Below are 72,089 nucleotides of genomic sequence, written 5' to 3'. Positions count from 1 at the left end.
TTCTATAGGTCTCTCGGGATTCTGGAGTATTTGATGTTTTGTACTTCGTGTAGGCCTCTCGTTTCTCTTTACATTTATTTTCTGAACCATGGTGTATTGTTGTTGTTTCTTTTGTTCAGTATGACTGCATTTTCCTAAAGCTTCTGTTGCTGCTTCTTCAATATTGTTTTTATTTTTCTCTCAGCTTGTGTTTATATCGTGCTAGCCTCCTTTGGTATATTTCTCTTATACAGTCGTTCCACAGTGATTCTACATTGAATTTTTTCCTCGGTGATTTCCTATAGAAAATGTTTTTTTCATTCCTATTTTTGCTAGTACTAGTTTGTGTTCTGTAATATTTTTATTAATTTAATTTATTGTTTTTATTTATTATCAAAGGTTCTACACTTATAACACTTATAAGTTTATTTAAAGTCTTTATTTGTACGATATAACTAATTTATTTTACACTAATAATTATATAATTATTTATCTACGTGCGTTACATTTTAAAAACTCGACGCGATGTTCAAAAACTAACTGTTCCTCTAAATAATATATATATATATATATATATATATATATATATATATATATATATATATATATATATATATATATAATGCCGTTATGTAGAAGAATCGATGACCTTCTCCATTAGAACACGAGAAGGTCACTCAAGGACTGACCAAGATGTTTACAGTTTTGTACGCCATAATATTTATCGTAACAGTTCACTCCCTGCGTCGGCTGAGTTTAACGTTCAGATATCTAAAATCTACTTTGGATTTTTCTATTAACGACTATAAAATTATTCATAGCTTCAGCAATCATAGGCTATAGCTTTCACTCTACCTAATAGCTGTAGTATAACCAAAAAAGCGAACTACCGATCTACGATGTTACGTAAACCAACTGTTGAATTTCTGAGATAATTATGGCATTTCATAATTAATCTGTATATCTCCTTTAGTTGGGTCACGTTATGAGACATAATAAATATAGAGTACTACAACTGATCGTCCAAGGGAAAATAGACAGTAGAAGGGGTCCAGGGAGGAGAAGACACTCGTGGCTCCAAAACTCCGAACGTGGCAATGGTTCGGATTGTCATCTGCTGAACTATTCAGATCTGCCGCAAACAAAGTCAGAATAGCCATGTTGATTGCCAACGTTCGGAACGGACAAGGCACATGAAGAAGAAGAAGATCTCCTTTAGTATCTTAAATATGTTACATGCTGGTAATTGTATTTTCCACACTATATAAATTGGGAGTAATAATTCTGATAATTAGTGAACAATTAATCACATGTGATTTTGACAAAACTAAACATGCATGCTAAGCTAAAAAATGTATCACGCTACAAAAGATATCACCAACCAAAATATATGAGAACTTATTAACATTTAACCAACCAATAATCAAGAGAAGATTACAACAAAATCACTAAACATGATTATTCCAGTAAGTTAAACAACAAAGGGGAGAAGTGCGTCCTGCTCGACGATGAAAACAGATCCTATTTTCCTAATTTATTCACCCACGCCAAACAAGCGTTTCTTTTCTTTGAGACACTTAGGGATTTTTAATATGGCGTCTTTTATTTAGGATGTAGTACAGTTGCACCGTTAATAATTTATTTATAATATCAAAGACATTTCCCTCTTATCGGAAATATATCTCATTTGTTAGAAACCAAGAAATGGGGATATTATTTTTTGATTAAACCGGAAGCATCGCAATGTTTTAAGGTAATTTATTAATACCTTTGAAAGATTCAGTCCCTTTAAAATAATGAGTTTTTTTACCTTTATGAACAATCTTCTTTGTTATTTACACAGTTTTTTTTTATTTACACGCTTACACTACATCAACCACGCAAGGTTATTGGTGGGATTACAAACACAATAATTTAAAAAATCACCAAACTAGAAACCCGAAGATTTCTATTGACGAAACCAAATTCAGATGTTTGCTTTAATCTGTGCCTTATAAGAATTGCAAGGCAAAACAGACGTTGCGAGAGATGTAAAGAGAGATATGGGGAATCTAAAATTGCATTCCACAACATATCTCCTCAAATAAGTAAAAATCCTTGGCGAATTGGCGAATAAAACAAATCATCGTAGCGACTATTTACAGAAGCTCTGAATGTGAAAACAAACTTTCCTGTCGAAATGGAAGCAACAATAAAATGGCTTCAGTATGGACGCTATAGCGACATCTGATAATAAATCACGAAACTAGAAATCCGAAGATTTCTATTGACGAAACCAAATTCAAACCAATAATTTAAGTTTTATTACGTTAAATAGTCCCGTAAATCGTCCCGTAAATAATTTATAACTGTGGTATTTTCCGTCTGTGTGGTTTTGGGGTCAACTGTGATTCTATGTGTTTTTCTTTCTTCCCTGAAAATGGGCAGTCAAGCAGAATGTGTTTTACCGTCAGTGGAATGGAACAGTTAGTGCATGTTGGTTGTGCACCTTTGTAATTAAAATTTTGTTTGTTAGAGCAGTATGACAAATTCTCAAGAGGTTAATAATGACTTGATCTCTTCTATAGGTTCCAGAAAGTAGTTACTTGTGAGCATATTGCACTTAATTTGGTTTCTGGTTATTACCAGTGATTTTGCCGTATGTTTGTGCAACGAATTTTAATCAAATTTTTCAGTCAATATAAGAATACTTTCTAGTTTTTCTTGTATTATTTGAGTTTATTCGACTTATATTTGCCAGTTGATCTACTTTCCCATTTCCTCGAATTCAGTGTGAAACGGCACTCAAACAAATAAAGACTGTTTTCTTTCCCAATGATTCGATTAGTTTTAGTTAGCTTTTTATCACTTATAGAATAGTGTTTTTATGTATATTTGCTTTAATTCCAGTAAAGCATTTAGTGAATCTGTGATAAAGACAATCGTTTTACTCGTTTTAAAGAAGGTTAAGGCTTCCAAACTGGCTGTAATCTCACCAAAATCGCTGTGCATTTGGGATACTTTTTAAGTATGAAGTTAATATTTTTGTACAAAGTACGGGTTGTCCAAATAGAAAAGCTTGCATATGTGTGTAGTAATAGACTGAATTAATCCATGTCACAATTGGTGACTCGTTATATAATAATGTCTATAAGAGGGATACAGCTATTTATATATTATTTCTGATTTCGGCTGAAATATAAAATATGGAAAAAAGTAATTCAATGAATTTCTCCAATCCAAATCAATTTTTCCAATATAACGAAGAAATCGGGAAATTATCCTGGATGAGAGAATAAAAGCTTGTTTTTAAATAAATGTTTTCTACAAGTCAATTACAACATCAATAAACTTTAATATAACGTACTAAACAGGAAGTTATAAATAAGAGATTAAAACTCGTGCCAGAGATTATTCTGAGCGAGCTCCAGCAAGCAATTGCAAAGATGAGGGCAAATAAAACATCGGGGAAAGACAGTGTCTAACTTTATTTCTAAAAATGGAGGCTTTATTTACTTTTAAAATGAAATAACGCGAAAAATCTCTAGTAATATGAAATGATTAAAAATATAATTAATATTACCTTAAAAGAAATCTTAATTGTTAGTAAATTAATTTTGACATTTTGGCATAATTTTCTTTTTGTGAGTCACATATTGCTTCTACAGAAGAGAATTTTTTAACGATTACTAAGCATTTTATATAACACATTTAAAATGTCTCTATAGTAAAATTCATTAACCGATGCAGGAAGATGTAAACATTACCACGTGTAGGCCTGCAACAGGGCCGCATTTGGGATTATCTTTTTGTTTAGTCAGAATATATATTATCTTATAAAATACGAAATTTATATTTTAATTTTGCAAAAGTGCTCGACAAAGAACCTGATTGTTTTAGTTGATATCCGATAATAGGAACCATTTATACAGGGCGAAAAACCCAAGAATTTATTTTTTTTGCCAACAATTTTATGTACAGAGTGCCTGCAAAAAATATGTTTTATTTTTAATTTTTACTATACTTAGTTGTTTGTACAATTCTAAAAAGTTTCATAATAATAATAACAAAAAAAATACTCATTACTTAATTATGTTGAAATAATATATATATATATATATATATATATATATATATATATATATATATATATAATTATATAATTATTAATATGTCGTGACTCGTCACTGTTAAATTATCTAAATCTGAAAATTTTGGGGAATGCATATGTAGGTACTATAAATATGTTATCAGAACAAAACGTTAAGTCTATAAGCTCTCATCTTTTGAAGATATTCTCTTCGCCACATCACAACGTCGTCTCTATCTAGTAAAAGAGCGTTTCTTCCCCTACGTTTGTATTGAAAATTAAGTTTTTCAATATTCGGTAAAATGTGGTTTTAGAAAAATTTGGCAAATCAGTGTCATAGTTCACCTTCTTTAAAACCTTATCAACGGTGGGTATTTTGTTGCTCATAAAAAAATTATGAACCAGTCTTCTAATGGCATTTTTGTCCAAATCATCAATTTTGTCAAACTTATTTTTCCGGGTCAGACATACTTTTGGTCCAGCGAATTGATGATTCGTTTTGTATTCCTTTATCACCGTAAACACACTTCTATCACAAACTCCAACTTTATTAGCCACTTTTTTCACAATATCTTCAACCACTAACCCGGGATTTTCTTGTCTTTCACATTTAAAAACATTTAAAATGATTTCTTTAACTTCAACGCTAAGAGGGCTCCTTTTACTTCGTTTTCGAGGAGGACTCCATGTATTTTCAACCAATTCATCAGCAGAATCAGTGGATGACATTTTTGGTTTCAATATCAGTTATTGAAATACGTGGTTATTGTTACAGTAATCACAATCACGTATAGATAGGGTCGTTATACAAATAAAAATATATACTTAAATAGTTTTAAATCGCACAACAAATAATTGCTAATTCAACATTAACAGCATAAATATAATTTATTGTCCTTTAACCATCAAGATGACTAAAAATATACTCACAAATCGATTCAAATTACAAAATTTCAATACCGAAATATAATACCTACTTAAATCGTGTCCGAACCTGTATGAGTTCCGACGACGTCGGCAGTAACGAAATAAAGATGGACATTTCGGGTAGTTTTTAAATATTCTTGAAGAACTGTTACTTTAATGTATGCATAAAATATTCATTAATTTTATGAATCGGATTATTTTTTTACTTACTATGTATTCAGTGATAAAAATAATTTAGATACTATGCAATAAACACTAATAGTTGAGAAAATAAAAAAATTAATAAAGTGTCATAATTATACTGTTACTTATCGGAACGAGTAGACTCATTTGGAACATCTTTAACAATCATCTGTTAAATTTATCTTTGTTTATACGCCCTTGCATCGCTTAATGAAAGTAGGTATAGTCATTTATCAACTATATTCATATAAACTAAGATTATTATCAACTAACCGGATCATGATTAACCATAAGATTAATTAATAAACGTGTAGGGGAGAGTGGGGCTCCTTCAGACTTAAAAATTTGAACTGTCATATCATTCTAAATACTTCACCAAATAAAGAAAGAAAATATTCATAAAATGCATTGTTCACCCAACTTTAACTGTATATATGCTTTTAATATTGAACCCTATACTTGTTGTAAAATGTGATATATAGTGATAGGGCTATAAATGAAGCAAATTGGACCTTATATACAGCTGAAATAGAGAAATCATTTTTCACGCCACCAAACTGCATCGATACCAACGGTATGTGTATATTTTTAATGGAACAGATTAAGAATGCTGCGAACAAAGCTTGCAAAATTCTAAGACTATCCTCAAATATATCATTCAAATCACCTAAATGGTGGAACGAGGAGTGCCGTGAGATATCGAATAAGATAAAAATTACATGTAAAAGGTACAAACAAAATATGTGTCTGGCAAACTTTGTTGAATATCAAAAAATAAATGCTAAATGTCAACTTCTGTCTTAATCTAAATAGACAAACTCGTCCAACTGAAATATGAGATAGAATTAAGAAAATTAAAAAAAATAAAAATCTGTATGTGTACGACGAAAATATCGTTGAAAATTTGTTTCATAAAATAGCTCCTTGCTATGTTCCTTCTCCAATATATCCCACTGAAGATAAATTTAAATCACATTTTTTGTCATGTCCTATTAGTGTCAATGAACTAACTGCTAATATCAAGTATTTTAAGAGATATTCCCCTGAGATTGATGGTATCAATTATCTTATGATATATAACTTGCCTACAATAACACTTCAATTTCTCCGTGTTGTTTTTAACAATATTCTAATAAAAGGGGATAACTGTGATTCTTTGTAGCAGTGTCTTGTAATAACTGTCGCAAAAGCTAATGATGCCAATGTCCTAACACCGATATCTCTTATGTCATGTATATTGAAAACATTTGAACGAATCATGAAAAATCGATTAGAATGGTGGATGGAAATTAACAAACTTTACCCAGAGGGTCAGCTTGGGTTTCGTAGAGAGAAAGGAACTATGGATTGCATTTCACACTTAGCAACCTATCCATTTAACTTATTCTAAAAACCACTATACAGCTGCTTTATTTGTGGACATTTCTGGTGCATATGATAAAGTTATTCTCGACCTTCTGCTTGATCAACTTGTTAAATTAGGAGTGTCTAATAAATGTGCTTATGTCCTAGTCAATCTATTTACAAATAGACAAGTGCATATTCGTTTAAATATTTCACTGATTTGCCCAAGGATAGTTAACAAAGGGTTACCTTAGGACTCAGTTCTTAGTCCCTTACTATTTAACTTGTATTCATTAAACTTGCATACTATGGGAATGCAGTGTAATATTTTACAATATGCTGATGACTTTTGTTTCTATGTTGGGAAAAAAACTTTCCAACCATGTATTAATGCCCTTAAAGTAAATATGTCTTATTACAAAAAGTATTTTGATAGTCATGGGCTTGACATCTCACCTAAGAAGTCCGGTGTAATATTTTTTTTCGAGATACAGGTTACCAAAAGTTAGTACGTTAAAATTCTCCCAGCTGGAAATTCCTGTATATAACAGAGTTACATACCTAGGTGTTACCTTGGATTCAAAATTAACCTGGAACGAGCATATTAATAATTGCATTACCAAATGTGAAAAAAGCTTTAATATCCTTAAGGTCGTTAATCGATACTATTGGGGAGCAGACCCGAAAATAAACTTATTATTTTACAGAGCATAATACCAGATCAATTTTGGACTATAGAAGCTTTTTCTATGGATCAGCGACAAAATCTCGTTTGATTAAATTGGACAATACAAAGCTTTAAGGTAGGTCCTAGAAGCTCTCAAATCACTCCCACACCAGCCCTTTTGGCAGAATGTATGGCTTCAATGCCAGTATAATAATCAAACAGCTTATTACAAAAGATATCTTGTCTCTGTTGAAAATCTAACAAACAAATGGTGGGCAAATAAAAACTCTCCAACTCTAGCCGTTGCTTTTCCCAATTTATCACAATATTCATTCAATGGAGAAGGGATTCCATTCTTTGGCTCCAATATGACATACTATATGAATATAAACCTGCTGTAGTAATTCCTTTATCTATTTCAATTGTTTCATTTTTTTTCCACTTAAGTATCCCGCAGTGGTATTGTTTAACCATAATAGTGCCTTCAAAAAAATAGTTTTGATTTCCGAGGTAAAAATCGAAATTTCACATAAAACGTATTCTAACTTAAAGTTTTATTTTATGTCCATTAATAAATAATATAGAAATTGTAGGTACTAGAAAATATTTTCAGAGCTGTGTCTAAATTTAATATTATCATTTATTATCTTTTAACAACGAAATAATAACCTACATTTTCATTTCATGTACTAACTATTCTTTAACATTTTGAAACGGTTTTTAAATGAAACATCTCATCATCAATTCATCTCCATCTAAAAATACCCCCTTTATGCTTTCCATTGTGTCAGTGATGACACAATTTATGTTCATTTGCGTATTATTGGTGCAAATACATATCTGCATACATACGATGCCTGATATCTAGTGCGGAACGTTTTCTTGAAACTGTGGCGAAGTGCAGACAATAGAAAATACAATTTGAATTCTGTTTGAAAAGAACATGTAATATATTGTTGTGTATGAAATAGAACTGAAATTGATAAGGAGTGCATAGGAAAATGTACTAGTGAGATGGTTGCATGTTAAATTATGTATGTAGACGTCCCTAATATACGTATTTGTTTATACCGGGTGGAGAATCGTCAAACGGGTCATAGGAAACTCAATGAGAAATTCTAAACTGTTAAATTCCTACTTCCCTAATTATTTTACATCAAATCCTACAATAAAATCCACCCCAGTGGGATGGCTACCTATTTTGGGTAATATTGTTACACCAGATCTACGTTGTACAGCAGCATTAACAAAAGAGTACTAGAAAATAGTAGCCAATGTACAATTATGAATCCATCAAGATATATGACACATCAGAAAAGAGTAGCGGAGAGTGGGCTTCTTCAGACATGAAAATTTGAAATGTCATATCACTCTAAATACCTTACTAAATAAAGAAAGAAATTATTCTTAAAATACATTGTTCACCCAACTTTCACTTGCTTTCATGCTTTTAATATTATACCCTATACTTGGAAAAATGACAACCTCATATAAATGTTTACTTTAGATGACATTCTCAAAAATGAAATTTCAACATACCCATCATCACATTTACCCCAATGATTCTCCCAACATAGTACACATTAGTGATATAACGAATATTCGCATTCGAGTTCGCATTTACGAATATTTGCATATTTTTGTATATTCGCATTCGCATTCGCGAAATTTGTGCGAATGTTTTGCGAATATGAATGTAAGAAAAAAAAATAATTTGAAGATTAGGTTAATAAAATAAAAATCCATTCGCTCAGTTTTTTTTTAAGAAAACTCACTTTATTTTACAAGCTTAGAAAACTATATAATACGAAAACAAAAAATAAATGATGCAAATTAAACAAACAAAAACAAATTATTTTTTGAAACTGTTGTTATCTTGAAGTTTTTGATTTTAGACAATCATCTTGAAAAAGCTAAGAATTATTCAACCACAAACTAAAAATAGTCTATGTGTTTTTATGTAAAGAGTTTAAACAAACAAACACACGACACTGTAATGTAATACAGTACAATTATTTACAGTACAGTAAATGATTTGTATAATTGTTCTGAAAATTGCTGGATTACTAAATTTATCTGAACTTATCTAACTACACACCCCGCGCAAATGAAATTGCCGGCAGTGCCTGAGACAATTAAAATTGCCAAATTAAAAAAAAAATTAATATTCGAATTCGCATTCGCATTCGCGAATGTCGGTGGCATATATTCGCATTCGCATTCGCGAATGTCCAAAAAATGACATTCGTTACATCAGTAGTACTTGACAGTCCCAAATTTAACCAGCACAAAATCTTTAATTTTCAATTCACTGCTGTCAAAATTTTGCTGTGGTTCTTCTAATACTTTATCATCAGAGTGTTTGCCATTTTCATCTTCAGTTGTCTTCTCATTCTTCCCATTTTCAAAAATTAGTTTTCTTTTCGTAGATTTAGTACGTTTAGCGTTAGAGTTGGTGGTGTTCTTTGTTTTTTATTGATCTGTTTTTCTGTCAGAAGAAGCTTTTCTGGGGGTGTCAGTTATTATTCTGCTTTTCCTCTTTTCTCTTGGTTTCTTGAAGCTAGTATTGAGTTTCGATTTTGGATATCCTCGTATCTCCTCAGGACTTAAATAACAGCCAGGCTGTTGAGAGGGCATAGGCTTAGAGTTTTGGCAGCTTGATGTTGATGGAGTGTCTATTGGTTGCTGAAAGTTTTTGCTTGAAATTTGAGGAGATGAGGGTGGTTTTTCAGATTCCAAAGTTGGTAGACTTGTAGCTAGTTGGCATATCAGGAAGTGTTTCGTCTGGAGGATTAGGTCTCTCACTAACCAAACTAAAAGCAAACATATCGTCGGTAAAAACGTGCCTGTTAACTGGAAATATTCCTGTTTTTTTGAAAGAATTTATAATGCTTTGTGGTAACATGGCACGACCATGTGCTATTCCAACACAAGCGGCCATGTGATAGATTCCAAAATGTTGGCCTGGGTTAGACTTCAACTATGAATCAATTGCAGCATTGTAATATGTTTTAAAAGGTTTCATCAATCCCACATCCAGTGGTTGCATCATGTGGGTACAATGGGGTGGAACTGTTAGAATGTGCACGCCATTAGCTCTTGCTAGTTCTATTGCCTCAATTGACAAGTGGTTTTCATGATTGTCGCAAATTAGAAGCATTCTTCCATTTTCAGAGGAACCTGAACATTTTATAAAGTGTTGCATCACATGAACGAAATTGGAAGTGGTCATCCAACTTAACTGATGAGCCAAACCCAAGGTCCCGTTTGGTGCTCCATTTATCATGTGGCTCTTGAAGTGCACTCTCGGAAATACTAGAGCAGGAGGTATTGTATTTCCAGCTGCATTTATAAACAAAACTTACACTTACAGCAGCTGCTACTTGTTTTTGGCCTTTTTGTGAAATCACACGAGAAGGTTCTTGGTTAGTTTCAGTTTTTGTTTCATCCATATTCCAAATCCTGGATGAGCCACAGAGTTCTGGGTATCTTTTGATTAATTTTTCATAATTATTAAAAAAAGCATTCACATTATGTTTGTTAAAGGAAATTGCACGTGCAATACTGCATCCTTAAGCAGCACGGAGAGATAATCTTGGGTGGCGTTTTATAAAACCGTATTATTATATTATAGTATCGTTTCTTAATTTCATATCATGTTTGCCATCTGGGTTATCCCTAAACTTCTTAACGTACATACCAACAGTTTGATATTTTAATCCAAATCTTTTAGCAGCATTTATTATCGATTCACCATCTAGGATGGTCGCGACACATTCTTTCATAGATTCTGCATCGAAATTTCCTTTTGTTTTTTCTTTCTTCCTATTTCTTACCATCTTCAGATAATCTGCAACAAAGAGAAACCCTTTTAAAATAACTAATTATAAATATATATAACTAAATAACTAAATATATATATATATATATATATATATATATATAACTTTTAAGCACGTTATTTCAAAAAGGGTGTCTCTATTTTCCATTGCGTTTGTCTGATAGTGCCCCATACCCTTTTGTCTGAAGGTGCCCCACTTAATGTGTCCAGACTAAATGTAAAAATAGGTATAACCTATAAAGATTGCCATCGGTAACAAATGTGAATAGTACAGGTTATACAGCAATAAATAGACTTAAAACTGGTAGCAATGTCAATTATCCTAAGTCTTTCGAACTGTCCGAAAAATTGGTAATACTTATGATATACATTGGTAATGGTCAACAAGATCGATGCCAATGGAATCAGACTATACCCAGATATCCACCCCAACTTAAGGCTTCATCGAATCGAATATGCCCCGATCCACCTGGGCTAGGTTTAATTGCATACGTACGAAACATGGTAAATGTGCTAAAATGGGGTCGTGCGGAGGGTCCACAGTACGATTGCAGATCACCTAAACAGACCATAAACCATTGTGTTTCAGACTGCCCAAATCGTGCCTACCGTGGAAACCTCCAGGACTTTGTGTCTCCCAGAATTTTCCCCAGAAGCAATTGAATTGCTATGTAAATTAGACATTAATATTTAGTTTCATTTTAATTTAATATTTGTATATTTGTATTTATCGTACTGTTAAAATCGATATGCTAAATAAAAATCAAAAGTCATCAGATTCTATTTGTAGAGGACTGAAATTTGTATTGAAAACAAGTGTTAAAATTGTTCTACGAATTAAACATTCCACAATTCTGCAAAAATATAATACAATTGTAAGAGTATTGTTGTAAAAGTTAGGTCACACGTAGTGCAGAATGTGTATAACAAGTTGCGTTAGTTTATAATGAAGCTAACTCGATGCAATGAAGCTAAATATTAACAATATTTGAATTGTCAATATTTTTATTTTATGATTTATTGTTTCAAAAAGCAGTAAAACTAATGAAATATACTCAGTGAGGAAAAATCAGCAATACTGTTTTATTCTGGCAGAACAGGAGGACTGGCAGAACGTTATTTGGAGATATTCTAAAAGACTAATTCTAGGTTATACAACAATTCAAATTATGTTTAAACAGTTTAAAAATGCTGAGACTGTGATTCCTAATTGGAACTGTACATTTTATTATTTAAAGAACGAATAAAAAATAATTTATGATAATTTCTAAAAAAACTATAGCAGATGCTCATAAAATCCGCCATTTTGTACTAAGCAGTATCTCAATCAATTGTAAAATTTCTGTTTAACATTAGCCAGAATGCGTGGCGTAATTTTTGCACACTCTCCATTAATTCACGTTTTAATGATACAATATCTTTAAATTTTTGGGCAGAATAAATTTTGGATTTTAGATGCCCCTGATAAAATGATCGTTTGGAGTTAGATCTCTCGGTCTCGGCCACTTCATGTTACAGTTAAATCCAATAAAACAATGATTAAAACTGTTTTTAAGGAATTCCTTAACCTCCCGGCTAGAATGTGCAAGACTTCGTCGTCATCTAGAGTTACTTCCACTTGACTGATGTGACTAAAAAACGAATGGAAGATGTACAAATAGGGCATAACATACGTAGTGCATTTTTAAATGTTTTATTCAAACGAAAACTTGGGCAAGGAATAATTGAAATATCCAGAGACGGCATTAAGACAGAACGGATATTATCCAAGACGTTAGACATTCTATACGTCCAAAAAGAGTCAATATTGAACAAAAACATCAACCAAAAGGTAAAGCTTTCTTACCGTATATTAAAAAATTTACAGAGCCATTGGTGAAATCTGGACAAAACGTAACGATCTTCAGACCAATGAAAACGACACAAGAAAGTCTAAGATCGCCTAAAGATCCAAGAGAACTTTTGTTCACTCCAGAAATCTACTAGGTGCATTACCACATTACCTGCATTACCTGTACATTGACAAAGGTGGTATTATGGGTTAACATTTTATTTTTTTCAACATAAATTATGAATGAATCCTTCATTATGAATGAATCTTTCTGAAAATGGAAACAATTAAACTTTATGATGTTGTAAATAAGTGTAACACAGCAAATTTGGTTCAATAAGAAATTTTAATATAGAAAAAAAATATATTTTTTCAAAATGACCAAATTTGAAAATTACAAGTTGTGGTGGTTAAATGGGCTACCAGATAAAATGTCATAAAAATCAAACTACTTATGCTCTAAACAGTATTTTAAGTCCATTTCTTGCTTTAAAATGTAAATTTCTTAAAAATAGTCTGTATACGGATGTCATTTTAGATTTTATTTACAGAAACCGCAAATATAATGTTCGGTTTCGTAGCCAACACACTCATTGTGAGCCCACATTTCACACATTAAACATTGAACTCATAGTTCTCCTTTCCTACCATTTGAATACAACTCATCACAGGAAATACAGGGGGCGTCTTCACTTGTGAGGATCTCAACTCCAACTGATAACTCTAAAATTGATTCTCCAGAGTCTATTGATCCTTCCTCCGAGGTAACTTGGCATGGTTCTAGGTTGAGCTTGCCCTTTATGGTCTGTGTTTTAGATCCTTGTTTCATGTTTCCATGATCACCTTGCTCTTGTTGTATAACTTTCTTTCTCGCTAAAATTGCATTACCTTCATCCATTTTCCTTTTTTTATCTGCTTCTTTTTCTCCACAGATTTTCACCTTCCTTTGCTTGTCAGCTTCCATTTCCTCACTTTTTCTCTTAGCTTCTTCCAAATTTAATTAATATGGTGACGATGTTATAACTACTGCTTTTGCTGGTTTGGGTCCTTTATTTGTTAATCTTTTCTATGGATGTGGATGACATGCCCGAAGGACCAGCTTATGCTAGGTCTTTAGCACAGGGTGTGTCGCTCTGGACCGAGCTAGTTTTTTGAAGCTGTTGTTTGCTCCCAGTGGCTTGGGGTGAGTCCTGGGCCCGGTCCCTCGGCCATCAATTATGCCCTTTTGAGACGCAAGACGTGGAGTACTTGTGGATTTCTTCCTGTCTTTATGAGTCCGAAGAGTGTCTATGTCCAACTCTTTCATATTAGAAGGACCAAAGTCCACATCTAAAAAGATGTTTCGATTGCATGGATATATTCCACAAACTTCGAAACCATGGACGGCTATTTGACCACTTTGGCAACTTAGATAGGCTTTTCCAAACAGCTCAGCTATATTATACGGTCCAAGTGGTTTATCATTATGAAGTATCCATATTGCTTAACATTTTCACTAGAATGATGTTTGAGTGAGGACATGAATGATTTGTCTTGTGGCTGCATTTTGTGAGAGGTATGGGGTGGTAAGCTAATTATTGTGGTGGTTTCCTCTTGCAATATCCACGACATTAATATTCTTAGTGTGGGTGTTGTGTTATTTACTCAGGGAATAAATGTCCTTGAATCCAACCAGATGGATGGGCTCTTGCAATGGAACCAGAAGGTACCTTTCATCAGGACATCTGTCATGTTTTTGATAGAAAAAATCATCAGTGGTGGAACAAATGTCCCACTGACGCTCATACAACATACAATAGTCACGAGAGACTCTCTTTAGGCAGCACTTAAGGCACCAACTTGCCGTTTACCTTTAAGGCCCACAACCTAAGGTACCTTATTCTGTACGACGGATAAACCGTCTCATCCACATTAAATATGCGGTCAGGAGGATAGTTACACTTTCTTAACTCTGCTTCCAGGATATCGAAAAACCCGTTAACAGCATCTTCTTTGGTCCATTTGCTCTGATCCATTTGATCGAAAATGATGTAGCTGTTGATTTTAGAATAGACAACACATCTTTATGAACAAAAATGAAAATCTTTATGAAAAAGTGACAAAATATCAATATGCGTCTATATTCTTTGAAAATACTTCCAGATACATCGGACATTGCAACACCGATTCGAAATTTCACACACATGCACAACTACATCTTGCTTAATCGGCAATTCACCAGATAGTCGCATTAGAACTCTGACTCATCATATAGCGAGGATTGTGCTAAGATAACTACGCTAACGAATTCTGAGATGTAACACCATTTTACCTAAAGGGATGATGGTGTAGAGGAAGTGTTGTCGAAGCGATACTCCAGAGAGCTGACATTTCGTCTCAATTCATGGGAATAAAATGAACACAGATACAAAAAAAAATAGCTCAGAAGAGGCTTTTTTGAGTCTATGTTTTCAAATATAATGGAAATAAGCATCTACAGACGAATCTTCATCACAGTAAAAAAATTTCGGCAAAACTTAATGTCGGTATTAAAAGATTCGATGTCGAATTGATAGAAGAGTCCCCAATATACCATGGCCAAATAAAATGTATACTTGATACTGGCGAAGGGCTTATATATAAGAACTTGTATATTTGTTAGTGGAAGATGTACAATAAGTCCCTTCCACTGACCACCCCCAAGAGTTATCTAATAAAATTTTGTTTAAAAATTCAACAAGCTGGGAGCTACAAAATGTTTTAAAACATAAAAAAAAGTGTAGATTCTAAAACTCAGATTTACCCGTAAAAAAACTTGATAAATGATTTGGTTGAAAAATTCCCAAGTCCAAATTAGAATTTGTTCACTAAAGTTAGTTAACTTATAATACCATCAACTGTATTACATATTGCATAGATTGAATATCAATCGTTAATGATTGTGTTGACACTATTGACGTTTAATTTAATAGGTTATGTGTTTATGCTAGTTCTACAAATTTTAATTTGTTAGAATCTCTCCTGGAGAAACGTTTGCTAGTGAATTAACTAACATAAATTTAACCAAAATTGAGCAATGTCCCGCTCAACTACTAGATTCGATGTTAAAAAAGTGGTATGTAGTAGATTACTTTATTTTGATCCTCCCCCTGTTTTATGTATTTTTTAGAATTCAGAGTTAGTAACGTTAACTTACGGTGCTCTCGTTGCCCAAATGATTAAAGACTTGGACAATGTCGATGATGTCTCAAAGCAGCTTGAAAGATTAGGCTATAACATGGGCATAAGACTTATTGAAGATTTCCTGGCAAAGACTGGTACTGGAAGATGTTTGGATTTAAAAGATACTGCTGATAAAATTCAGAGTGCTTTTAAAATGTATCTAGGAATACAACCTAATGTAACCAATTGGAGTCCTTCTGGTGATGAATTTTCTTTTATGCTTGATTCTAATCCTCTGACGGAACTAGTAGAGCTTCCTGATGATTTAAAATCATTAAAGTATTGTAATTTGCTTTGTGGAGCTATTAGAGGTGCCCTTGAGATGGTACAGCTAGATGTTCAGAGTTGGATTGTGCAGGTAGGTAGCAAAAAAAATTAATATTTAATAGAATAGGCCTATAATTTAAAACGCTCATTTATACAAGCTAGTCAGTTCACTGTAAAAATAAAAGAAGTATAGCCACAGAATAACAAAATAATCAACTGTTGCTTCAGCTAGTTTTACTACAACTGACTGACCAAGTGTGCCTTCTGTTTCTTTTCCGTTGTAGATGTTTACATCATACATGTAGCCAGAGTCACACCTGGTCCATAACTGTATCCTTCTTTTTACCGGTTTCAAGGGAAGGTATTGTTTTAGAAGTCTGCCCTTGAATTTAGTCACATATTCGTCTATCAACTGAATAATACTGTCACTTCTTGCAGCTAAAAAAGTTTCTTCGTGCAGGAAAGAACTTCTTCTATATAATATACTTTTGATGCATCGCTTGGCTTATTGGGTTCATTGAAATATAACTTAGACATAAGTAATAAAAACTGATCCCTGGATATTACTTATTCTATGACTGTATTGCCTAAAAACTTGCGTTTAGGGCAGTATTGCTGTATTGGCGGCAAACAATTAAAGAACATTATAAGGGCAAACTGAAAAAAAACTTTGATTTCACTTGGAGCTACTTCTTGAATATTTCTTATTTTTAGTTCACCCAATATTTTCAAATATAGATTTGTCCAGTATCTCACTTGCATTATAAGATTTTTAGGAAACATATAGAAGCAGTTAATCACAGAAGAATCTTTGTTTATTTTATCTGTAAGCATTGATTTTTCATGTGAGGGGATAACATACTTTTTAGTTAACATTTTTACGATCAAATCTTGGATCTAGAATTTGTGGCTGTTGTGCGTTGTCAGTTGAAGACTGCTGTCTTCAACTTCAGGTTCTTCTAATGAGGAGTCAGGAGTCGGTATCAAAGCATTTATAGTCTGAATGGGCACTGTACCACTGTCATAAAAAGGATTTTGTGGCTCCTCCAAATCAGATAAGTTTTCAACTATATCTTCCAATTCTTTTTGTGAGACAGCAATAATGTTATTCTAGAAAACACGCACACGAGAACATGTGCACATACTACAATCACCCATTGTTTGATGTAGACTGAGACCGAAAATAATGACTTTTTATAAGTTATACCCAAGCGAAGTGTTAGTCCATCCCAATACATTTTAGAGCCGCGTTTAGCCATGCAGTATTTTTTTAATTATTCTTGGGATCTATATGAATACTTTTGACATTTCAATACTTTAATAAATGTGAAAATGTGTATTTTGATTAAACAATATGTTTTAGGACCAGTTGAAAGGTGACCAAAACACAGAAATTAGAGTAAAATTCATCAGAAGATTAGAGGATGCTATGCCAGCTGGGGAAGATTGATCCATATACAATTGTTTATTTATTTAATGTATATATCGGTATACATTTAATAAATAAAACTTGATATTGTAAGATATACAATTTGTATAATTCCATTTTTATATTATTTTGAGAAGTATTTATAACTTAAGTTTATATTGTTTGAAATGGATATGTTTATTAGAAAATAAAAAAACAAAATTAAGAAGTTTTATTAAAATTAAATTAGGTATATTACACCATAATTAAAATAATACACAAAAACTAAATATATTCTATTCATCGTCGTCATCACTTCCACTGTCATGAGTTTCATCTTCTTCATTATCGTTATCATTGTCTTCTTCGTCAGAATCTTTAAGAGCCTTGCCCGATGTACCCTTTTTCTTAGTTCTGCTGTTTTCAAAATCTGATCCATCTTCATCTGATGAATAAATAGCTCCACCTAAAAAACAAAACATGTATTACTAAAAATGTAAGAGTTAATTTTTGATTTGACTCGATACAACTCTCGCTATGCGTATTTCACTCACGCTTAATATAAATGTTTCGTAAAATAGAAACAGAACAAGTAGGGAGTTCAGTGTTTTGTCTAGCTGAGATAAAAGTTTTTACACGCGGCAAATATCTTCACTAGTCTTTTGTTATCGCTAAAGGAACGATCTAAACCAAGGACTGGACATTGAGAGATACCCTGACGTGAGTTCTCATTTTTCCTTTTTTTACATTTTGGTCAACATGAAAACATGAAAATGATTAGCGGAAATAGAAAAGGCATTAAAACATATACAACATTCGTTGGAAGTGGTCGAAAAAAAAAATTAAGAACATATCTCGTCATTCGTTACCAAAAAGAGATTTCTTAAGCCTCCAGCGGACAGGCTAAATAAAATTACACAAACACACGGCTGAGGACCAAAATGAAAAATTTCGAAAAAAAATAAAAATGAAATAAATTTTTTTAAACTATTTATGCATTGTGTATTTCTATTTTAATTTACAACGAAATAAGAAAATGTAACCCAATCCTAAATATTCTATTTCACAGGAAAAATAACATTGTAATAATTAACAAACAACAATGTTTAAAAAAAAGTCCATACAGAAAATATTGGTAATCAAATTCAGTCAGCACATTTCCTGCAGGATGCTGTTATATGTTCAATACACAGCCAATACTTACAGAACTTACAAAAATATCTGGTTTTTCTGTCATTTCAATATTTGCAATAAGCTCTTTTGTTTGGAGTAGATGTTGGGTCCTCTTCCAAAAGAACTCCAGCGTATTTCCTAGCTGTTTACGGGCTCGTATCTAACCTCACTCTGGAATATCATGTCCCCTGGACATATGGGGTTTACTTTGTTGTGTGTATGTGCAACTAAACGCTAAATATACGATATAACACTATACTAAATTTCGGGAAGCTACAGAATTAATTTTCTTTCATGTGGCGCATAAGCTACAGAATTAATTTTCTTTCATGTGGCACATAAAGTTATTAAAAAAAACGGTCGGGTGGGGACCATTAGTGATATATGTATTTCAAGTTCCGTGTATTTTTTTTTTAAGAAATTTACAGAGAAATTATATTTTAATGAGTAGAAAGGGGATACAGGGTTTCAATGTTATCAACAAAAAATTACAAAGTTTGTGTTGTACTTTCATATGGGAGTGGAGTGACCAAACCAAAGTTTTTTAGCGTGAAGATATACCAAGAAAACAGTCATTCCAAAATTTACTGTTTCTGAAAATGTACCTTCCTCGATTTTACAACTAGAAACTTTAGCCTATTTTTTCAAGTTTCTCTTTCCCGATAGGCTTATGGAACCTATCAAGACACAAACGGAATGCCAATATTGGTCACTGAGCAGTTAGCGATGCGATGTGATGAGCTCTAATAGATTAGAAATAAAACGTTTCCTGCATTTTTTTAATAACATTGATGACATTATTGAAAAATATGAGTCTGGGCATGACAACTATTTAAAATTAGACCTGTTCTCAGTCAAACAAGAGAACAGCTACTCGTGGTCCCGAAATAAAAATTTCTAGCTGTAGATGAAATACAAAGATAGCTGTAGATAACAAAAGCCCGAAGCCAGCTAACCAGTATAATAAAAAACTTAAGTGGAACTACAAAAACTTTGTGCTGAGTGGTATTTCGGGATTCAGCTAGGACTGATTTGTTTGCCGGATCCCAATGTAATATTAAGTATACCTTTGGGGCATCACATCTAAGTATGAGCAGTAACGTGGTTGTCAAATTAGCAAATTCTATACCAAAACATCAACATTTTAAGTTGTTTTTTTTGTCAATGGGTTCACCAATATACTTCTTATGATATATCTGACTAAAGAGAGTATTTTACCTCTGGGAATACTAAGGCTAAATCGTGTTCCAGAAGTTGTGCTGGCAGCTAAGAAAGAAATAAAGAAACGAGGGAGAGGTGATATGGTAGAAAAAATAGACAATGTGGATTTCAGTGTAGTATCCTGGTTTGATAATAAAAACGTTGCTACAATGTCATCATATGCTGGAAGTGAACCAAAGGGAGAGAAAAGAATATTTTTTAAACAGTAAAAACAGGTATTATGAGAGGAATCTAGATATGAGAAAATATACAGTGTGTCCTATTTAAAAATTGTACGATTGCTTTACCACGTAGTTCTTAATCATCCTGTGGAATTCGGCATATTATCGAAGCCTGAAAAATATTATTACTTACATTTTCTCTAATTACCTTTTTTGGATATTCTGTACTATATTGGAATTATCGACCAATGTAGTACTAAAAAGTCACCCTGTATATATTTAGGTACCACAAGACGAAGAAGAAATAACATTTTTTAATTCAAATCATGGTAAATTTATCGCTTAAGACATTAATTCAAAGTATAAACTTACCTTTTGGTGCAGTACTTCCACCTTTGTATTTACTTTTAATAGCCGCAAGAGAAATTGCCCCGTCGTCATCACTACCGTCTTCCTCCCTAACAAATGTATTTTCAAGTGCTCTAGAAGCTTTGTCTGACTTCTTTCTAGTAGTTTTTGGTTTGGATGCTGATTGCCTCAGTTTTTCTTCTTCTTTCTATAATAACAAACTATGAATTAATATGGATTCCCCTAGTAAATAGTAAGGGTTTTACTAATGCTCATATTTCCAAAACGATAACACTATATATATATATATATATATATATATATATATATATATATATATATATATATATATATATATATATATATGCATATATATATATATATATATATATATATATATATATATATATAGTGAGCTGAAACATAGCAGCTCACGTAAGTCGCGATAACATGGAATGATTCCTCCAAAACGTCTGATCTATTCTTTTCGGACTTCTGCTCTTTCTTCTATGTTTTTTTGCTTGATTGAATATACTTAAGGATTGAAAATACTTGATTTGCTTGATTGAATATACTATTCCAACCAAATATTAAACATCTTTTTCAATCTAGATTAGAAAAGGAACTAAATGAGATGGAAAGAAATATGGATGTAGAACAAGAGTACAACAACCTCAAAACGATAATAAAAAAATTGCTATGAAGTACTTATTAGGAACAGAGAACAACGACAAAAAGCACCACGAACCACCATGGATGACAGAAAACGTAAAAGATATGATACCAGAAAAAAACAAAATATATAAGAAATGGCTAACAAATAAAACATCTAGCAATAAAGTAACGTATCAAAGGAAAAACGCAGAAGTACGCAACCAAATAAAAGAAGCAAAAAACGATTTCTAAAAACAAAAATGTGTCCAAGTTGGAAACTTAATTGGTGGTTCTCAGACACGGAAGCATGGAGAACTATCACGAATCTAAAGAAAAACACCCATAACTCATTAAGCAACTTAATTCCTATTGAAAAGTGGGAAAATCACTATAAAAATTTACTCCAAGAGTCCAGATTGGAATATATGAGAGAAGAATACAGTATGGAGAGACAAACAAATAGTAACATTAATACTACTAACAACGAGGTCCGTACTGCGTTAATTAAAATTAAAAACGAATGATCTCCGGGACCTGGCAATATAGCTGTAGAGTTACTTAAAGCAGGAGGTCCACTCCTAATAGAACGAATAACTTTTCTAATGAATCAATGCTGCCAACAAATTAAAGTACCATCTGAATGGAAAACCGCTCACCAAGTGTTTATCTTTAAAAAGGGTAATCAAAAAGATCCTAACTGCTACAGAGGATTAAGTATCCACCTACTTTCGGGAGATTTTTTGGAAAGATAATAAATGGAAAAATACAAGATGATGTAGGACATCTAATTAGCAAAGACCAAAGTGGATTTACGCCTGGTGATATTTGTGAATATCATATATTACATTTTTGTTTATAGTTAAAAACTAAATGATCTAGTATTATTGAATATCTTAGTGGGAATTACATTTAGAGAAATGGTCAATCGCCAAAAATGTTATTTAAAACATGAGAACATGTCTTCCTTTTGTTCTATTTACTACTGGTTTCAGGTTTGTTATCTTCCTAATTAGTGCGTCTTCTTCTCTTCTTTGTATGTGTCCAAACCATCTCAGTCTTTGTGCTTTAATAAATTTTACTATGTCTTTTCCTTCGGTTTTATTTCTATTTTTTATTTCATGGTGCATTAGTCTTCTATTTTCTCATTGTTCTGTCTTTATTGGGGCGTGTTTTCTCATAATTTTTCTTTCTTTTTTCTTCATCTTTTTTCGTAAAACACATTACTTTCGTTACGTATGATATCAACGGTCTAATTGCTGCTCTATATATTTTTGTCTTTGTTTTTTTGCTGTTTTTTTTTTTTGTCTTTAAATAGTGGGTGATACTTCCAAAATACCCCATTTTTCCACCTCATTGTGTGCGTGGTAGTGTCATGCTTTGGATGTATAATTTGGGTTGGTTCATGCGGTATTTAGTTGGCATGGTTCTATTTGGTCTATTCAGTTCTTCAGTTTCCGTATTCGACCATTTTATAACGCCAAACCAGCAGCTTGACATCTTATATTGAAACTATTTCTACGACTGTAAAATGTCTGTTTGGCGACGTTTGTTTTACCACAATACTTATTGCGAATTCCTATAAAAAGTAGTTTTTTTGTATGAACTTCAATGCTCATGCTATGCCGGATTTTGACGTGTATTTATGTCCATACGAACGGTGACTTCATCCACCATCAATAACCACTGCACATTGACCAATTCCTCCTGATATCACGTTTTAGGTTTCTAAAGCTTTCTGGTATTCTTCCTCCCCTGCTGCTTGAATCGCATCACTTAAACATTGCTGCCACGTTTCTCCTAGTTCTTGCTGGTAATTGATATGGCAACCCTGTTAGCACGACGTTTTGTTTGAAGCGTTTCTAAGCCGAAGGTAATGCTGAACATATTATTTTTTTATATTGTGGCAAAACTCTACATTCAAAAATGTTCAAAAAATTAAAAAGTATTTCTTAGTATTATATCTTTATGCTGTAAGAAAATTAACAAAATTGTATGTTTTGTTTTCCCGCTTTATACTTGGAAAAAATTTGTTTTTTTGAGTTTTTTCGAAAACGAAGACATAAAGTTTTCTTAAAATTTGTCAAAATACTTCTAGTTTTGCCTCTTCCGACTGGAGTGGGGATGCTTGAGTTACGTCACCAGAGTATACAAGAAAACAAAACCCATTTATTCGCGATTGGAACTGAATGTAGAGGGCAGGTCGATAGCAGTGTTGATTGGTTGAAGGGTAAAGAATTACGCCACGAGAGTACAGTTTCGGGCTTAATGTTCATTGGTTAGGCGGAAGAGGCAACCGTAGTAAGTCTACGAACCGTGGGTGGGAGCAACGTCTGTATGCGCAAACTTGAGTCGAAGTGCGACGGAGAAAGTATTCGAAATAAAGAGATAAAAGATTGTACGCGCGAACTTCGCTTTGAAATGATAGGACGAATTAAGCCCATTAAGGCATAGTTTGTTGTATTGTATAAAATTATTAATTATTTCCTTTTATCGAAATCAATATGTAATGTAAACAACAAGAAACAAATTAAAAATGCTTTAAATTAATATGTGATGAAAGGATAGGTTACAGTTATTTAAAAAAAACCAAAAAAGCTGGCAATTTCTTTTTAAATAAAAAAAATTTCTAAATAATTTTTTGTGTTATAATTTATAATTAAGCAAAAAAAAGATTTTCTTAAATAAAAAATTAGCTATTAGTAGACATATCTGATAATCAGTTGAACTGTTCTTGAGATACTGATACAAACACACTTGACCAGCACAAATTTTATAGGATCGTAAACGTTATTTCTACTTGTTTTTTCTTGCGTAGCCTAACCTGCGGTTTTATGATTACAATACACGCACGCACACACACACAAACTAAACTTTTACTCCAAATCACTTTCCTCTTCTTCTTATTCAGTTTCAGAGTCCGAAATCTCACCTACATTTATAATTAAAGTATCGACAACTTCGTCAACTTGAGGTTCTACTTTTAAAAACTCTTCTTCGCACTTTTTTGCATGATCGCATCGTTTCTTCCATTCTTCGACTGAAAATTCGGAAAAAACTCTTCACAAAATTGTTGCACAGCTTTTATATTAAATGATAGGTTCTTTTGTGCAACATGTTGTTTCAGAGAAGACCATACCAATTCGATGGGGTTTAGATCAGGGTGATACGGAGGAAAACGTAGAATACTATGACCATGCTGACTTAAAAGATCATCTATAACATATAATTTAAAACTCGGCTTGTGCATTTTTATTAAATTATACAAATCTGGTTTTAGCATATCGTCATCGAAGTAAATATTTTTTGCTCTTAACCGCTGAATCATTTCACTCTTTCTGGTATTCGAATTTGGTGGTTTGTCTTTTTGCACATTGTGGTAAGGGGCGTTATCAATTACAAGCACAGAATTCGTGGGTAAATTGGGCATTAGTTTTTCCACTAACCATTTTTTGTAATCTTCAAAATTCATTTCGTGATGATAATCTCCCGTTCATGAATTTGATTTAAAAATTAGTTGTGCATTTTTTATGAATCCATTTTCTCCACCAGCATGTACTATTATTACACGTTGTCCTTTTGATATTGGCCTCTTAAGTCCTTCATTTGAGTCATCATTCCAGCAAGTATCAACTGTGTGGGAAGCGTGGATGTATGTTTCGTCCATATACACTATCGGCCTGTTTTCCTTTCTATAGCTTTTAATGGCACGTAAATATGACAGTCTTAAGTGACGAGTATCTTGTTTTCCATCAAAGCTTTCTGTTTGTTTTTGTTTTTCTCCATCGAAAACCAATAGATTTGACTTGTCGTAAAGAATCCATACCTCCCGAGTAACCGGTGTCTTTAAATTTTCTCCAAAAATTTGGCATCGTGGGAACAATTTTGTCTGTGGTATATGTATTTATTATAATTCTTCTTAATAAAGCTTTATCGGCGTCGTCGAGGTCAGTTTTAGGTTTTTTTTTTGTTTCTACATTTTTTTGGAGACTGGAATGACGAACTTTCACCAGCATTTATTTTACTTTTTTCTTTTACGATATTTCTAATACTTCGTTCTGATACACCTGTAGCAGCAACAATTCATAAATTCAAACACATTCTAAATTACTTCCCGAGTTTGCCTATTAAACTTATGCATTTTTTAAGTGCTTTTAAAATCCATCTTTTATAGCATTTAATCCGGCACTGGTTATTATGTTTCTTAGTTAAAAAGAAAACAAGCACTGAGTCTAAAATCTATTTCGAGCGACACGTGGTAGGTCTGTCTACTACGCCGTCAAAGGAGTGGCTTAGCGACCGGCAACAGTAGATTCCGTGTACAGTAAAAGAACTTTGCTTTAAGAATTTGCAAAAACAGAACTAGTCCTATAACGTCTTTTAACTGATATTAACAAGTTCATAACATTCCAAGAGGAGGAAAATTCATTAGAAAAATTGAAATTATCAATGAAAAATATTTCTACGTTTTTTTATAATAAATAAAGTTTATGTACCTGAAAAAGCAAAGAAATCAATAGGAAAGATAAATACGATTAATATTCTGCAAAAATGTTTGTATTTAAAATTACATACCTTTATTCTCGTTGCTTTGTCCAAATCAGGATCCACACCAACTTGTGACATGATTTTAATACCACTTGTTTTGGTAGATCTATCAGCCAAAGAAAGAGTCATCTTTCTGTGAGTGAAACTCTCAGTTGAATGCGGCCTAAAGCTCAACTTTGTTCGGAATACTGCTTGACCTTGTAAACCTGTACCTTGACGAATAAACAAGTGATTGTGGTCTCCCTAAAAAAATTTTAAAACATGATTTTGTAATCTTATAAATACATGACAAGAGGTCAATACGTATGAATATATTTAGTAATTACCTGTAATGGTTGTTTATATACATCAAAGATTTCAGATCCTAAATGTAAACTGTAAGACCCATCGGACCATCTTACTATTCTAGCATTTGATTCTTTTTTCATATTTCCTTCATCGTCCATTGATTCTTTCCATCTAATGGTATTTTCTACTTTTAGTTTTAACCTGCAAAATGCAACTAAGTTTAAAAAGGTACTATACAAACAGTGCAATTGAGCCAGCAGATAAATTATGGAACTTTCTAAAATGTTAACCCTACACTGCATATGAAACATACCGAAAATTTACACGTATAACAAATGTTATACGTGTGAAATAAAATTAAATCCAAACAGCACTATGTAACATATTCGATATATACCACTCTATTATATCTGGACCTGAGTATATTAAAAGGGCCAAACTCCATTTTTGCCTTTATTGCCATTTTTGTTGCCGATTTTTTAATTTGAATTTCGGGCTTATCTCCAAATTTAAATTAAAACGGCCAAATTGCACATAGAACTGCTCACTTTAGTTAACTAAAGTGCCAATATCCGGTGAGCATTGTACTTTAGCCTTTTTATTCTTAAGTCATTGAAGATTGGCCTGTACAAAAACATAACCTTAAAAAAATTGTTGTAATGACAGGTGAAGCCCTTCTGTGTTTTATTTTAAGTGAATTTACTGCAAGTAAAGCAAAAAATGTATTCAAGCCGAACTAAAAGGCTCTTGTCTTTAATTAAAGACTCCGGTCAAGTTGGTGATAGGAATAGAAACGAAAATGGTAAGTACTAAAATAACATAGGTATAGTTCGTCCCAAACCCTTCTTTCAGTGCGTCATAGTTGATCGAATTCTCTCTAACACATTAAGCTAGAAGTGACAGAAAAAAACGTGAGTCTGTGATTATTATACATAGAACTTGGAAAATTATTTATCGTAAAGCTAATTCTAGTTACGGATGTATAATTGGTTGGAGTTTAGAATACGCTAAATAGAAGATATCCAATCAATGATGCGCATATATATAATTTGACCGATGAATTTGACGCAGAAGGTCTCGATCTTGACAGTACTTTCACAACGTCAACTGATAAAATAATAATTGTCATTCCAGGTTAGTATTATCAGACATTTTACAGTGAAAATTTAATTTTGTATTTATTGTCATAAAAATATTTTAAATATGCCGAGATATATCGAGAAAGAACAAAGACTAATATTAAAATTATTAAATTATTTTCAATTAGAAAAAGAGGGATTACGATCCTGCAACTGTCAAATTTAACTAAAATGACATTCAATAATTAGGGAGTTTTTGTAACTACCTAACGTAACGTATCTCCCTATACGTAAAGAACTAACGTATCGAAGAAGATGAACGTTAAATTGATAGTTTTTGTTCTGCACGTAACGTAACGATGGTGTTGCCCTCACCGAATTAGTGATTAACTAATAAATTGTCAGTGCCAGTCTTGTCCTTGTCATTTAACCCTATTTTTGATATTCAAAATAAATAAATATTTTTTTGAACAATTTTTAATTTTTGACATGGACGCGATATTAAATGTAGGTGTCTTTATTGATGATGAAGAAGACGAAGACATATAAGATGCCCTTCTTCTCCACATCTTGAACGACTATACGGCCGCTTTAATTTTGATACCATTAAAAATATTTTTCGCTTTTGAATTAAATTCCACCTTTCTGGATGGTCGTAAGGTCGTGGAGGTTCTTGCCTACAACTTCCTTCAACAAGGACAAATCATCTTCATTGCTGAAGTGAAGTCGTTTTCTACTGCTTTCCATTATTTATAAAAATCAAAACAAATATACGTAACCACAAATGTAAAAATACACGTACCACGTGTGCTTATGAAATGTAAATGTTGAAATTTTGGTAATCGGGTAAGATTCCCTTGCGCATTCGGTTACCTTCGGCTCGATAGGGATGCGTATGAACGTAACGTACCAGCCCGTTACGTTAGGTAATACGTATCTAGATACGTTAGTTCAACCATTAATGCGCATGCTTATATGTCAAAAAGATACGTTACGTATACGTATTTGCTTGCACAAAAACTCTCTAGTAATTCTCGACATTCTTAAAATCCTATATTATGTCAAAATTAGTGACGCACTGAAAGAACGGTTTGGAACAGACTGTATGCAAATTGCGTTATTTTATTAATATAAAATATGGGTTCAGGTCATTCTACTGAATAATCCATATCAACTTCTTTTACCCAGCCTGGTTGTAGTAATGCTGCTGTTATTGTGGAATTGATCTCACAAGATGTAGACATGCAATTTCAGGCATCTGACAATATTGCGATGGATCAGTCAAGAAACTCTATAGAGGGTAGATAATAATAGATAATCCTAGATAATCCCCTAGATAACCCTAGATAATCCTTAAATTATCTAAATTGTTGCAATCTTTAATACCTACTTGTTTAATAATAAAGTAATAAGTTTTATTGCCTTGCTGTTGTATATTTTGTACATATGTAAAACGCTTACGTGGCTATAGTTTTAAAATGTCGATTAATTTCTTTTAGAATATTCCGCCGTTCAATTTGATGAGTTTGCTTAAAGAACAACTTATGAAACGCATGAAAGCAATCAACAAAATGAAAAAGCATGAACTTTTAGCACTAGAAGCACTATTTTAAATGTAAGTGCTTCCAACGTACCAATTTGTGTCTTTAACATTCTTAAATGCTTAAAAAACTTTTTTCCACTTACATTGTTTTCTTAATTTTTTTAGGAATCAGAAATCAAGAATCAGAAAATCAAGGAAACGAGTGAAACGTATTCAAGATTGGAAGCAACTTAAAAGATAGGAAGAATATATCGTCGCGATTTTACCAATTAAGTAGACACGCTCAAGATCAAGTGTTAGCGGAAAATGTGGAAGAAAAACTCAAAGATAGGCAAAGGCTCGCACCAGAGAAAAGGAGATCTTTTTCTACGAAACATTGTTTAAAATATTCTACCGGAAATCAAACAGAAGTTTGTCAAAGCATGTACTTAAGCTCCTATGACATTTCTATTAAAAAGATAAGAGTGATTGTAGAGAAAAAAGGGCCCATCGTGGGGTATGTCTACCAGATAGAAGAGGAATGCATAAAAACCAACCCAAAATTGCTGAACAGTTGAAATATATTTTTCGCGATCACATAAGAAGAAGAAGATTTGAATATTTCACGTATTTATAGACTTTATACTGAAAACTCCAAAGAAATGAAAGTTGCTTCGCTCAAAGAATTTCAGTACAGAAAAATATTCAATGAAGAATTTAATCTTGCTTTTCATCATCCTGCAAATGATACATGTGCGAAGTGTGATCGATTCAATCTTCGCCTTAAGTCATATTATAATAAAACAAACCTTACAGAAAATGAGGTACACGAAAAGATCCCAATAGAACAAGATATAAATAACCAATAAAAAGAAAGATGAAGAAAGAAGTAAATTAGATCCAAGTTATGTGACTGTTTCATTTGATTTGGAAAAATATTTGCCGACCCCCTTCTTGAGAAATGGTGTATCGTTTTACAAAAGATAACTGTGGGTCTACAATCTAACTCTGTATAAAACAGATCATATTGGCAATGAAGGTATTTGTTTTTTATGGAACGAAACTATAGCAGGACGTGGAGGTCAAGAAATAGCTTATTGTTTAAGAAAGTAGTTTGTTTTGGATATTTCTTCAAAAGACATTAAAATTCGTTAATTTCTACAGCGATTCGTGTTTTGGGCAGAATAAAAACATTGATGTTGATACAGTGTTCTGCAAGATTTTAAAGGAACTACCAGACACATACTCATTATTTGAGATAAACCACTAGTTTATGGAGCTAGGGCACACCCATATGGAGGCCGATAGAAGATGTTTTAGCATTCAAAGTTGATTCTTCATTAACTGCATGTGTACAAGAATTTTTAATTTTTTAATTTACATTAAAAACTACAATATTCGAGAAGCTCTCCTCGCTCTATCCATAATTTCACTAATTAAATCTTCCTTAACACTCAATGACATTTCACCATCACTATTGTAACCTTCAACACATTTTTTTACTTCTTGTAGCATTTTTTGTAGCAATGTAGGAATTAATTTAACTCTGGCTTCACAGTCTTCGCAGTAATACTTCAATAATCTGGTTCCCTTAAGATCAATAACTTTTAGTTCACTAGCAGTAAGATTCGAACAATTCCTGTGCGTAGCCCTCTGGCAGATATCACATGTTATATGTGGTGTTATTTATTATTTTACAAACAACACACTCGATGATAATCGTCAAATTAAAAATTAAAGAATTAGGTAGGTAGGCACGCTACTGGTAAATATTCCAAATCAGACGGAGCTTATCGTTAATTGATTTTTAATGACAATTGCTTTTGAGTAAAAAAACGAAAAATATAATACAGAAAAATTGCACCAATTTTCGCAAATTTCTTAGATTTAACTTTAACTTTAACAAAACAAAATTTGGTAGAAACTGCAGATTTTTCTCAGTATGCACATGCAGGTATGATTCTTACTGAACCGTAAACATCTAAAACTCTCTAGACTATCTATACTGCATCCATTTGCCTAATGCACGTTGCTACTAGTCTAAAAATATTGGAGTGTCCCAAATAAAAAAACAATGAGCCAACATGCTTTTGTCGTGAAAAAGAAAAGTAATTCATTTTACAGATAATTACAGGTATAATGTGGAAAGATCTAATAACGTTTTCTAATGCGATGTTGAACAACACACACGATATTGCATCCCCTTGTCTAAGCCCACCATTGGCTTCAAAGCTGGAAGACAAATTTCCTTGGACAAGAATGCTTAGCAGACATAAAATAATAGGCTCTTACAATATAGTATAGTTTTACGATATTTGGTAGTATAGTGTACTTGTTCGTAAATGATCACACAAATCTACGCTGTTTAATTTCACAGATAAATGTTTGGGATATTACAGAATTTAATGTACTCTTCACTGTAAAACCTGTTGAATTAAAAGTTACAAGAAAACGACACTGACAATGAAACGATTAGGACAATAAAAATGAAAACTATCAAAATTATAAATTGGATAATTTGGAAATGGTTAAGTGCAAACAAAATTAAAGACGCCATAATAACCTAAAATTTGAATAAGAAATAGGATGTAGAATGAAAAAATAAAGTATGAAAATAAAGCATTAGATTAAATTATGATCGGATTATACAGAAAATAAACATTTAAACTAAATCTTGAACTCTCTTTAATTATTATGAAAAAATCTGGAAAAATAATTAAGCACACTATACTTGGGGAGTAGTAATTAGCTTTCTGTACATCCAGATCAACCGCAGATTATATTTTCTACAAAAAGAGACTATTATTTACAAATTTTAGACTTTCAACCAATGAACAAAGTACAACATATTACAAATTGATGCATTACCTTGCTCTACCTTCTTCATCCAGCGTTTCTTCTTCATCAATTTCATCTTCATAGGTTTCAGGATCAAAAGGACGTGTTTCTACAGATAAAAAGTTGGGCAGTTTCACAAAATGTATATCTCTACCTAAATCACAGGTTATTTTTGGAACTTCGACATCAATTCTAGTTTCTGGTATTGGTTCAGGCTCATTTTCCTTATCTTCGTCCTAAAAAGAATGTGTTCAGAAAAGTATGTGCGGTATAAAAATTATTTTTACATCAGCAATAGTCGGTCTTTGATCTGCTTCGTCACCTGATCTGGATCTTCTACCATCATCAGATCTAGATCTCCTTCCATCTCTGTCATCTTCTCTATCTGAATCCATTCTTTCGTCTCTCTTTTCATCCTCACTACTAAGACTTATATCATCAGCATCACCAAAAATGTCGGCAGCGTCAACTAAAACCAATTGCTACTTTTAATATACATACAAAATATAATTTGTAAATTTTACCTTTTTCTGTTTCACCCTTGCCACCTCCCTCATCTTCACTATCTGAAACAACCGCTTTCCGTTTTTTAGTTACTACTCTCTCTTCCGAACTGTCTCTCTCACGTTTTTCGCCACCCTCGCCTTCATCAATTAATAAATTTGGACTATTTGAGCCACTGCGAACTTTTGATTTTGATCTACAAAATGTACAAATTATACAAAATAATATATATATATATATATATATATATATATATATATATATATATATATATATATATATATATATTCTGATCAAAACTTTTACCTGGACCTGGATCTAGATCTTGATTTATGGCTCTTTTTAGATGCTGCTGATCCCGATCTCGATCTTCTAGAAACAGACTCGGATCTTTTTGATCCTACAGAACGAGACCTAGATCTTGATTTATGGCTCTTTTTAGATGCTGGTGATCCCGATCTCGATTTTCTAGAAATAGACTCGGATCTTTTCGATCCCGCAGAACGAGACCTAGATCTTGATTTATGACTCTTTTTAGATGCTGCTGATCCCGATCTTGATCTTCTAGAAATAGATCCAGATATTTTCGATCCTGCAGAACCAGACCTGGATCTTTTAGATGCTGCTGAACCGGATCTTGATCTTTTAGAACCTGCAGATCCAGATCTAGACCTTTTGGATGCTGCTGAACCAGATCTTGATCTCTTGGACGCAGCAGAGCCTGATCTAGACCTTTTAGATGCTGCTGAACCAGATCTTGACCTCTTAGAGCCTACAGACCCTGATCTTGATCTTTTAGAAGCTGCTGAACCTGAACGCGATCTTGACACATGAGATCCAGATTTATTTGAAGCGGCAGAACCAGATCTTCTTGATGCAGCGGAACCTGATCTTGATCTAGATTTTTTAGACGCTAAACCTAAAATTTTAATTATAAATTTTTATTTAAAAAAATGTTATTAGTATAAATAAGATATTATTTTATAATTTACCATCATTATTATTTGCTTGTATTATTTGTGGATACCAAAAGCTATTAAATGTCAAAAAAAAACAAAAAGAACAAAAAAAAAACAGAAAAAAAATCAAAAGTTAAAGCATACACCAGAATTAAAGGAGAAGTGCCATTTTACAAAAATATTTAAAATTATTACCACTAATAGTGTGGAACTTTTTGATAAGAACCACCTTGTAATTGGTCAATTTACTTATAAAAATGGTGATATAAAACATACACTTCTGAGAGCCAGTTATTTTCTTATGGCATTTTAATATATACACAACTTTAGTTTAAAATATGATTATTTTTAGGTTTTCATTTCCACTTCAGAAATGAAAGATCAAAATAAAATAAAATTGTAATTAATTTTGGGAGGATCACTATAAGTGCAACCATTTTTGTGTATGGGATACTATTGTGTTGGTTGGCAACTATGTGGAACTAGGTATGTTTACTAACCTTCAGATTTATTAGAAGCAGCAGATCCTGATCTCTTTGAAGTAGGAGATGCTGAACCGGATCTCTTAGAAGCACTAGAACCTGATCTTTTTGAATGGGCCGAGCCTGATCTATTGGAAGCTACTGATTTGTTTGAGCCAGCTGATCCGGATCTATGAGAAATAGCTGATTCAGCTCTATTTGATGCAGCTGATTCATTTCTGTTGGACGCAGCTGATCCTTCCCTATTAGATGCTTGTGAAGCTGATCTTCTAGACCTAGGAGAACCTGATCTTCTAGAAACATGGGATCCTGAGCGTTTCGAGGTATGGGAAAGTTGTGAACCTGATCTTTGCGATACTTGTGATCCTGATCTGTGAGATGCTTGGGAACCAGATCTATTAGATGCCTGTGATCCAGATCTATTGGAAGCTTGTGAACCTGACCTTCTAGATGCTTGAGAAACTGATCTGTGTGAATCTCCAGAACCTGATCTTTGTGATTTTGGTGAGCCACTAGGGTGAGACCCAGGAGTTCCTGATCGAGATCTACTTGATCGTATGTCATTTGATTTTCCAAATGCTGGAGAATTTGAGGCTGATCTTTCTAAACCATGACCAGGCGTTGGAGCCGGGCCTCTCACAGGACTTAAACTTCTATTTGATTCGTTATCGGACCCCGAATCCGAAGACATATCGGACTTTGTTGGTCAACTAAAACAAATAAGCAAAATCGAAACCTAACCTTATATTGCTTATATTCTTAACTGTATTGTGTATTGTTACGGTGTCTGTGTTTATAATGTCAAAGTCAATGCCTGTATTAGTTTGACAAACAGATATCTTAAGGAATGTTTAAATCTTTCCACAGAGTCGGCATTAGATATTATTTGCTTTGCTATTTAGAATATTTTAATTTAGATCTAAAGGACTGACCAATTGTATGGTTAGGAAGGAGGAAATTGTAAGTATTGAAAAAATTCTATTTTATTTTTATATTATTCTATTTTATAGAAAGCACAGAATCATAGCACATCAAACTACAAAATATCTTGGTTTTCTAATGTCTACCCTGGTTTTATAAATAGTTGACATCAAATAAAAAAAAACCAAATGTGACATTAGTTTAGTTTTTTAGGTTATAAATATGTGGCAACTAGTAATGTTTTAACACATTTTGCACAAATGAAACAAAACATGAGCTTATCAATATCTAATAAAATGACTAATACTGAACATGAACCTTTGCTCTTGTAATAAACAGTTCAAAACAATACATTTCAAATGGCTAGTTCTACTGTTTCGTCAGTGATGGATTGGTCTAGAGAACAAATCAAGTTTTATTTAAAAAGGGAAGGTTTGTCTGAACAGGCTATCACAGTGTTATGTGATGAAAATGGTGTAGACGGAAAATGTTTGTTATTATTAAATGACAATGACTTTACCCAGGCCCCTTTAAATAAATTAACCTTAAGAGACAGAAAGTGCCTTTTCTTAGCTTACAAGCTCCTACAAAGGGAAAATCAAAGTTCGCTTCAAGAGCTTGGTGTTGTAGAACAACATTATCATGTATATAGTTGCCAAACTTATGGGTAAGTGAAATGTTTCTATTTAAACCTTTTCTATTTAAGATGTCAATTTTATAGTACTTTTGAAACTCTCAGAATTATATCTGCAAAGCCTCACAATGCAGCTACATGTTAATACTTACATATATTAGAATGGTGCATATAAAAAATACAAACATTTGCATTTTGCATTTAGATGTTAAAATATAGGATAAATTTTGTATGTTTGGGTTCTGTTTAGCTGTGAGTAGTAAATATTATGGTGTCTATGAAATAAATAAAAGGTAATTGTGTAGATATATTGTATATTAGAACACATGAGTAAAAAAATTTTATTTTCCCATTATCTTATTTTATTATCTTTTAACAAAGGAATATTTTTGTCACAAACAGGAAATACAAATAAAGAAACAAATACTTGCTTAGCATTCAATACAAGATGTTTTCCATATTTTGCAATTTTTTAATAAGTACTTAGCAATACTTAATTGTAATAAAACTAATATGGCTCTACTAAGAGTATTATTGTGCAAAACATATAAACTTTATAAAAATTCTTAGTAATATAGACACTGTTTTAGTGTCATTTATACCCTCCTCTATCATCCAATGCTTTTATAAATACTAAAAGAGTCTGATGCATTTTTAATAGAACACTTTTTAAATTAAGGGCACTTCTATAACTTAAATATAATTTTCTGGTTATCATTTGAAAAGCTTGAATTCAGTACTTAGAGAAAACACCAATTTTGAAAATATCTAGAATCCCTAGATCAACTCAGACTATACAAATTTATAAAAAAGGTACTGATAATAGGTGGTTGAAACACTGTTACTCAAGAAGGGCAGCTTATTTTTGACAATCAAATATGTCAATTAAACATAAATTAGTCCAACTACTTTATCTTTACTTAATATATGCATAATTCCAGCATATTTTTCATCCTGTTATGCACTTTTTATATATCTTCCCTTCACCCTCTTTGTGGTGAAAGAGTTAAGTTCACAGTTTCGATTATTGTATTCTTAGATTCTGCTATACTTGCTTTTCTTTATTTTTGGCAACCAGCTAATTTTGAAGATCTCTGTCACAATATCTTTTTGCTACAATTCCTACTGTTTTTTTTTCTTTTCTTTTATACTTTTTATTCTTAAATTACTTTGCTGAGGTTTTTTTTAACATTCACAATTTAATCTTTGTGGCCATTCCCAATATGTTGTTTAGTTTCCCATCTTACTTTTATTCCCAGCTCAAGCTGTTATAATTTTGGTTTACAGTCTCAGTAACTTACCTTGCATTCAAATATATCTTCTTTTCTCATAAAGTAATATATTTGAAAGGTTAAAAAGAAAAAATAAAAAGACCTACAATTGGCTTTTATTGTAACTACAGTAACTAGTTTCTTACTCTACAAATACAGCCTATCATCAGCTCCAAATGTTAACAAGGTGAGTACTTAACCACTAAAAACAGAAAAGAGATAGTGCTACAATTATTATTAGTTGGTAAAGTATAACATGCCAATACTAAGTCAACAATTTTTAATTTGATATAAGCATATTTATTACAAGAATACCTACATAACAGTACAAGGACTTCCAACTGATCATTTACTAGATTGACTTTGACTTTCACTAGATTGATATTGTTAAAGAAATCAACTTGATAAGTACAAAAAAAACAAGGACAGTGCCTTATGGAAAAAATGATGAGAGAAGGTACAGGATGTTTGTAAGTAATGTACTATGAGTAATGTAATACACTGAATATTTTATGTTATTTTTAAACCTATTAAGAAAGACGTTATTTTTATAATAAAAAGAGTGATTTTTTTAACAAAAAACAATGAGAAAATGAGAAATCACACATAAACAAAAGGAATATCATGTGGGTAAAGGTAAAACTTAGGTGCTCAGTAAAAATTTTTTTAGTGCATTTCTTAAGACTCCTGATAACAAAGTAATCGTCAAGTGTATATTCTTTGTCACTTTTTGTTTAACTTTCTGTGCCAAATTGCGTAACTAAATTGTCAGTGATCACCGAGGGTGACCTACTTACTTTATTCTTTGTGATAAACATTATTTTTGTCTGCAAGTGAAAATGCTTTGTCTATGCACTTTACAAATCTAACCGTGTATTTCAATGGCTTTCATATCTTTAGCATTACGAAAACATATATTATAACAGCTCATATTTCAAAGTAACCAGGATGTTCGATTGGTGGAGGCATTCAAATGCAAGAAAAAATATATAATTGATTGATTGTTGCTGCAATGATGTCTGTGCCCAAAACCGATCACATTACAGCAACAAAATCTTAAGGCAATACTTATTTCCATCATATCCTCAACACTGAATTTCATTAGCAAAAGAAGTTTTTTTTTTGATGACTCTTAATACATTTTATATTAACTGTTATATCATTTTCATCTAAACTTTTAAAGCCTATCTTTACAATATTTAAGTGCTACAATATTATCTAATTTATATTTTAATCTATTTATATTTTGAAATGCTCGTCTTGATTTCTTCTATTTTCATATTTTTATGTATCTTTCTTATTTAGTTTTCATTTGGAAATGTTAATACTAACAATGTACTCAAAAAGATACGGATATAGAACCTCTAAATATCATATGAACAAGCTGAATTTTGCCAAGAATATTAATTTTGGGACTCCAAAAAAGATGCAAAAAAGTTTACCACTTTTACCCCCTAGGCTTCCGCCTAAACCCCCCTGCAGGAGGGTAAAAACGCAAAAAAATCAATTTACCAAAAATCTGTACACTGTAGAAAAAATGTTTCAAATAAAAAATCTTCTAGTTGTTCTCCGATGTTTTTTATTCTATTGTTAAATTCTTCTTTAATGTTATGTTTTATGTATATATCGTCAAAGTTAAGGACATTGGTTTTTTGTTTTTGTCGCTGAATTCGTTTTAACCTTAGTTTAATATCTGCTACAAGTGGTTTTATTTCTATCTCAGCTACATTTTTTATTTGAAACATTTTTTCTAAGGTCTACAGATTCTTGGTAAATGGATTTTGTTGTGTTTTTACCCCCCTGCTAGAGGAGTTTTAGGGGGAAGCCCGGGGGCAAAAGTGGTAAACTTTCTTGCATCTTTTTTGTGGTCCCAAAATTAATATTCTTTGCAAAATTCGGCTTGTTCATATTGAGAGAACACTTGTTTACATTCATTTCTTAAATGAGAAAATCTTAAATAATCATCCCTTCTACCAAATAATTTCTTTCTTACCAAATCGGGAAAGAACTGGTTTAAAATTTTTTGAGCGGAACAAATAAGTCAAAAACTGTATTCTAGAAAGACATTACGACTGTTAGGTAAATCATTAATATGAAACAAGTTAAAATAACCAAAAGAATTGGCCAAGTACACAGCGGGAGAGTCATCAGGGCATTCAACATTTAAACCAAAGTTGTCATTACTCCAGGAAGCATTTGGTAAATTATAATCACCACACAGTAACAAGTTTTCAAACTTCTGCATAACATATTCAACTGAACTATAATGTAACAGGTACACATTTAGGTGGATGATGGAGGGATATAAACTTCACCCAAAACTATGCACTTATTGCTGCATTCAATGAAGAGCTGATTAGTATAAGTTGATTTTGTTTATTATTAACCAGAAGTAGTAAACAAAACATTTAGTAAATTCAAGACAATCACATTTTTGATAATGCCTACCTTTGCAGACAAAACTTCAAGAACAAATAATACCAGACTACAGACTAGAAGCACAAAAAACAGTTTGCTGCTTTATTTCTATATTTTTCCATTAAATGCATTATAATAAAAATTACATCTGTGTCAATTGTCTTGCATAAATTCAAAGTAATCTAGGGGATATTTCAGTTTCTTTAAGTAACTGTTTTAAGGTTGTTGTTTCTATTATTTTTTTATGACAGAACTTATCAGTTTTATAGCTAAACTCCATTCGCTTAGCTCGGACAAATTTTGACAGATTCATTGTCGGAAACCTACAACACAACAATTCCTACTTCTCAGTATTAATAGCTTAAGTATCCTGCTATTACAGACTTCTTTCTTTAAAAAAAGAAGAATTATTCTAAATAGTCGAAGTGTATACTAAACCCATCAAATTTTGGGTAGTATATATTTAAAAAATATATATTTAGTTGTTATAATTTAACATAACTATTTATTATATGGTGCAGATAAATAAATATTGATTGTCGGTAATTCGCAAAGTTCTATTTTATTTACTATTTAGTTTGTTTACTATTAATATTGGCTATGAGTACGGGTGCTTGGTTGTATAGTAATTTCCAGCCACTTTTAGTCTGTCAAAAAGTAACTAACTTCGCAAAAAAATAATTACTAAATTCACTAGACAGTTCGGACTGGGATTAGCGAACCGAGTTTAAGATACTACTAGGTAATCCTTCATTCATCTTGCATTTGTCCTACTTCCATGATTATATTAAACAAACCTAGCCAAATCAAACGTGTTCTGCATGACTATATCAAATATGACCAAAGTGTTTCTATAAAATAGCAAGGTATATTTAAACAGTATTCACAAAAGTTTTAAAAAGCATGAAAACATTTTAATTTAAAAAATGACGCTGTGAGTATAAAGTTAATTTTTGTTTTCCAGTAAAGTTGAAAGCGAATATGGAGATTCGGAAAGAATATCACCACCATTATCAGAAGATGGTAGACCCAGATATCCTCCAGAAAAAAGAAAAGCCTTCCTTAGCTTTATGTATGTTGTAGCAGTTACTTGGATTACAGCTTTCGTTATGGTAATAGTACATGACAGAGTACCTGATATGGAAAAGTATCCACCTCTTCCAGACATATTTTTAGATAATGTCCCTTTAATTCCGTGGGCATTTGATATGTGCGAAATTACTGGAACTGTTTTGTTTACAATGTGGTTAATCGTATTAATTTTTCATAAGCACAGGTAAGGATTTTTATGTAAATTTGTAAAATTGTGTCACAGTTGGATATGTTTGTGCTTTTCTCAATTCGCTTCAATGATTATAATATAATATAATGTAGTAGTAGATAAAGTCAAGAAATAAGCTGCAGGTGGCAGTGGCGGAGCGTCCTTAGGGGCCAGAGGGGCGGGCCCCATAAAAAAATATGTAGTATATGTAGATTTTTAGTTACGATTCTATTTTATAATATTTTATAAATATGCATTAAATAATTTATTTGCTCATATAAGTATATCGTTTTTCTATATATATATATATATATATATATATATATATATATATATATATATATATATATATATATATATATATATATATATATATATATATATATATATATATATATATATATATATATATATATATATATATATATATATATATATATATATATATATATATACATATATATATATATATACATATATATATATATATATATATACATATATATATATATATATATATATATATATATACATATATATATATACATATATATATATATATATATATATATATATATATATATATATATATTGCATATATTGCACTGTACCTCTCTATTGTCTCCAAAAAATTCCTATGCCTATGTTCATGCGTATGTTCCGAGAAGTGTGCCCTGATACCTTAATCAGTACTTATGCGTCAAGTTACAATCCCTTAATTTGTAAAGATAAATTGAAAAAATAAGTTTTAGTGATATATCTCAACGACACATTCAAAAATATGTGTTTAGTCAGTGTTTAGTTTTTTCGTTCAGTATTTCTTTGAAGAATCACTCCAGTTTCAGCAGCGGAAGCAGAGCAAAGTTTCACCACTTTAAAAAGAATTAAAATTTTTCTTCGGAATACTATGGGCCAAGACAGATTGAATTCACTGGCTGTCTGTTCGATTCATAAGGAAGGACTTTGTGAAATTCCCAATTTTAACAATAGAGTCATCGAGATGGTTGCTAGCCAGAAAACCAGACGTGCTCAACTTTTGTACAAGTAAAGCTGCTATTGGGTAATTTTTTTTGAGCCATGTTTTTCAATCTTTATTGTTGCTATTATAATTTAAATGAGGCCCAGACCCCACCAACTAAAATTGCCACGAGCCGCTACTGGCAAATAGATAATAGACAAATAATTATTTTAACTTGTTTAATAAATAAATATGTTTTCGTATATTGTTACGTTGTGTTTTTGGTTGAGAGATTAAGTGAAGCACGTGGTTTAACAATATTAACTCAAAAACTCACTTAATTACAGATATCACAATTATTAATTACATTAATAATTATCGTTTAGAAAACAATTCGCACTGATTCATAAAATCGCGAATACTAATTGCAAAGCCCTCCCTACTGGCGATTATCAAGAGAATGAAATATCTGGAAAACAGCTGACTGGGCGACGAGAACTCCGTAAATTCTCGAAGGTCATCTCTGCATCGATAGAATCAGTTCGTGGAATATTTCGGCGGTGAAGAGAGACTTCTGGATTTCTCTAACGCGCAGGTCCGCAATTATGGGTATATAACTCAGTACATCGTCCCCTTCTTTCAGACTGTTCGCCCCAAATAGTACCTGGTCGGTAGTATCGACCATAAATAAGTAGACCGGGTTGGAGGATTTTGCCCTTCATAGGGACAGTCACTGGTGAGTTGCAGCTTATTCCTGGTGAAATCGTGCACCTTAACCAGTCGATCTTTTAGGCCGCTGGCATACTCGGGACTTTCTGCCTCTCTATCTGGTAGGTTGTAGTCTGGTAGTTACAGTCTTGTAGAAACCAAACAACATAGACTCGGACCAATTTTTGGTGGGTGCTAAATAAGGGCAATAATTTGAAATTCGAAGACCTTCGATGGTGACCTTGAAACCACGTTGTGTAAAGATTGGTACGATGATAAAATAAAAAATATTTCAAATAAAAAATCCAACAAAACTCAATACACCAAAAAAGAACTCAAGAGAAGTATCTACCAAACCTATATGGAAAAATTATGGAAAAATATAATGAAAAAAGATATTTTGAAAACTGTCTTTAGAAGAAGTTTAATTATTAAAGGGAGAGAACGAAATCAGAAATATATTAAATAGGACAAGAAAAGAATCCAAATCACGACTGAAGATGTACTGGAACACTAACAGACATATTAGCCCAAGCGATGCAATATTAAATAAATAGGCTTGAGCTTAGTATTATTATTTTCCTTTTTTATGAAACGCGACAATGACATTACTATTGCAGTAAGTTGTATTGGTGGAAATTTTACGGGAGGCCTACGTTCAGCAGTGGACAAATATAGGCTAATTGATGGTGATGATGAAGTTGTATTGTGTGTGTGTGTGTGTGTGTGTGTGTGTGTGTGTGTGTGTGTGTGTGTGTGTGTGTGTGTGTGTGTGTGTGTGTGTGTGTGTGTGTGTGTGTGTGTGTGTGTGTGTGTTTTGTTTTATGGCACTGGAACCTTAGCCTAATGGACTGGAAAATTAGCCTAAGTTGTATTGCTTCAATGTTAAGTGAATGGAAAAACAGCAAAAACAATTCGCATTGAATCGCTCGGTAATAATGTAATCTTTCATTCTACGTTTAAATTTTTTAAAAATATTTGTTAGTTTTCTCAGGATTCGAAAACAATGATTGCATTTAAAAAGCATTGGCCCGAAATTTTGAGCCTACGCTCTTAAGAAGATACGTCTACTTAATTCCCTGATTTTTGCCCTCACTTCTATTCCTGCACCGAAAAGAGCTGATACTGAAGTGGCTCTGCGATCGGCACCGTATTAATAGCATATCTAAGATTGTTAATGTAATGAAGTTTATTTTAATTATGAATATTCACAACTTTAAAAGAATATAATTTTTTTCTGTGTTTTGTAACGCTTTGATATTTCCGATTTATATGAACTAGATAGAAAAGTCACAACCTAAATAATCTTAATAAATCTAAAAGAATAAATGTAAAATTACAAGGAGTAACTTCATTTAACAAAAGACTGTTTATCAACCTGATTACAATCAATTGATACGAAAATTATTAAAATAAATAAACCTTTATCTTTTTTATCGCAAAAAAGTGAAGTGTCTCTAATTGTAACAAAGTAAAAATAATGTAATCTCAAAATACTCTCTGATATACTAACAATTATATTTTTGTCCATTGCTTATTGTTCTCTTCGTGTACCGATCAAATGCTTATATATTGTTGCTTAAATTTTATAAATTTGTCCAAATCTTACTATTTTAAATGAAAAGACTGATATGTTTTTGTACACACTTATGATAAATCAAAGAATGGAAAGAAAACTATTTTTGAAGTGTGTAAACAATTTATTTTGTTAGCTGACTGCTTTCGGCTTACAGAGCCATCTTCAGAGCTATGGTCAAGTTTTTAAAGTAGCACTACTAGGAGAGATCTCATTTGGTAAAAATATACAGAAATTTTTTTTAAACTGGTTCTATGTTAAAATGTTTCATTGAAAAAACACAAAAAGACTGTACACTGGACTCCACAAAAAAAAAATACATTAAAACATTTTTTGGTTATGGTAGGGGTGTCAGAACCAGACCATTTGTTGGAGTTCAAGGAGCAGATAGCAGTTCAGAAGTTGAAGAAGCAGATCTTCTATCTATCTGCTACTTCAACTCCCACAAATCCTGACACCCGTGCCATAACCTAAAAAAATTTTAATGTGTTTATTGTGGAGTCCAGTGTACAATCTTTTTTGTGTTTTTTCAATGAAACATTTTAATATAGAACCAGTTTAGTAAAAAAAAATGTCTGTAATTTTTTACCAGATGATCTCTCCTAGTAGAGATACTTTAACACTTTAATATAGAACCAGTTTAGTAAAAAAAAAATGTCTGTAATTTTTTACCAGATGATCTCTCCTAGTAGAGATACTTTAACACGTTCGCGAACACCTAGTTTTTATAGGGGGTCGCAAAAAACACACTTGTAAAAATCTTAAAATTTGTTATTTTTCTGTCATAAAAAAGTAGTTTCATAATATTTTAGAATGTTTAGGTTGTTTTTTACAAAAAAAAACAAGGTGCGGTAAATGCCGCTATGTCCATATATGTCACAATAGTTGTGCAACTGGACAAAGCGGTACATGCCGCTCTCGATTAGTAAATGCAACTAAATCTTTATTTCTGTAAAAAATAATAAAGAAATATCCTTATAACGAAAATATATCTAATACAGAGATACGCTTATATTAAAAAATTTAATTTTTGTGGTACAGTTCAAAACACGGTACAATGCAAAGTGCTAGTTTATCGGCACACGTTTTACACAAGTATCTGGTTTCCTTGCGTTTTTTGTTTCGTAAACACCACTTGCACCTCACATGGTGAGTTTTGCGGGGGTCTGTAGGGTGTGGAATTATATCTGGAAAGTGTTGTTCATTGTTAGGGTTGACAACTATATTCACTTCCATTCGAAGTCGTTTTCCACCGTGCAAAGCTCCCTTATGCATCAGTTTTCTCCCATCATTCATATCTTCTGGAATTTTCAATAATTCTCTTACCAAATTTTCTCTGTATTCCAAAAGGGTCAGTTTTACATTTTTGTGCTTCTTCATTGCATAGTAGGAATTCCATATAGCTACATCCAGTAAGTGAAACATCACTTTTTTGTACCACCTGATAGTTTTCCGTGGAGAAAAATAATATCTCACCATTTGATCGCTCCTATCTATTCCTGACATGTACTCATTGTACCTGGCAACTTCTTCAGGTTTTATTACTGTCTTTCCAAACCTGTTCTGTATATTTATAAGTTTTGGGTGATATTTGGTTGTTATGCAGAGCACTTCTTTTTTATCCTTCCACTTTGAAATATAGATGCTACCGTCTCTTCGCCATTTGTGTTCTCCTTTCTTTAGATTGGTGTTTACAAGAGCTTTTGGATTTCCTTTTCTGTTTCGTCAAGAGTTCCTGTAGAATGAGTTTTTCTTTCCAAAAGGGATTTTGACAGCAAAATGCTGTTGTAGAAGTTATCAAGGAATAAATGATGGCCTTTATCCAAATAAGGTTCCATAAGTTGCAGTACTAACGACTCAATTTTAGATAATTCTTCTACATCTTCGGATTTTTGTTTATAAATTTTTATATTCAATACTTATCCGTTTGCTGTACATAGCTCGTAGAACTTAATGCCATATTTCGCTTTTTTTCCTTAATGCCATATTTCGCTTTTTTTCCTTTGATATACACCCGAAAACTCAGACGACCACGAAAGAGAAGCAATGATCCATCTAGTGACATTTCTTCGGCAGAGTAATAAGCTTTTTGAAAATTGAGTAATAGTTTATCGAGCAGAGGATTGACTTTTTTCAGTGGATCAGTTCCTGTTGTTTCCTCTTTACAAGCACAGCTAAAACACCGCAGCATTTCTTCAAATCTTCTACCAGATAGGGTGTAATGAAAAACTGGTGCATAATAAAGTGGATTCATTGAAAACAACTTCCGTACAGACGGGTATTTTATTTGACCCTGTAATATGCATATAGCTAAAAATGATTGAAGTTCCTCCATAGTAAATGGCCTAATGGATGCTTGTCTGCTGTATTTTTGCTTGGGCCTATTTACATTAGTCAATATTTCAATGTATTTGTTCATTGAATCAAGAATTAGCTGCATAATTTCTTGATCCCAAAATTTAAAAAAATAGTTTGTAGCTTTAGGAGTATCTGTGTCAAAATTAAGATGAAGGCCACTTTGGGAATCGTCAAACAAAAAATCTGGAATATCTGCGGCAATATCATCCCACTCGTTATCAGTTCCAATATCGCCCACCTCTAGCAAATTTTGTATATCATTACCTGTTTCGTCATTTTCTGGCTCAACTCTGTCTTTGTGATTTTCGTTTGAAAACAGATTCTCGTTTGCCAACGAATCTTCACCACTACTGGGTTGATATGATGGATCTTGTAAATCATCATCAGAGCTATAAGGTTCTGATTCAGAACTTTCAAATTCATCTGTGCTCACTTCATCCATAAGTCCAAGAAGCCTTGCTTCTTCTCTAGAATCCATTTTCTGTAAAAACAAAAAATAGTATATTTACCGAAAATATAACCTCAACATTTTATTACTGTTTCTACTACTGATAAGCAGCATACAAATTACTAAATAACACAATCGTAATAAAACAATTACTTACTTTTATTATTCTCCAACAAATCTAGTCAAAATAAACAAAACACCAATAAAAAACAACAAAAATGAAGTGATATAGTACCACGTGCTCCGCCGCCTATCACACGTCTAATATTTCAAAGCTAAACTGACCGACACGGATAGTTCACAATATTTTATGTTATTTACTGGGACACCTGTCCCAGCTTTTCAGCAGCAGTTGAAGGTGCTTGAATAGTATTTCATGTACAAAAATGTGCGTGGTAAGCCGCTTTGCGCTTTGGCCGTTCTCAACATTAGACGGGATATCGCGCTTTGTCCCAGAAAGTAGAGCGGCATATGCCGCTTTGTCCCAGAAAGTAGAGCGGAATATGCCGCTTTGTCCGCGAACGTGTTAAAAACTTGACCATAGCTCTGAAGATGGTTTTATAAGCCGACAACGCTTATATAGGAAATAAATTGTTTACACACTTCAAAAATACCTTTCTTTTCCATTCTTTGATTTTTGTTACTATTTTAGTTCCATTTATTTTTCTTCAAACCATATTTAAAGGCTTAAAGCACATGATATAGATATAATTAGAAATATTCCGATGGAAAAGACGATACTAAACAATGATTTTACACATAATTATGTGCGTCAATCCAAAAGGCGATATATGGTGTTTTCGAATTAAATTAAAAATAACTAAAAAAGGTGGATTACAATAGTTTGACAATCATTCTTGACTATAAGATAATAGATACTAAGAAAACAATTATTTATATTAACTTATTATACAACTTATACGATATAATTTATTTTAGAGTGAAAGCTAAATCTAAATTCGCTCATTTATATCATATCCGTCGTTCTGGAATACAATTGAAGCCGGTTTATCTATCTACTAGGGATTCATCATTTTTTTAGTGAAACTATTTTTAAATAAACAACCAAAAAAAAAGTCAAACTCATTATTTGGCCCATAACTTAAAAACTTGTCTACTTATAGATTTAATATTAACAGACAACTTTTTCAGAAAAACAGTTAAACAGAATGATCTATGCTAACAAAATCGCTGTTTTTGAATATTGTTAATAACTTTTTTATTATTTATTAAAATTTTTTTGAATGTACTTGAACTTGAGGGTTTTATTGTGTTTGAATTAAATTAAAAGATGGACAAGATCGATTAAGTAGTTTTACGTAATTTAATTTGTATTAGATTTTTTTTAAAATGATCTAATTTCTAAGCTTGCTCCAGGTAATTTCACCGATTGGATCTCAATAATCCGGGCTTATTTTCTTCGTTAAGACATATACTAATAACTTATGGAAAAAAAGTGTAAAAAAATTACATTTTGTACACAAAATGATTTAATAATAAATAGCACTTTTTTAAGCTTAAGAACAATTACAATAACTCCGTAGAATTTAGTTCAAATTAAGTGGCAAAAACATATTCGGAAAGCTGGTTAAAAAAATAACTTACAGAAAAAAAGAGGTCCTAAGATCTTTAGGAGCCAAAACAGTACTTTTTTTAAATCAATATTACTTTTTTTTTATTTTTACTAAACTTTTCTTCCATAGCATAACGGTTTCATATTCGCTCCGTGCGTGACCATGGTAGAGGTACCTTGAAACGATGCCAGCGTGCGTAGCCGCGAAATATGACAAATTTGGACCTTTTGGATCTATAGATAAATAATATAGTATATAGAAATTTTTTTGTTTTGGATCTTAGATTACATATAAATTAGAGAAAAGAAAAAGATGGATTCGTGCTATTAATATGAAAAAGTAAATATCACATAATTTCATTTTTATGCAATTGAAAGAGGAAAAAAGTAAATAATTTACCTTAAATGATATTTCATAAGGCTTCGAGCTAACTGCAGAGTGCCTGATGACTTTAGCTTTTATATCATATTTTTTACTACACTTGAGTGCAAAATAATCGACTCAAAATTATTTTTCGAATGTCTTTTGTTTCAATCTAAAAAGTGTACATTTAAAAATATTTAGTGTATAATCAATAACCTCGTTATTGAGTTTTAAAAAAGTTTTGTTTTTTGGTGAATACGATGACTTATTACAAGTAAATAATGCAACACGTAGAACGTAGAGACGGTGTCAGAATTTGACTCATTTAAATCGACACGCACCGATTTAACGCGTTCGGTTAACATCGTATGTATCAATTTCCATAGCAAACCCACTAATACGTAAGTCACTAAGTTCGCAACTGCATTACAAATGGATACCACATCCGTCAAAGCAGCTCAAGCAGTAGCATTATTGTGAGAAGGCCTGAGTCAGAGGGCCGTGGCAAATCGACTAAATTTAAGCCAATCTGCTGTGTCCCGAGTGTATCGTCGGTACCAAGATACTGCTGATTTTGTCCGCCACTAAGGAAGAAGCCGTAAACGAATAACAACAGAGAGAGATGATCGATTTCTTGTATCGAAATCCCTGAGAAATCGACATTTAACTGGTGCTAATCTCAAAGGAGAGCTTAGCGAGGTCCGAGGTGTAGTTACCACTGTTTGCACAGTCAGAGGGAGACTGAAGGTAGCCAACCTGACACCAAAAAGGGCAGCTACGGGTCAAAAGCCAACTACAGTCCAGAAGAAAAGGCGATTAGAATTTGCTCGAGAACATCTGGATTGGGACGACTATCAATGGAGTCAGGTATTATTCTCCGACGAAAGTACCTACATGGCAACGACAAGAGGCGTCGAGTCTATAGAAGACCAGGAGACCGATTTGCTCAATGTTGTATACGATAAATTGTATCATATGGAGACGGTTCTTGTCTGTCTTGGGCAGGCATTTCCATGGATGAAAAAACCGAGTTGGTTTTTGTGCCTGGTGGAGTACGTTGAGGAGTTTTAACTGCGGATCGTTATATCAGAAGCATTTTGGAGGAATATGTGGTTCAATACGCGGGATTTATTGGTGATGCCATTATTTTAATGTACGATAAGGCACGATGCCATACCACACGAGTCACCATCACCTATCTGACTGAGATCGGTATACCTACAATAAATTAGTCTGCGTTGAGCGTGGACATAAATCCAATAGAGCAAGTTTGAGATGAGCTTAAACGAAGGGTCCAGGACATGAATCATGCACCAAGGAGCATAATTGAATCGAGAGCTGAGCTGAATGATGAATGGGAAGCAATGCCTTAAGAATTTATTATAAAAGTCATCCGATCCATGCGAAATCGATTGGAAAGTGCAATTAGGAGTAGAGGTGATAATATTAAATACTGAAAAATAAAGAAATTCATTTTGTAATTGATGATTTCTCTGTTCATAACGTTTTTCTTGCGTTAGTTCCAATGATGAATATTTAGGAAAGTCTGTTCGTATTGCATATTGTTTTTATAATGCGTCTTCCAAATAACGCAATAGCAGTTTTTGTAAGTTCAATAATAAAGTTATTGTTTGCACATGACGTCTTTTTATGTTCATACTTCTTACATTAAAACAGAAGGTGTAACCTCAAATATCACTTTTGAGTCGATTGTTTTGCACTTAAGTGTATTATTGTTTTTAATTACAGACTCTTCCACATGCAAAAATTTGATTTGCCAGTACTAAATTTTCCCTTTCTTTTCCGTTTTGGGTTGAAAAGATAAAGTTGATGAATTTTTAGAAACTCAGTTTTTAATACTAAATTTATTTTGTACATTTAACATATGGTTAACCTCAAATTGGGAGGTCCAAAACTGTCAGATGAAGGCGGTAGATGTCGCGTCGGTCACGCACGGAACGAATATCGGCAGCCTTCTTTGCTTTTTTACTCAATTTTCTATGCTTCATTCTTCTGCTTGAATGAAAGTATTTTCAACAATCTACAATTTCGCAAATATTATAGTTATTTATGTACCAAGGGTATTAAATAGATGTTTATGCTCAGAGGGCGACGACGTTACAATCCCGAGGGTTTAAAAGTCGCCCGAAGGCATATACATCTATTAATACCCGCGGTGCATACAGACTTTTATGTCATACTAGTTCGTTATTGCATCTATAAATAAATATGTTCTAAAAAATCCGAAAATTCGATTTCATTTTGACAATATATTTACTAGTAGAAATTCTATCGTCCGTGTTATGTTGCTACGCTACGTAAATGCTGTCGAGCGTTTCAAACAGATATTTTTGAGATCCCTAACATCACCGGATCCTTTCAGAATTGTCAGTTTTATGTGAATTCTAAATAATGTTTTGAAATGTTGTTAAATAAATATGTTTCTAATAAATTGCCATTTTGTTTGTATCTTTACGCCCGTGCGGGCCATAAAGTACACTTTATGCCCGCGCGTACACTATTACGTAGTTGGTAACTAAGCAATAAAAACACAATAATAAACTAATATGACATAAAATACATTATTGGCAGGGTTAATTTTAATAATTTGTTTTATGGTAATATTTTATTTTCACAAATACGTTTACAGATATTTTCAATTAATCGGTTGTAAAAAAGCTTTTAAAAAGGACTAATATTTGCATATGGATGACAACATCTATTCAAAGTCTATAATACTGACGTTGAAACGAATAAATGTTCAGCTCATATAAGTATATTGTTGATTTATTTTAAAAATAATTAATTCAATAATAGTTCTAACTTTAGATTTCAATTTTATTGCCAATAGTATTTTAAAAATATGTAAAGCTCGTTAGCTAAAAACCTATGTTCGAATATAATTGTGACATCGATAAGTTGAGTCAGAATTAATTGAGCGCTCAATTTAATTAATGTTTTTGTAAAAACATTAATTAAATTGTTAGGGTAAAAGGAAGGGGAGAAAGAAAGAAAGAAAGTAAAACATTAATGTAAATTAATGTTTTTGTAGATATTAAAAACCCGGCCGTGTAAGTACATATACATTTACACGGTCGATGTTTTTAGCTTTTATATTATCTCTGTGACACGCCGGTTCCACACATTGGGCCCAACGTTAGCCCCAACAACATTTGTCCAATGCGTGTACCGACAAAACTGTGTTGGAGCCAACGTTTTTATGACTTGCTCCAACGTTGGGAGTTTTCCGTGGTCTGTCGGTTTTTGCGTTCACATCAAAGGGATAGGCGCCAATATTGGTGTTGCCGTTGATGCCGACCACACATTGACGCTACAGGCTACAGCAGTGTTCCAATCGGCGTATAATTATGCTATTTGCGCATAATTTAGTTGTTGGCACGTAATATTCGCATCCTGCATAAAATTAGGTACCTAATTTTGTACAATCTAGCAAAGCAAAAGAAAATAAACCAATGAGAAGTCACAGTTTATAAAAAGAGTCCTCGTCTTCTTTTTTCTTTTAAACCACTTGTGCTGTCATTTTACACAGCATTCTTTTTAGAAAATAAAAATTACTTTATCTAAGAAAATTTCCATTCCATGACGGCATTAAAAAGCAAATTTACAACATGTAAAAATCGATATTCGGCCACCTAAGTCACCTCCGTTGAGTTGTTTAGAATTAACACTCCGATGCATATCGGTGGTCTATCAACTGGTTTTATGATTAAAACGCTATTTCTTACATAAATAAATAATATACATATGCGGTTTTTTCAGTATCTTTTAGGTACCTACAAAAAAAATGTATATATAATAACGGATTTATTACGGCTGTCGCCGCTTCTCCGCCCCCAATTTCCATCTTTTTCTGTCATATGCAGTTGCCTCTTCTAAGTCTCTTGCCGCCATTGCTTCATCAATATCGTTGCGCCAACTTCTCCGTGGTCGTCCTCTCTTTCTTCTTTCAGGAGGGATCCATTCCAGTACTCTCCTAGGCCATCTGTACTCTGGCATTCTTTTAACATGTCCGAACCAGATTAATTGTTTTCTTTCTATGTCATCATTGATATTTCTCTCCATTTTCATTTCGTTTCTTATTTGTTCGTTTCTAACTCTCTCCAGTTTCGATCTACCGCAGCTTCGTCTCAGATAATCCATTTCTGTCGTCATAAGTTTGTTTCTATTAGCTTTGGTGACGTCCCATACTTCCGAACCGTAAAGTGTAATACTTTGGACTATACTACCGTAAATGTGTTTTTTGGTTTCTCGTCGAATTGTTTTTTGCCAGAGAAGAGAGTTTAAGGCACGGGTCGCTGCTCTGCCCTTGTTTATTCTTTCCCTGATTTCATCTGCGCTATTTCCCTTCTTGTTGAAAATGACCCCCAAATATTTGCAGGATTGCACGCCTTTGATTTTGTCGACTTCCAAGACTAGGTCACATATTTCATCTGTTCCCACTGAGAGATATTCACATTTTGTCATATTCATGTTTAGACCTGCCACCGCATATTCTTCTTGCAGTTTTCTTACCATATAGCTAAGATCGTAGCTGTCTTCGGCAATTACTACCTGGTCATCCGCAAAGAAAAGTGTATATAGCTTGTTTTCTTCCACCGTTATTCCCATGTTTCTACATTTTTTTAGCCATTTCACTAAGGATCTGTCCAAATAGATTTTAAATAAGGTGGGTGACAGACAGCAGCCTTGTCTTAGTCCTTTTGTTGTTTGAAAAGGAGAGGTGATTTCTTGTCCCATTTTAATTCTTGCAAAGTTTTGTTCGTAATATTTTTGAGTGGCGTTAATAAGAATTGGGTTTATTTTCAAGTTACCCATTTCTATCCATAGTTGGGAGATCGGTACACTGTCATATGCTTTTTCCAAATCTATTAAAGCTATATGAGTTTCTCTATTTCTCTGCACTCGTTTTTCCATTGCAATTTTTAATGTGAAGATATTATCCATAGTGGAGCGTCCGGCCATAAATCCCGCTTGTTCTTCGGGTTGTTTGTCTTTGATATCATTTTCTATCAGGTTTCGTAGTACTTTTGAGTATAGTCGGCCTATAGTAGCAATCACTGCGATCCCTCTATAGTTTTTAGGATCCATCTTTGTGCCTTTCTTGTGTCTTCAAAAAAAATGTACTTGTCTATTTTACAAAAGTATATGCTTTTAATTTTGAAATATAGATCATTTTGTCCTAATAGGCCACCGTCGTATATGGGCATGTAACTTTTAAGATATGCACTTCCATATATCGGCTTTGGATTAAAGTCAAGTTTGATGCAGAATATAGCCAAAATAGAAGGCTAAGAAATTTGGGAATTGAGTTAATAAAAGAATAAATGGGATTCAGAGCCTCGACGTCAGGTTTACACTCATATATTCAGTCTGCAGTTGCCAAATACGGCATCTCTAAAGGTCTAGTAGCTTTAAGTAAGACATTCGGTATTGGGCATTAGCAGTACCTAGTTTATTGATATTGAAAAGTAGAGACATATAAATATTTGGGAACCTTGTTGATGACAAAAATGACCAAAGCAGAGAAATCAAAGTCCGAATTGAAACTGCAAGGCAAGGATTTGTGAAAATGAAGACAATGCTTACCAACAGAGACCTTCAGTTGTATCTCAGATTGAGGGCTCTAAGATGTTACATATTTTCTATCTTACTATACGGAATGGAAGTTTGGACATTGAAGAAACAACACATAAGAAAAATAGAAGCGTTCGAAATGTGGTGTTACAGAAGAATATTAAAAATTCAGTGGGTTCAAAGGATTACGGTGCTGAGGTACTACGACGTCTAAATAAGGAGTTAGAAATTATTAACAGCATAAAGAAGAAAACTAGAATATTTGGGTCACATAACCAGAGGAGAAAAATATGAGCTGCTGAGAATTATTATGCAATGAAGGATCCAAGGAAGAAGAAGCATAGGAAGACGCATCTCCTGGCTGAAGAACCTTAGAGAATGGTTTAACTGTAGTTCACTACAACTTTTCAGAGCAGCAGCCAACAAAGTGACCATAGCCGTTATGATATCCAACCTCCGATAGGAGATGGAACTTTAAGAAGAAGAATTTTATTGATCTTGATCTAATGGAAAAAATCTCTGTTCCATTGTTCTGTCCGTTGCGTTTATATGGTGATTCCATCCCACTAATATTAATAATTAATTTTATTATTATGTTATTGTGGAAGTATATTCAGTCACCCATTTCTTTTTATTTTAGGTTTATTCTTATGAGAAGATTTTTTGCTCTTTCCGGAACAGTCTTCCTTTTGCGATGTGTTACTATGCTCATAACGTCCCTAAGTGTTCCCGGATCTCACCTACAATGTCAGCCAAAATTATATACCACACAAGCCAAAGGAATTTTTGGAGATTTAGCTAGAAAATTGTCGCAAGCTTTTGTGATTTGGAGGGGAGCCGGAATGTCCATTAGAGGTGTTCGAACATGTGGAGATTACATGTTTAGTGGACATACAGTAGCTTTAACTATGTTGAATTTTTTCATCACCGAGTGTAAGTATAAATGTAAATATAGTTGTTGTAGTGCATAAGAGGAGGAATTATATGGTTATTTATTGGTTTTACAGCTTTTGATACCCAGAAAATAGATATATATTTTTAAAACTGCGCCGAAATTTTTCTTATAACTCGAAAATGGAAAATTCGCAAATGAAATTTCGAATGAAGGGATTATCCTTAGGTACGGTGGAATTATTTTAGCTATAATAGAAACCTCACCTTTGAAGTGGTGGACAAATTCACATACTTAGGCTCCCTGATCACCAAGGAGAACGTCATGACGGAAGAAATCAAGCGAAGAATAATCCTAGCAAACAAAGGATATTTTGGACTGAGTAGACATATGAGAAGCAGAAACTTAAGCCAAAAAACAAAAATAACCATATACAAAACCCTTATACAACCAGTGTTGACATATGGGTCGGAGACATGGACCATTTCCAAGGCAGATGAAAATCTCCTGCTTATATTTGAACGAAGGATCCTGAGAAGAATATTCGGTGACATCTGTGAAAATGGTGTTTGGAGAAGGAGGTACAACTACGAGATTTATCACAGATATAAACATATATTTGGTGGTAAAGACGTAGTATCCTTTATAAAAATAGGAAGACTAAGATGGGCAGGACATCTGGCAAGATCACAGCGGAAGAACCCTCCTAGAAGAATCCTTATGTCGTAACCTGTGGGAAGTAGAAGTAGGGGTAGGCCAAAAGTCAGATGAAGCGATGGTGTAGATGAGGATGGTAGACATATAGGCGCAGCAAACTGGCAACAGTTAGCAATGGATAGAACTGACTGGCGTAATAGACTTGGGAAGGTCGAGGCTCTTTTATAGGGCTGTAGCACCAATGATGATGATAATAGAAAATACTTTTTCCTTCAGAAAGATTATTTTCCTTCGGAAAATTTTCAATTTTCATTATTTTTAATTAAAAACAGTTGATTCATAATCTGCAAACGAGGAGGAATTAAATTATGTGGTTATTTATTCGTGTTACAGCTTTTGATATCCAGAAAATGGATACATATTTTTAGCGCTGCGCCGAAAACTCAATTTTTTATTTTCTTATAACTCGAAAACAGAAAATCCGCTAATGAAATTTTTAATGGAGGGATTATCCTCAAGTTTGTAGAAATTATTTTAGCTAAGGTGGAGGTAAAAAAATATATTATAAAAAATTCATGCTTCAAACTTTATAACGCTGCTCAAACTAGACTTGAATGTTTTGGCGGATTTATAGTGTACATACCAACAGTCAGTAATGTCAACCTAACTTTTGGCCACGTTCAGTTTATCAGCCGTGGAAGGAGCGTTTATACTTTTATCAATATTTATGGCAGGACTAGTTATAACTCCTTTTCCACTCACCCTATTCAGATGATAGTTTTGTTTATTTTATGTTTATTTTTCAGATACTCCAAGGTACATTTATTACCTTCACACTCTTTCTTGGATGATGAATATGTTCGGCATCTTTTTTATATTAGCAGCTCACGAGCATTATTCCATAGATGTTTTTGTAGCATTTTACATTTCAAGCAGGCTGTTTTTATACTATCATACTTTGTCCAATAATCAGGCATTAATGCAAAGAGATTCAACAAGAACAAGGTAAGTTACCTTTAATTGTTTCGAATGTTTTTGAATCGATTATTTCCCTTTTGATATCAGTGAAAGTTAGAAAATCATTTAACTCATATTTGCTTTTAACGTTTATATTTCCACTTCGGAAGTCGTTTTTAAAAATTTTTATTTAATATTAAAAAAAAAATCAAATTTTTTTTGAAAACTAACAATATAACTACACTCACCTGGTTGGAAGCCAATTTGTAACAATAAAACTCGAAGTAACGTTGGGAATCAATTGTTTAGTCATCTCAGTTTCTCAGGTGTATCTATAAACACAGCAAATGTTGCCTAAAGCCCTACAGAAATTTGAAAATTATACTTGTGGCATTATTGCTGCATATATGGTTGGCTTCACTTGTTAAATGTAGTTAGTGTGGTTGTTGGGTCCAGACGCTGTCTTGAAGATGGAATGAATGTGTGGATTGATTGTAATTTCAGGCAGATGTTGAGTTTTTCCTAGTAGATCAGGGAAATAAGTTTTTTTCGTGACACTGAACCGGCCAGGCAAATAACAGTTGCTTTGAATAGTACGGACCTCTGTAAAATTATGCCTATATGTTTTCTGCAGTCGATTTTTTGTACTTTTAACGTCTAATCATTTAATTGCCTATTCTGATTCCTGTGGAGGACAAAATAAGAATAAAAACATAGCTAAGCTATTCATGTATCTGGTTCAATGTACTAGTCTGGAAAGAATTGACCACAAATTTAATGAAATTGGGCATTCATACATGGAATGCGATAGATCTTTGCACATGCATGAGTAATGACGACTTTCTCTCATTCCAATATCTTCATGACAACATAAAAGATCCAAAGAAAGACGAAGAAAACCGGATAATTAGATGGCGTGAAAATGTCTGGTTTATTTATACAAAGAATGACTTTTTGAAGTTTTTTTAGGATGTCCAGAAATGAAAGTTGCACTTTCATTTACACCGAGAGTTGCTCTAGCTAACTAACAAGGAGAAGACCAATCTTCACATTGGAAAACCTCGATAAAAAACTCTACAACGACGCATTAAAAATTTCATATGAAAAGTATGAGAATTTAAGGACATTATTATATTATATACCGCCTTGCCATCACCAATTTTATATTGATTTGCCTCATGAAGATAAACAAGGAAAGAATGCAAGAAAAACAGCTAATCCAACCCAGTTAGATATCACCGGCTACTCCTCACGTAGATGTAAATATACTACCAACTCAGGCATTAGAAATCGAAGGTGATATAGACAACGATGTTCCAGACTTGTTGGACTAAGATTATGATGATTAATTAATAAATGTTCATGTTATTATGTTATTATCTAAGCTATAAATAAGTTTGTTATTTTCACTTATAAAACATTGCGAAATACCAAGTTTTATAAATTTATTTGCAGGCAAAACGGTACAAGTGCACAAAAAAACAAAAACGGGCAATTTTTGAAAAAGTGTCTTATACTAACAAAATTTATAACAATGCAATATATAAGTTGCTGAAGAAACGAAGAATGCAATACCTCTCTGGATTTTACAATAACACAAAAACTTTAACATTGAATAATTCTATTTTTTGTCACTTGTACCCTTTTGCTTCTAACCCCTTTAATTGTTAAATAAACCATCTAATTTGTTTAAACAAAATATGTTTTAATTTTTATTGTAAAACATAAATATTTATGATTTTTAATATTTACATATTTATTTATTATTATCTATTTATTTAACAATTTTTAGTCGTGTGTTACGGGATCAATGTCATTGGCATATCGGAGATGATTTAACTTGTGTCCATCGATGTTAATATCCATTGAGTCACACTCTAATCGTTTACTCCATGACTTGTTTACTCCAGACTATAAATAGTTTTGGCGACAAAGTATCTCCTTGTCGCACCCCTCTACAAATTTTTTTTCTTCTCCGTCATGCAGCGAAAGTTTACAGTTGTTGCATTTATTGTTGTTATTGAATGTACTTATTACCGTAAATTGTCAACAACTTATCTATTTTTAGAGTTTGGTTTCCACTGTTTTCCTATTTTGAGTCCAGCGTGGAAGGAATTGTACCCAACGAGTACGAAACACCAAAGCAAATAGTAGCAAATATTATAAGGTTTGTCCATGGATTTTTCATTGATGTTAAGAAGACAGTATCCCAGCCCTTGGTTACTGTTTCTTCTAAACCGGTAATTCAAAAAAGTAGCAAAACCATGAAAGATAATAGTCGAAATTCCAAAACAAATATTAAGAACAGTGTGGATCCTGAGGAAAGAAAAAAGAAATAAATCGTTTTTGTTAAGGTATTTATGCAGGCTAGTCAAACTTTGGTAGTTTCATAAACTTTTTTCTACATTTTGGTATAAGCAAAAGCATATAGGGAATATTTAATGTCCAAATTTATGTTATAAATGCTTAACGATAACTGGTTATAGTAGTATCTTGCCAGATCTTAGATACTGTGTGACCAACATTCACCCACGTTTCGGTCAGATATTAAATCTTTTTGTGGGCAGAACGAACCTCTTTAACAGAGCGAACATAAGCGAAGATCGTCGCCATGGGACTAAATCTTCTATTTCTATTAAGACAGATTTACCTGATCGTTTGGCATTTATAAATTTTAAATCTTCTTTTATTATTGTCCTAATGGATTCGAGGGTTGGCGCTTTATTCTCAAAAAAAGAAAGAATGAGTAGTAGTGCGTACAAAATTTTTCTAGTGCTCGTCTAATTAAATTTTTTTCTACCACGACAATGTACTTTTGGAGCTTGCACAATCCTAGTCACCTTTTTTTCACGTACAGTGCGTTCAATTGTCGACACCGATACTCCCGTTAAAAATGAAGACTGAGCTACAGCTTCCACTGTACGAAGTGTATTTGTCTGTTGTTTACTTACCTCAAAATCTATTTTAAAGTTAATAAATATAATAAAGTTTATTTAATAAATATAAAACAAAGTCACGGTCATAAGAAACACAACATACCACGCCTATGCAGATATGGACGCTTAATAATTAAGAAACCGAAGGAATGAACTATTTCTCCCATTCCCACTCTTTCCAAGGAAGTAAATATATAGACCAGAGAAGTTTTGATGAGTTTACCGATGTTTCAAAGCATTTAACGAACTTGTTTAACTATTCGGTCGTGAATCGCACCAGTATACAGAAGGTATATTGTTACGGGGGCAAATTTTATGCAACCATCTTACTTTTCACTTATCTACATTGGCGAAACATACACAATAAAAATGACCCCGCTAAGTGCCGGTAAGAATTCACTTCTGGCATTTACCATTGTTGCCGTTAGCTCTCCGTTCAATTTTTAGATGAGTCACCTTCGATTGAAAATTGTTATAGTATAGTTCCAATGTAAACACTATTCTGTTTGAGCGATACGAAAATGCGAATATATATTTGTTCTTTTTTGGCGTGGCTTGTCTTTAGCTGTTTTCAACAAGCATTTCCTGCTAATTGATACGAATAAATTGAATGTCAAGTTTTACAAATTCATAATTCTATGTACGGGAACCCCAAAAAGGTATCTAATAAAAAAATTGAAGTTATAAAACTGAAGTTGCATTATTGCAATTATAGTCAACTTACTTTGTTAAAATAAACTATCAAAGTTTGTACGAACCTGCTTTATATTGTGTTAATGTTTATTTATTTTATGCACTTGTTATTTTCCAAAATAAACCTATTCTGATTGAGAAATATTAAGTTTTGTGGGTTGAAAATGGATGCAGAACGTTCCAAAATATGTTTTGTAGTTATTTACAGAAACCACTAAATGTCTTTAAACTCAAAAAATTGCAATTGATGAGTGATAAGTACTAATTTTTGAGATATACATGTAAAAGTTAGATCTTTTTAAAACACTTTTTAAAAGGATCTTTTTGGCGATATTAGTTAAGTAAATCATGGCAATGAACAAGTGGCGCAAATATTTCAGAATAAATATTTTTCCCGCATCTTAGGTGACCTCACCATAAGTGGCGTTTTCTATAACCATTGAAGTTCTAATAGGTAATACAATTAATAAAACTACATTAAGATATACAAGTGATATATTTCATGGAAACTATATAAAATATTTTTAAAATGATCTTGTTTTATATTTGTGATAAATTGGATGCTGTACCCGTGTCATTGTGTAATCCCGTGTTTAAATATCTGAAAAACCACTATATGGCCCTGTTGACAACAGATCCTATTAGGTATTTCCTTAGTGCTAATATTTATTCCTTATTTCCTGAAATTAATAGAGTTTGAATCGGTTATAAACTTTTACCTTCAATGCGGTTTTACACTAGTTTCAAGTTAGAATTTTGGACTTACAAAAATCTAATGATTAAGTTTAAATAATAAAACTCTTTTTAGTTCTTTTCCAATACGAACTACATATATTTTACGCGAGTTTATCGAAGGAGACAATTCCTTTTTTTAAACGAGTATTACCTTGCAACGTTTTCTCCCAAGTATGAAAAGTGTACTTTTAAAGAAATAGATAAAGATAATAAACAAAGACTGGACTTTATTTTAAACGTTTAAACTTGTTCGACCATTTCTTTACGATGGAATTTAAAGGCGAAGGGTCGCCATGCACATTTACAATTCGCATATGAATTTGGATCTGTTTAAGCTTCTTTTATGAAGGATTTTTATCACTGTACGATACTCGATTTTTCTATTTTCAACACCACACGCATCTCTCCTGCTTCAAACTGCCTGCAGTCAACTTCAGCCTGAAATGACTTACAATTTTACAGAGCATCTAGTAGCACGGGTACCAACGTAAGTAGAAAATCACACGTGTAGTCTTGATTTGACCATAAGTGGTGTAAAACAAAACAACAAAATAAAAATATTTTATCAAATATCTTCCATTATGTTTATGATAATTTATATAATGAACTGTTTATTCCAACCCAAACTTCCTCCCTTATCCGCGATTCCAGCTCTAATTTCCTTATCGATTCTCTGACTGAATGGGTTGGATGTTCATTATATGTTTTTTGAGGGTGTTCCCAGACTATCGCTACGGTTTATTGGATATACACTGCTGTTTCACTAATTACAAATGATAACTATCGTTAACCATCAATATTAATAGTAAGAACAAGAAATAACCTCACATTTCGAAAGTCCAAGTAGTTTTACTAATTCAAATAAACGCCACTGAGTTTTGAGGTTACAAAGATTGTTTAGCGCCAATGGTAAACATATTTTCGTTAAATCTTTACCTAATAGAAAAGTAATCGGTTTATTATTATAAATAAAATTAAAGGGTCGATTGAAAATGTTATAATTTATTTATTAATATGTTTTTTGCTGATTGTTCATTAAAATTTGTTCTTTATAGTAGTTTTGAGTGGAATAAAATGTTTTTATATATTTCTGGAAGTTTAGTAGACGTTTCGACGAAATATTCGTCATTTTCTATGCGCTGTGTTTGAAGTTTGTAAATACAGCGCAAAGAGTTTCAGCAAAATGTTTTGTCAAAATATTTAAGTACCTTTGCTACTGAACGTCCGAAATATACGATACGTGAACTTGCAAAACATTGTATGTATGCTGCTCCAGAAATTAATGCATCGTAAAGTACAAATAATCAGTTTCACGATTTAGAATTTAATAAAAATATTATTAAACAACATTTGTGAAAAATACAAATAATAACGCATTTTCATCGTTACTTGAACCTTGAAACTAGAAATTGAAATACTACAATATCTCATGTCATGAAAACGTAGGTTGTCTGACGTTAATTCTTTAAATCGGCATTAAATACAACAAAGCTACAATTACCGGGAAGTTAGACTGTATAAAGTTTTGCATTTTCCTATCTCTTAGAATTTGCAACGCACTACGCTTGTTATTACAAGTATAAAAAACGTCTTGTAGATCTGGACATGTTTCTCATATTAGTACAGAATCATTTGCGTAATCTCAGATTGGTAGACCTGACCGGCCAATATTATGGAACTGAAGCGGCAATAGCCCTATTGTACTGCTGCTCTCCGTTCGTGATGAGAATTTGACATGATTTTCATTTGAGTCTACGATTTTGCTTTACATGAGTACTTCTTCTCATGGCGTCGTCTCCTTTCGAAGGTTGGCCATCCAAATGGCAATTGTAGTTTTGGAAACTGCTGCGCGAAAGATTTCTGAGGATGAGCGGTCGAACCATCTCCTCAGGTCTTTCAGCCACAAGTTCTGACGTCTTCCTACTGATCTTTCGCCCTGTACTTTTCCTTTCAGTATAACTTAAGGTAATTCGTATCTTTCGCCTCTCAACACATGACCCAAGTATTGCATTTTCCTCTCTTTGATTATTCTTAGTAATTCTTTTTGTTTACACATGCGACGAATTACCTCAACATTAGTAACTCTTTGTACCCATGGAATTCTCAACATTCGTCTGTATATATACATCTCAAAGGCATCTATTCTTTTTTCTATTTCAGAGTCCATTGTCTAACTTTCACAGCCCTACAGTAAGACAGAATAAACGTAACATCTGATCATTCGAATTCTAAGCTGCAGACTAAGGTCTGATCTTGTAAAAAATATTTTCATGCTTATGAATGCTTTCCTTGCTTGTTCGATTCTTGATAGGATTTAAGTAGTACTTAATATAGGATAAATAAATAAGAAATTATTTTTGTAATCACTATTGTATGCGTTAATTTCTTAGAGCAGCTTATTTCAAAATGGATATACAAAAAATTTAATGAACAACCACATCTCTTTAGGACAAAAGTAATATAATCAATATTTTATTATTATGAAACGTCTGTTTACTAAGTGTCTGAAAATTGGTATGAACTGATCTTTTACCTAGACTGTTTCTTTAGTTATTAGTTAGGTAAGGTGTATTAAGGCGTTTAATTTATATAAAAAATTGTACTTTTCATTACCAAAGACTACTATTGTTAATTTAGCTTCCAAATTATTTATGTCTTCTAATATATTTTTACAAAAGCAAAAACATATCACTCTCATTCTAAATTAAAATATGATGAATAAGATTCTATTTAGACCCAAACGGCAAATAACCTTTTATGTGGTTTTGTTTCATTAGCCTTGATTCAGTTAAATACACATCCATATTTCAAGGTCATATTTCATTCGTTTCTTCCTATATGTTAATAATCATCTGTTTTAGGGCAATTTCTTTACATGGACTAGTTTTAGACGTTCTCGGTTCTATACAATTCGTCTCTCCAGGGTTGGATTCCTGTTTTTGATTATTTGGTAAACAGCTGTAATTTGTTGCAGTGTTGCTTTAATTTTAATGATTGGTTAAATGTATCGTCTCTCTAAGGACAGATTTCATAATCTAAAGGAATCTGGAAACAGCAGAAATCGGTTCTTCCTTGCTGTGTGCAATTGCGAGATATAGGAGAACTGCACAGAATAACCTACTTAGACTTTTTTCCTCTCTGGAAGCTGTAAATTATACACTGTCGTACTTCAGCCCATTGACGTATTGTACATCTTCCATTAACTCTTATCCAACTTCTCGCGACTTTGATAGACCTGCTATAGACTCTCCGCCAACCCCAGAGAGACCTTTTATTTGGCATTAGTATACCTACGACTCATGTATCAGGGGCATAATAAACCCTCCCATGGCAACCGTAAATTCTGCGAAACCTGCCTTACTGTGCTAAAGATTTGCCTGTAGGACCCTTATTGGGATCATTCACACTCATTTCGGACTCCTCATTAGGTTTATTTCTTTTTGTCACGTATTCCCACGAGTCTGGAAGAAATGCTGTCAGGCGTGGCAGTGTGCTCATACCGTACTAAGCCTATAATATCTTAGAGTTCGCCAGCTTTCTACGGCATCGCTTAGGCAACAGTTTTTTCACTGTCCATGCATTCTATAGGCACGATGGTTTTATACATCGGGTATTGGAGAGTGCAGTAGTCGCAGTACAAATATCATCGTATGGTGTAGTTGTTCATGCGTATGTGTATTTTGTATTTGGGTGTGAGCCTGTGCACGTGTGTTGTGAGTGTGCCATGCTCAATAAACAAATCTAGAGTTATCGACATAGTATTACGTCAGGTTCTCAGTTGATCCACGGGGGTTTATTTTGTTATGCTTTATCTAGACCTTTATGGTTCTATAAACCCATAGACCGTTCCCTAATAAATATTACGTAGTGCCGTATTGGGAATGAAAACTTTCCCGTCCAGTCTGTCCTGCATGGTGTACTGGAGAGCTCGGATTCCGAACGGCAGTGTAAGTAGTAGACTCTAATAAGCATTCTTACACATTTCAGGGTATAACATTTTTACTTTAAGCGTTTCAACCACTTAATTTTTGTAATACGTAAATGAAAGTAGCACATACTCCCAGTGGCGCCAAAACCCAGACGGATCATACATTTTTCCAGTTATATTAATTATTCGTAGTAATTTCAGTATATTCAGATTATATCCCTGAATGCTGCTTCAATAGCAGATTTCAATGATTTAACTTCATGACTATTTTCGTTTCATTTTTCTTCCCTGTCCGTTCTTACCCTACGAGAATCTAGGGAATCTATGGTCACTTCCAGCAGAGCTCCATATGACGAGAGAAACCTAATGGAGCCTGGGTGTCAGTCGATACCTGGAGTTGGGCTATCTTTAATTTCCACTCAGCCTACCCACCTCGCAGAATTAGCGACCATGACCAAGTATCAAAAATCAAAAGCTTCTCCAAAGCGACAAGATCTCACGGGTCTTAGATATCTCTAGACTTGTTCATGATCCCTTCAACAACAATCCATACATCATAACCCAAACGATTTCAATTTAGACTGTTAATAGAGAAACATTATTTCAACCAAGTTATGATGTTCCGCTAAATTTTTTTCTGCAAATTACCTGTTTGGAGCACATTCGGTTGTCCAGGCGACAATTTTTGTCAACGACTACACTACATTTACCAGAAAATAAAAATAAAGATATTTTGACATTTTTTTCGTCTGTAAAGTATATGTATGTCATCACTGTTTACAACACCTAACACAACTTAGACTACAAGATATGTTAGAAATTGTATTTAATTATCTCTTCAATTGGTTGTTGTAGTATTATTTCTTAAGGGAGACAAAAGCAGGTTGCATCGTTCCACTCAGTTTTTCCTGTTGGTTTCTGAAAGCTACTATCTTTAATTGTGTAAAACCTGTAACCATTGTGTCAACCATTTGAAGCAGGTTTCCTCTCACTATATCAACAGAATTTGAATGTCTCCAAAAATCAGTTCTTGAACCCTCAAATAATTTGAGGCTTCTGAAACGTCCAAAAACAAACTAGAGTGGATATCGACTCATTGTACTCAGCGACATGAGACATAGTCGATCTCGAAACTTATATCACGGTTGTTGCTGATTTTAATGTTTTTCTATATTATTCAACATTTTTCGGTTCTTTTTCTTACCCCGTCCAAATAATATTTGAATATTTTTCTTTATTGGACCATGTGTTTGGATTTTGTTTTGCCCAGTATATGTTGTCTTTTGTTCGCCTCAACTAATTTTCTTTGTGTTCTTATTATTGTAAATTGTGCAGAGAAAACTTCTTATAAAGCACCATTTAATATATGTCTATAACTCATGGCTTAACTTATATATTTTCTTTTTTTTTTAACGTTGTTTAGAGTTGATAGAATTTTACTTTTGTAAAAATATTAAATATTCGCCCGAATAAACAGTACGACCAAATGAAATTTATTGTAAAACAGTAAGTTCTTAGGTTTTTATAAACGATTTAGTTAAAAATGTACTAACATGTTTGGGTTACAGTGGTTTTCCTAGTCAGAAAAATGTTCAACATTGAAGAATTTATTTCCAGCAATCTTCTTTAGTTCAATCTTCCAGGTTCTTGTTACGATGCTCCAACGATATACCACGACGACCATGAGCAAATCTTGGATCTCTTATAATGATATCTCTGTCGCCATTAGGGGCGTTGACTGTTTTTGGGAAAGCCTTTAAGACCGTACATCAGTACCTAATATAGTCCAATATACTTAATATTATTTTTTCAATATAATTAATACTTCAACAATTATGTATTTTATTCCATTTAAAATTTCGCTATAAAACGCCGATACTTCACTATCACCTGACAGTTGTGATATCACATGTTCCCGCCAAAGTAAACAATTGAGGTTTTTCTCTTAAAGTTTGTATTAAAAGATTAATTTCAATTAGTAAAACATCTGAAAAGTTTCACGTTAAAAAATAATAGGAACATGCAGCTTCACCAATGCAGCTAGTTTGTCTTTGTGTTGCATAGTCATCATATATTTGTCTTTGTTATTGGCTGGTCATTTGTGTATATATTGAACAGACCTGGAAAAAATATGCTTTAGAGACTCTACGGCCTTCGCCAGTTTAGAGTAATTTAGAGTGATATTTATTTTTCCTACCAATTTTTTGTGGTTCACGGTATCCTGGCAGCGGTTATTTCAACTAGTGTGACTTTAGTTATCAGTTTGTTTCCGAAACACCCCTCTAAAACTCTGTTAAGTTCAATATTTGTCCATACACAGTGTCCATACATGGTACATAACTTTTCAGACGTAAATCCCGACTGTTCGGCAATCAGTTTAGAATTCACTACCTAAAATAAATGGCACAGTAGGGAGATTGGTCGGTAGTTGTTTGGTATTTCAGGATATTTTCCTCGTTTAAGTAGAGCAACAGCTCTTGCTTTACGTCATAGTTTTGGGATTTTATAAGAAGTAGCTCAGTAATCAAGCCATGGACTCTGAAAATATGTCGTCTACAATCGACGACTTGCGTTTTTCATGCATTGTATGCCTTCGTTTAATTATTCGATGTTAAATGCTGTGACGTGAAAGTTATATTCACTTTGAGAGTTGTGTATTATTTTTCTATTTTGTTTTTGACTTCGGTTTTACCATTCAATGTAGGTTGGTGGGTTATCTGATTTGCGATTAGATTGCTTATATCCTTTCATCCTGTAGGATCTCTGCTTAATTCGTTTATCATATTCCAGTCTATTTTACTGCCGTGGGTCATGTCTATTCTCTCTTGTGATTTTTTCTTTCTTGCTTTGCTACTGGCTGAAGCGATATTGTGCTTCATTTCATAGTTCCTTCGCTAGATAGATCCTTTTCGAAGAGGCTGTTCTATATTTTCATAAGTATTTCTTTTTGTCATGTAACATCGGGTATTACATTTTACAGTTAAAATTATTTAACGACGAAAAATCTGCAAAGAAAATTGCTATTTTGTCTTTTTTTATATTAAAACACTAAATTCAACGGAAGCGAATGCTACTCTGCAATGTATTTGAAACATTTGGTTAAAAAATCTCGTTACGATTCAGGTATAGACATAAGGCAGACAAAAGTCAGGTACAGACAAAATAATGTACGTCAAATCCTCAGTAACTAGTTTACTGATCTTAAATTTCTTTAAAAGACAGAGTTTATCTACCTGCTATTTTTTTTTTTTCATTTTATGTAAAAGTCTTTAGTTGACTGATTAACTGTTGTAAAAACTGGGACACCCTGTATATTGATGGTGTTGTTTATTTTGGCGAATGATCATGTAGTTACATATTTTTTGGAGTGTTATTGGGACCATAAATATATTTTTTATAAAAAGCTAGGTTACCAGTGTTTAAAGGTACTCTACGTCATTAGCTATTATTAATGTTAGTATATACTTTTATCGAAAAGAAAAATTTCCTATGTAACTAAAACATGCGCCATTAAATTTAGTTTTGTGTCAAATTAAACAAGGAACTGTTTCAAGTTTTAGTCGATATAAATGATGGAAATATTTCGATATAAGTATACATTTCTTCCAAAATTTAATTTATTAATATATATATTATATTTATGAAATGTTTATGTACAAATAATGTAAATAATTTATTTATACTGCCCTATTGTTGAATTTATAGGTTTGATTTGATTTTTAATAAAAATCTACAATAATATTTTTGTTTCCTTGTAAAATCCTAGCGATTATCTTTAGTTTAGTTGATATTTTTTTCTCCTGGAAACCGTCTGTTATAAATCGGAGCCAATTGGCATCATCATACATCTTCCATTCCTTCATGATGCCCATTCCCGGATTCTAGAACCATGTAGCAGCTTATACAAGTCTAGTGGATGGCTATCATATATATTTAGAGTCACTTCGTTGTCTCCAGAAAGTGTTTGCCGCCTGCGATCCAATTCCTTGCAGTCATGCAAGGTATGGTTGACTGTTTTAGGTACTCTGCTACAGAGTTTGCAGCTTAAGTCTCAATGAAACAGTCCCATTGTATGCAGGTGCCCCTTAACTGGTTCGTGTCCTATAAGGAACCTGTTATGGCTCTGATTCCTGCTTGTTTTCCACAGTACTTGAGCTCTATTTGCACATGTCCATCTAATATACATCTTGCCATGTGTTTGACCAGTGGCGGATTCAAGGGGGGTGCACGGGGTTGTTTGTAATTTTTTTTATTTGTTATTTAATTAATTTGTTAATGAATACAAATAAAATAGTGATCTAGTGATTGCAATTTAGCAATACATATTGAGAAATCTGTAATTCATTATTTAAAAATGAAAAGACGTAGAATTGAGGATTATTTTACGCCATGATCAGGTAAAACAATGAACAATACTAAAATTGATGATATGAGACCTAGTACTTGTTCAAATATTAATGAGCCTGCACATGACCCTTTGGAGGATACAGTTATGGTAATTATGTGCAGTCCATCTAATTTACAAACCGTTGCACGTCAGAGATCGAAGTTGACATAGTTGCCAAAGTATAAAAAATTCCTGAATCCATTTTAAATCAAATAGGTCACATAATTATTGCAAAAGTGTACAACAACAGTATACTTTTTTCTTTCTCCCCTTCCTTTTACCCTATCAGGGTGTCGGAAACAACAGTATACAACAAAATAAATTAATATTTAATGTAAATAAATAGAAACAAAACAAGAGTTAAAAAATAATCTTGTTAAAAACAATTTGAGCCGCTTGTTTAAAAAACAACATAGTTTAATTAATAGTAAATAATAAAAACAAAACTAAAGTGTCAACACCGCAACTGTCAAATAAGTGTTACCAATTTATGTCCAAATTTCACCTTCGTTCGATTACAGTTACAGTGTGTTCCGAACAAATGTTCTTCATAAAAACGCTTTATAATGGATTTATACAAATTAAATGAAACATATTGTTGTCTATTTTTTTAAGTTAACATTAATAGAAATCTTTAAATATTAGTTCTACGCGTATATAATAAAATATGTCTAGTGGCTGTAATGCCAGTATACCCGGCAAAGCGATTCTAAAAAAGAACACACCCACCGCCTAAATATTTCGTGTTGGTATCATGTGACGTCACGGGCTATGACGCCGATGACGTGCAACGGTTTGTAAATTAGATGGACTGTATATCCTTTCTATGTTCTACGTATTATAGTCATTTTAAAATTGACTTGAATACTACTATGAAATTTTACTATGAAGTAAAGGAAATAGCTGAACAACTAGACATTGAATTGAAGATGCCTCGTATAGTTTCTCGTCAAAACTAACCTGCGAACTCTTGCGAAGAATATATCGTTCATTTGGAAGAAGAGGGTTACATATAAGAATTTTCAGTTTTTCAGTAGAGAGGTTTTAAAATTCTTATTAATTTATTTCATTTATATTGTGCAGTGTTTATTGATATTGTAGGATTTAATGATTGAGTATGATAGATTTCTGATCTTTTAATCGCTCTGACAAATTTTTGTTTTTTTAAGATATCAGGTTTAGAAAAAAAACTTAGATATAACCCTCTTGAATAAAGAAATATTATCTTTTGAAGAAATTGGTTTGCTCATAAAGTTACATTTTAGAAATTGTATTGGTAAAGTATTATTAAAAATGCCATTAAATCAATATTATTTACGTAATAAAACTGATTAATAAAACATAAAAAAACTACGTAACTAGTTCGTATCCATTACACAACACAATATGAAACATAAAGCAACAATAATAACGATTGTTTTTCTTTACAAATTTTTATAAAAACTTAAATAGTATTCAGGAACACATCGCTTTTTTTCTATTAAAGACAACAGTCCATTTTTCTTAGCTTCAGTAATTCCCACTTTTTTTGTAAAAGCTTTCTTTAAAGCAATAATATTGATATTAATTTCACGCCTAGAACGCACAATTCCCACTTGATCACATTCTGCTTGATTAAAAGATGATTTATAATAAAGAATAGTAGAAATGTTGCGATATAACATCAAGATCCTCACATCAGGTATTTTAAAAATTTTGGGAATAGTAAGGTGTAAGTCTGCACACAAAGCTTTAAGATAAAACTAAAATTTTTAATAAAAACATAAATTTTTTATATTTTTTATCTGTTTTTCTATCATAGCGTGGACAGTATCCCCTTCACTCTGTCCATGTCCGGAGATAAAAAATCTATGAGTTATTGATTATATGGGCAAAATAGTGGTGAGCAGTATTTTTTAAATATTTTGTTTCTATGTGCTTCGTCTAATTTTTCGGAACACTTTAACTTGTATTTATTTCCGCAGGGTGGTAAAAGGGTTTTAGCTGGCCGTACTATTTTGGATTTGGTTTTTGTGCCGTCTGCATTTTTAACAATTCTGGTAGATAAATAGGCTTCTCCGCCATTTCGCAATCTCTTTGAGTCTGCCTGTTGCCACGTTGCAGGCTGCCGAAGTTTATTCCTAACCACCTTTTCATTGTTTGAAGGATGTTTAACTTTTCTTTTTTTACCTGCATTACCTGTTGTTAATTTAACTTGCCTTTTAATGACAGGTGGATTAAAAAGAGGAGATCTGCATGCTGTCATCTGATCCATAAGGATCGGTTTTAGAATGTTGTGAACTGTTGTCTGTATCCGAAGTTGTGTTACTTCTAGATGATGACTTACTGCTAGATGATGACTTACTTCTTGATGATGAGTTACTTGAAGATGAGTCACTGCTTGAAGATGAAGTACCTTTATCCGTAGCTTTTTTAGGTAATTGAGTTTCTAAAAATAAGAATAATACCACTTATAATAATATTCACATTTTTAGTAACTTTAAAGAAGTGTATCTTTGTATTTTATCTTATCCAAAAAATTATTATTTCCATTGAAACATCATTTATCATAATAGGGCTGCTGAAGATTTTTTCAGATGGGTCTGTATTATTAATAAAATCTAAAATAATATTCTTTATACAAAAAATCCGTATTTTTTCGATCTAAATAAGAACTTAACAACAGGAGAATTTTCTAAATTTTCCATCACCCACTTTGTCGTTGGTGTCGTTTCTATATCGTTTTGTATTTACTGTATTACATTTACCATACATTATGTTTTGTGCATCTTTAAAAGAATTGTCCGAATTATCTTGAGTATAAGTGCCTTGACTATCTTCATCATTTTTAAGATTTGCAAAAATACGATTCGTACGGCTGTTATTAAGCATTATTGTCTAATTAAATTAATCTTAAAATAATACTACTATATATATATATATATATATATATATATATATATATATATATATATATATACAATATAGTTATTTTTTTTATATATATAATACGATAAAGTTAAAATAATTTACTCAATGCAAAAAAATATATAATTGAAATAAGGTTACATTTCACAAAACTACTTTTTACGCACACTACATTGCTTCTATTTTATGATATATTATATAAAAGAAAGTTACAACTAAGAAAGTAACTTTCTATCAGAACATACTATTCACTTTTATCGTTATACTTTTAAGAAAAATGGGTATATCTTTACTTATGACTCTATATATCAAAAATAAATGTATAAAAATAATATTACCTTTGAGAAAAATGGGTCCAAACACAAATATCACCCTTTTAATTATATTAACTTATCTTTTGTCAATTATATTCCAAGATATA

At 32.6% G+C, this 72,089-nt stretch overlaps 3 protein-coding genes across 3 annotated transcripts; 2 read left to right on the top strand and 1 right to left on the bottom strand.

Moving 5' to 3' along the window:
• Nucleotides 1-15,779: 15,779 nt before the first annotated feature.
• Bet3 (blocked early in transport 3) lies at nt 15,780-17,946 on the top strand. The gene is made up of 3 exons (XM_072535432.1): nt 15,780-15,935; nt 15,990-16,400; nt 17,673-17,946. Exons 1-3 carry the CDS (start codon nt 15,897-15,899, stop codon nt 17,757-17,759), a joined length of 537 nt encoding a protein of 178 aa, XP_072391533.1. The 5' UTR covers nt 15,780-15,896; the 3' UTR covers nt 17,760-17,946.
• LOC140443917 (uncharacterized) lies at nt 17,935-34,271 on the bottom strand. The gene is made up of 9 exons (XM_072535430.1): nt 33,510-34,271; nt 32,357-32,969; nt 32,071-32,246; nt 31,834-32,015; nt 31,577-31,782; nt 26,146-26,308; nt 25,847-26,062; nt 20,645-20,828; nt 17,935-18,183 (listed from the first exon to the last, which is right to left on the bottom strand). Exons 1-9 carry the CDS (start codon nt 34,180-34,182, stop codon nt 18,014-18,016), a joined length of 2,583 nt encoding a protein of 860 aa, XP_072391531.1. The 5' UTR covers nt 34,183-34,271; the 3' UTR covers nt 17,935-18,013.
• A 311-nt stretch (nt 34,272-34,582) lies between these two features.
• On the top strand, nt 34,583-58,505 carry LOC140443918 (ceramide phosphoethanolamine synthase-like). The gene is made up of 5 exons (XM_072535431.1): nt 34,583-35,079; nt 39,700-40,011; nt 54,217-54,509; nt 55,932-56,130; nt 58,151-58,505. The coding sequence occupies exons 1-5, from the start codon at nt 34,772-34,774 to the stop codon at nt 58,419-58,421; spliced, it is 1,383 nt and encodes a 460-aa protein (XP_072391532.1). The 5' UTR covers nt 34,583-34,771; the 3' UTR covers nt 58,422-58,505.
• Nucleotides 58,506-72,089: the final 13,584 nt, after the last annotated feature.

This window comes from Diabrotica undecimpunctata, chromosome 6 (assembly GCF_040954645.1).
Source record: "Diabrotica undecimpunctata isolate CICGRU chromosome 6, icDiaUnde3, whole genome shotgun sequence".
NCBI classification, from domain to species: domain Eukaryota; kingdom Metazoa; phylum Arthropoda; class Insecta; order Coleoptera; family Chrysomelidae; genus Diabrotica; species Diabrotica undecimpunctata.
The sequence above is the reverse complement of the archived record's forward strand: the minus strand, read 5'-3'. Positions and strand labels throughout refer to the sequence as shown.

What these genes read in the sequence shown, in the direction of transcription:
- Bet3 (XM_072535432.1), top strand. Translation starts at nt 15,897, where the DNA reads ATGTCCCGCTCAACTACTAGATTCGATGTTAAAAAAGTG. An exon ending in GATTCGATGTTAAAAAAGTG is followed by an intron (nt 15,936 to 15,989) that starts GTATGTAGTAGA and finishes TGTATTTTTTAG; the next exon opens with AATTCAGAGTTAGTAACGTT. An exon ending in TTCAGAGTTGGATTGTGCAG is followed by an intron (nt 16,401 to 17,672) that starts GTAGGTAGCAAA and finishes AATATGTTTTAG; the next exon opens with GACCAGTTGAAAGGTGACCA.
- LOC140443917 (XM_072535430.1), bottom strand. Translation starts at nt 34,182, where the DNA reads ATGTCTTCGGATTCGGGGTCCGATAACGAATCAAATAGAAGTTTAAGT. An exon ending in TGCTTCTAATAAATCTGAAG is followed by an intron (nt 32,970 to 33,509) that starts GTTAGTAAACAT and finishes TTAAAATTTTAG; the next exon opens with GTTTAGCGTCTAAAAAATCT. An exon ending in TATATAAACAACCATTACAG is followed by an intron (nt 26,063 to 26,145) that starts GTAATTACTAAA and finishes AAATTTTTTTAG; the next exon opens with GGAGACCACAATCACTTGTT.
- LOC140443918 (XM_072535431.1), top strand. Translation starts at nt 34,772, where the DNA reads ATGGCTAGTTCTACTGTTTCGTCAGTGATGGATTGGTCTAGAGAACAA. An exon ending in TTAATTTTTCATAAGCACAG is followed by an intron (nt 40,012 to 54,216) that starts GTAAGGATTTTT and finishes TTTTTATTTTAG; the next exon opens with GTTTATTCTTATGAGAAGAT. An exon ending in AGAGATTCAACAAGAACAAG is followed by an intron (nt 56,131 to 58,150) that starts GTAAGTTACCTT and finishes ATCTATTTTTAG; the next exon opens with AGTTTGGTTTCCACTGTTTT.